Below are 67,468 nucleotides of genomic sequence, written 5' to 3' on the forward strand. Positions count from 1 at the left end.
CTGGCAAGAGAAGGGTCACCACGTCCTTCATTCCAGGACGCCAGTGGCAACCAGGCTCCGGGTAGAGACACCTGCCACCAGCTTCCCTGACTCAGAAAACCCGTCTCCCTCCTGCTGCCCCCGGGTCCCACTTGCTTCCAGGGGTCTTGCCCCTTATAAAGTTAAAAACCGGATCTTCCTCAAGCTGTTGGTAACACAGAAACCACACTATTCTTTTCCTTCTTTTAAAATTGCAACCATCCTTTTTTAAAGGAGGAAGAGTCATTAAATTCATTTCAACATTTTAGACATTTATAAGGAACTGAATTTTATTTCCTTTTTAAGTTCTTCCACTCTCTGATGAAACAAACCTCCCGAGTACTTGTTAAACTCTCACAATTCTAATGAATTAAACTGACGAATACAGAAAAATCTTGAAATTATCTTCAAATTCCAGGGCTGCTCACACACTCAGGAAAGTCCACTCAACTCAAAGCTCCAACTCTGGGTCATCCGTTAACATGTTCACGCGAGAGGCCTGAGGCCGGTCTGTTGGATCCCGTAATGTGCCAAACTCTCTTAAATTTGCAAGTACTTAAAATACCAAACACAGAACGCCGATTTCTAAATTCAGCAACATGACGCGCACAGGACAGCCTTGTTTCCGGTGTCATCTCTTTGCTTGATACCCATTCTCAAGGGGACAGAGATGGTCACTCCGCAGGGAATGACGACTGGTGGGACCCCTCCTCCCTGCCAGTGACCTTTCTCATGACCCACACAACCGAGCTTTTTATAACCGCCACGCAATGGACGTCAGACCTAAAAAGGGCTGCTCTCACAGTCGGAGCCCATGGGTTTAAATCGGTCAGCACTGAGTGCCCCTCGGAAAGCCGGCCACCCTCATTCAGGCACAAGCCGCAGAGCCCAGCAGAGCTGCTGTCACGCTCTGGACCTCATGCACGTTGGCCAAGAGATGAGTGGTGGTCGTAAGCCCCCGAGATTCTGGGTTTGGTTGTTCCAGCCCCGAATGCTTACTAGCACGCTTCTCTTTGCTGGAAACGTCCTCCCAGCTGGCGCCACGGATGCTTAATGCCGTCCGTGCTGTGTGTCAGCCCCGTGCGACTCTCAGACGTGGGTCCTTCCCGTCTTCCCTCTGTGGGATAGGACCGTGGCCCCTACGGGTAGCAGGACAGCTTCGAATCCTGCCTCTGCCCTCGGCTTAGAGTCCTGCTAACCGTGGCCGGGCAAACTCCCAGCGACAGGCAGTCGTTTCAACAACCGCACACTGTACGTGACAGCAGGGTCTCCCACACGGGATCCAGAGCACGGAGATCTAGAAGTCGGGGACGGGAGGTGTCTGGGACGGGCTGGGCTCAGGAATCCCAGCACCCCCACTTTGTCAAATGACGAGCACGGGACGGGGTATTTGACCCTGCGTGCCTCCCGAACTGGTCACACTGTTTCCGTGCAGCCGTTGCTGAGGACCCTAGCATCTCACCACAACCCTCCCCAAGCCCCGCAGCAGGCAGAGCTTCTCCATCCTCCCGACGTTGGTTCAGCCGGTGGAACGGTGGGCCGTGCTCGGGCGAGGGAGGCCTCTGCCCGCCAGCTCCAGCAGAGCCTGCCAGCTGAGACCACAAGTGACCAGCTGCTGCGACACAGAGATGCTGGGCTCGTTGGCTCCTGCAGCAAAAGCTGTCCGACACGGACAGGTCCCGCTCCAGCCAGGACGGCCTTGGGACATTGGCTTTGGGGGAGAGAAAGTCCCAGGAGGCTAGAAGCGTGGGACCCATGTCGCAACACAGCACAGTATTTCCTAAAACGATGGCTGAGACGACTGGGAAGGCAGATTTGCTTCGAAGGAACATGCGTCTCTGCGGGAGGAGGGTCCTTGGTGGCCCCGGCTGGCTACGTGTGCCCCGAGAACCCGTGGTCTGTTCACGAGTGGGCAGGGTGGGGACAGGGCATCCAGAGATCCTCGGACGGCAGGGTCAAAAGATGCAGCCCTTCCTCAGGGGTAGAAGTAGGAGACTTCAGATGGAGACCCAGCTGGGGACACAGACCAAGTCGGGGAAGGGGCTTCGCGCCTTTGGTGAGGCCCGCTGGCGGGTGCAGGCGGCCGCGGCTAGCTCTACGGAGGGAACGCATCAGGAAGGGAATGTGGGTGAGGCTTCCGGAACGGGGAGCTACCTCAACTCGGAACACATTCCTCTTAAAGACTTAAGACAGAAGGATTGGCCAGAAGGCCACTAGCCTGGGCTGACTGTTAAGGATAAAATATAACCACAGGCTTATATTATATATACCAGGCAAGCAAGTCTCCGTGGCCGCCAAAGAGGTGATCCTCTCAGGTTCCCTCGGACGTGGGCCCGGGCGCCCGGCTGGCTCAGCCCTTAGCCTCCGACTTTGGCGCAGGGCCCTGGCGTCCAGTGCCTCACTCGCTGGGAGGCTGCTTCTCCCTCTCCCTCTGCCCTCCACCCCACTCGTGCTCGCGAGCTCACTCGCAAGTAAATAAAACCTTTTTAACAATGAATACAAAATTTAAAAATTATTTTAAAAACAGGGCCCTGCCCCGGGGAGGGAACAAGAGCCCGGCACATACCAGGCCCGTCTCGGTCGGGAGCCACAGCCAGACACAAGGCTCATCCTGAGATCTTGCTTGACGGCTTTCAGGTGTTGGAGAGAGAAGCAAACATTTCTGACCAAACATGACCAAACACCATGGCTGGCTCCCTCCTACGCACACCCCACGCCCATGGGAGAGTCTCCCGGCCCAGACCGCAGGTGCAGCCACGTGACCTGGGGGGGGGGGCCACCCTGCCCCCCAGCCCCAGTGGCTGCCCTCTGGTTCCCCCCCACCCCACCCCCTTTATCAGTCTCCTGAAGCTGCCGCAAAAAATGGTCACAAACATAATGGCTTAAAACAATCAAAATTCATTCTTATACTCTTGCGGAGGTCCGAAGTCCAAAACGGGTCTCACTGGGCTAAAATCAAGATACCGTCGGGGCCGGCTCCTTCCTGAGGCTCCAGGGCGAGTCTGGGCCTTGCCTCCCCCGCATCCAGAAGGGTCTGCGTCCCTTGGCTTGTGGGCCCGCCTCCATCACCACGGGTGGCCACATCTCTCTTCTCAGACTCTGACCCTGCTGCCCCCTGAAGACCTTGTCATGACCTTGGCCCACTTGTAACCAGGATGTCCCTCCTCTCGAGGTCCTTTGCCCGATGCCAAATGCCAAGTCCCCTTTGCCATGGAAGGGCACACACTCACCGGTTCTGGGGAGCGGCCTGCGGACATGTTTGGGGCTCCCCACTCTGCCCGCTGCACCTCACGGGAAAGCATCATGGCCCGGGAGGAGGCCGCACCTTCTGCCTGGGGTCTGGGGTGAGAAGGCCGGGAGCTGCCCCTGGCTGAGCTGAGCTGACCCCAGAAGAGCGCAGAAGAGCCATAGGCACGGGGCAGCCATCCGTCTACGGCGTCTGTTCCCGCAGGGGAAGCTGGCTGGTACGTCACGGCCACACGGTGAGCTGAAGAAATGCTACTATTTTAAAATATTGTTAAATGTTGAAGTTCTTTGAGCAGAAATCCCACATCATAGAACATTACACCCCACAGTCCCCTCCTGACATCCAGGAAAGGGGCTTAAGAAGAACCCCAAGGCCTCTCCCCACCTCCCCAGAGGCCCGTGGTGATGACAGTCACAAAGATGACTCTGTCATTAATGGGGGGGGCCCCTCACATGAGTCACACCAGAAGGCTAGGGTCCCCGTGTCCTGGGGGGAGGGCAAGAGCGTCTGCACGCCACCCACCAGTGACTGCAGCCCCCAGATCGCCACCTGTCCAGCTCTCTGGAGGGAACCTCTTCTGTCCTCCCCAGTTCTGGAGAGCTTAGAGCTGGAGCCGGGCCCTGGGCTGGGAGGCTGGGTCTGGCCTAGAGACTTCCGGCAGGGGCCTTGGATCCCCTGCGGGGTCTGAGGCTCTGAGCCACACTTGTCCCATGGCTGTACCCTCCCTGGCCTGCGAGGACTGGGAGCCCGCACCCACCCACCCTGCTCGAAACCAGGTGCTTCTCCTCAGTCCTGATGAGCCCACCCCTCTGGGCTGGAGAAGTGGGCACAGAACTTGTCTCCAGGGCCCGTGGGGACCCACAGTGGCCCTTACAGGAGGAGGGTGATCTGCCCGGCAGAGCAGAGGACGGGAAGGCTATGCAGAGGTGGGGCCTGGGACCCATCTGGGCCTCCAAGGGTTTCAGGTAGGAGGACAGGGACAGCTCAGGGTTTGGTGAGAAGCAAAGGGAGGGGTCTCCAGGTGGGCCCCATGTCTTACAGGACCCCTGACTGGCATGCCCGTGTGGTGTCCTCCCCAGTGGGAGCCAGAAGTGTGCAAGATCTAGCTGGAAATGGTGAGCCTCCCTAAATTCATCAAAAAGCCCCCTCAAATATATTGTGTAGCTTTTTATTGGAAACCATCAGATTCTAAAATTCATATGGAAAAGAAAACCTGAAAGACAGGCCAACTCTGGTCCAGCAGGTCATGCGACCCTGAGCTAACAACGGTTTCTTCAGATCGTAATGGTTGGAAACTATCAAAAGACTAGAATTTTGTGACACGTGGAAATGATGAGATATAACTGTCAGTGGCCATAAATAAAGCTTTACCGGTACACGGCCACGCCCACTGATTCCCTCCCGTTGGTCTTGAGCCCGTGGGACAGAGCCAGGCTGGCCGGCAATGTGAGCTCTTACTCTTGGGGTTCCCCCTTGCTTTGGACCAGCACACGACCAGACTTCGCCCGCTCCCCGGGGCTTGCTGGGTCCTGCTGTGCGCTGGGCTTCTCCCGGCACCGGGAAGACAGTGGTCAAGGGGATGTATCCCTTCCCTGGTGAGCTGACAATCCAGAAGGGGGTCAGACAGGAAAGTGCATGACCGGGTGGGCTTGGGATGGGTGGCCAGAGAGCCCCTCTGAAGGGCAGACTCCAGACACAGAGCTGAGTTCACTTGCCAGGCACGCCAGTCCTGGAGGGAAGGCACTTCGGGAGGTGGGAGGGGCAGATGCCAAGCCCCCCGGGACAGAAAACCCCTGGAGTCCAGTGCAGTCTAGAGGGGACCCAGGGCTCAGCAGACAGCATGTTGCCGCCTCCCAGGGCCATTCTGCAGGAGTGGGGAGGGGTAAGGTGGGAGAAGCTAGCACCGGGCATGGCACAAGACAGGCGACAGGCGCTGGATGAATGTCCCTTCTTGTGAGCAGCGAGGCGGTCCGGGGGTGGGGCAGGTGCAGGCCCAGAGGGTCCAGGGCAGGGCAGGTGCTGGCACCAGTGCTCTGCGTGGCGGTGACAGGCTCCTTGACCCACCATCAGTCAGGCTCCCGTGGCCTTCCTCTGCACTGGCCTCGTCCCTGGAGCCTGCCCTCAGCCTGCACAGTGCCGGGGCCCGAGCAAGACCTCCTGCCCCTGCTGTCTCCTCTCACTCATCGTCTGCCCCATGAGCGCCCCAGCCCTGTCCCTTGCTATCCGCCAGCCTCGTCCGGGCTGTGCACACACCTGCTGGGATCTCTCTCCCCCGCCACAGGAGTCCGGAATAAAGGCTTCCTCGCCGTGTTAACAGTGCAGAATGATTTTGCTCTAACAGTGACCCGGGTCTCGCCCAGCCAGGCCAGACTCGCTCCTCCCGTCCATCCCGAGACCACTGTCCGAGCGGGAGGGGGAGGCTCTCTCCCCAGACGGCACTGAGCGGCCTGAGTCTTCAGCCTCACGGGGGAATGGTTCTCTGGGCACGCCGCCCATCTGCCACACGGCATGAAGGCACGCAGCGACCCCTACTAGCGCCCTGCTGGCCGACGTCACCCAGGCCACGGAGGCCGCTGCGTGGCGGGCACCCCTGCCCCAGGAGGGGCAGCTCCGCCTGACTCATTAATCTGACACTGGCTCACGTGTCAAAGAGCATGCGATTTCTTGTAAAAATGATCTGGCTGCTAATTAGGCTGTTTATAACTTGTTCCCTGGTCACTAATGATAATTAACATGCAAATTAGCTTGGGGAGGGGAGGCTCTCGGGCCCCAGTTCATTACCCCGTTAATTACTGTTTGCATACTTAAACATCACAGATATAAATGGCAGCATTTAGTGTAATGGGCAGGATGATAATTATACCAACGACATTTCGAAAAGTCATTTCACTGTGTTATTTTTCTGTGTGATTAATGATTCTGTGCCTGGTTGATAAACTTCGTTTGTTCAAACCAATACAGGCTCTGTACACAAACCAGCCGGCCGGCTCGGCCCATTCATCTCCGCGCTCCTCCCTGTTGGCTCCAAAGTTTCAGAGGAAGGGAGAGGCAAAGGAGAAAGTTGGGCTGCTTTGGGGAAAGAAACTTTCCAAACTTCTCCTTCCCTCCCTCTACCTCCCTCCCCTCCTTCCTTCCTTCCCTCTCTGTCAGGTTCCCTCTGGACAACGGCAACCCAGCCCAACCGTGCTCTCCTGGAGCCAACATCCCAAAGAAAAAAGCCAACAATAGACAGGTGCGTGACACCGGGTAGGGAAGCAGGTGAAGAGGCAGAGAAAACCGGGGAGCCGTTTTCGATGAGGGGGTCAGTGAAGGTCTCTCTAAGGAGGGACCAGTGAGCTCAAACCTGAAGGAAGTGAGGGAGGAAGGGTAGGGGAAGAGGGGCCGGCTGTGTAAAGGCCCTGGGGCAGGAACAGGCTTGTGGAGGAACGGGTGGGGTTGGGTACAGCAAGGGGGCCAGGATGGCTGGGCTGAGGGATGGAGCAGAAGCTGTTCATTTATAGACACCCCAGCAGTGTTCGTGAGAACATCTGAGGAAGAACCATTTCCATTGGCATATCTCAAATGTGCTCCTCCCTAAACCAAAGCTTCCCGCACAATAGCACCCCCAATGCAGGGGTGGCCCTGGGCAAGCCACCACGTCTGCACCTGAGATTAAAGCAATCTAGGGCGACAGGTGGGCAGATGGGTGACAGGAATGGCAGGGGCGCTCCTCCCCTCCCCCGCCCCGTTGCATTATTGATCAGGAGATCCAATAGGAGGAGCCACCCCGGTGACAGGTGTGGCGCCTGCCTGCCAGGCTGAGGGAGGGGTCCAGGCCTGTGGGTGGTCCGCAGCGAGGAGGAAGGGCCCTGAGAGGAGGGGGCCTCCCCACACAGCCTCCAGGCTCCAGAGGACGGCGCGACTCCATCAAGTCCTGCCTGTCTGGCCACAGGGACAAGAGGCTGATATTTCACCTGGTGACAACCAGGTCCCCAGCCACCGCCGTCCCGGATCCCTGCCACTGTCTGGCTCCTGCTGCCACAGGTGAGCCTCTTGGAGTGAGGGAGGGGATCCTCAGAGTCCCGAGGGTGTCCCAGGCCCGGCAGCCGGGGGACTCTGGGTGGGCTCCCACACCCTGGGGGTGACAGGATGGTGGGTGGATGCTGATCCCGGAGAAGTGACCAGAGCCTTGAATGGCTGTCCGGCCAGGAGGCACCGTGGACAGAGCCCACAATCACCTTTTGGGGGCATTAGGTATCGTCACAGGCTGTTGCTAAGGGATTTCCCTCTCTAATTGGGGTTGGCTGAGACAGAATGTGTCTGCCTTCCAGCTGGGCCCCTGGGGGAGGGGTAAGGGTCAGGCGGCCCCAGGGAACCCCAGGGAGACAGTGCCATCACTGAGTGGATGCTTGGGCCTGGCCGTGTTGGCCTCCCCACCCTCATGAGCCAGGAGAGCAAGGCCTAGCCAGCTTGCCTCCAGGGTCATGCCAAGGGTCATGCCAAGGGTCCCCACCTGGGACCCCTGTGCTGGGCTCTGGCTGTGGTGGCAGCTCCTGGGCACCTGGGAAGCCCAGACTTCTCTCCTCACTGGGAGGGAGCAGCCTTCCAAGGCCACAGCGAGGTCTGCAGCCAGGGCCGCAGCGGTGGGGCAGCAGGACAGGGCATGGTCCCCACTTTCTGCACTGGGACCTCCCCTGCGGGAGCACTTGGGTCTCTGGAGGGCAGGGGATGGGCAAGCGTGAGTAAAGCACACCTTTTACGAAGAGGACTCCGAGCCTCGGGGCCTTTGTGGCCTAGAAAACATCCTGGGCAAAAGGTTTGCGAAGTTTCCTAATGATTTCGCCGCCTGCCGGAGCTGGGAGAACAGACAGTGGGGGCCGAATGGGAGACCTCGCAGCCACGCCGCCCACAGACAGGGCGCAGGGATGCCCCGCCAACCCCGCCTCCCACAAGGCGAAGGTCACAACACTGTAGGGTCAATGCCAAGGCTGAAGCCGACAGTCCACATCCCTAAACTCCTTCTGTTTCCAACTTCCCTGTTGTCCTTTGGCTCAAACCCAAGAAAATTCTGGTAAGGCCTCAGAGCTTCCTTTCCAGCTGGTGGGGCTTCAGCCCAGAGTTGGGAATGACTGGAATGACATCTAGAGCAGGACCCTGTGCTCCTGCTGGGGCCACGACACAGGTGCTCAGGTCCCTTAGAGCTCCCACTCCATGGCTGTATCGGGCTGCACAAGGAGTCCCGCAGGGGCACGCCTCTCCCTCCCTGAACCCAGCCAGGTCTGACAGCATAAACCAGAGCCACCTCTGGGGCGGGAGGACCAGCCCCCGGGGGCCCGGGCTTCACATGCAGTGGTTGTGGGTTATACCACAGGGAGACCCTATTTCCCCTAAAGCTGTGGATGAGACATGGACTCCCCCGCCAAAGACCACCTGTGCTGTCCCGTCAAGGTCTGCTGGGCACAGCAGCGCCACCTGATACGGCTCAAAACCGGCAAGAAACCCTTTGTATAGGAAGTCTGCTTCCTTTTGAATTGGGATCACACCAAGGCCTCAGCAACACACGTCTGTGTACATGAGACCTACTCGTGGTCCTGCATCCTGAAACGTCCACCCTGTGGCAGGAAGCAGGCACCCTGGGGTTACCTGCGTCTGCCTGTGCTGTGCTCAGGTGGGGCCCGGGATCACAGGTGGTGACCCACTGAGAGCACCAGCCCATCTGGCCTGCGCTGCAGGTCTGTGGGCACCGTGTGCAGGGCACAGAGGCAGGGGGGCCCATCAGGCCTAATGGGATGCGAATGTCAGGCAGCCCTCCCTCCTACATGCCCTGGGCCTCCCTACAGCCCCGTGGGGCAGCCCTGCTCCATTATGGCTTTTGCCTAATTAGGGTTTTTAAGTGAAAGTAATCAGTGAAAGTAATCAGAACCATGGGGGAGCTCTTAATAAACTGTCACCACCACGTTCACCGCTCGGGTGTTGTGCCCTTGTGAAAGTCAGGGAGCACGGGCCTGCCCCCTGCACACCTGGATCCCAGACTCTGCCTCTGTGCCTGGTGCCCCCCAATGGGCCAACTGGCCACAGTCCGCGTCCCAGGAGACCTGGACCCTGGGAAGGACATTGGAGATGCAGCGGCCCTTACTGCTGGAGCCCCCCCACCCTGTCTCACGGCACCCGTGTTGCCCCCACTCTGCCACCAGCCACTCCCCCCATTTCCCTGAGCCCTGCGGAGGGATGAGGGCTTACTGGGCATCTGGGCGCCTTGGCAGCTTGAACTAGGGCACTCCGCCAAGGCAAGACCATCTCTCCAGGGACATGCGTCGACCTTGCCCAGCGTCCCCCACTCCCACTCGCTGCGCATGCGAGGCTCAGCATCTCAGCCCTAAGGGCAAAGCCCCTGCCCGCTGAGGCCTCCGGCCGCCTTTGCTTCTCACTGCTGCTGCTTTGGTGGGGGTGGCAGGAGATGGGGGGGTTCCCAAAACAGTCACCAGACGCTGCACCCTTCCTTGGCTACAGTGAGGGTGACCCCCGGCCTGCAGTCTCAAGTCACAGCCCCTCAGAGCCACCTTCTGGGCCGTGTCCCGAGGAGGGCCGGCCTCTGCTCCACACAGGTGGCCTGGGCCGGAGTGAGCAAGTCAGCAGGAAGAAGCTTGATGTGTGGAAACGTCCCCCTGCCGGGGTGTGGGCAGGAGCCCGTGTGGGGAGGAGACCCACGGCGGGGGGAGGGGTCGGAGAGACCCACAGGAGCCCGGGCGGAGGGGTGGCCCGCGGCGGCCAGTTTCCCCGAAAGCAACCGACAAGTTGCACAGGAAGAGGGCTGGCGAGGAAGGGCCCCGAGAAGGCAGAGCTCAGGAAGGGCCGGGCCCAGGGGCTTCTCCCCCGCGGAGCTCCCTCCTCATCTGTGCGGGTGCGGAGAGGATGCGGTGAGGGCTGGCCTCGGCAGGGAGCGGCCCCGAGACCCCCACAAACCCGGGGTCTCTCTCCCTTGCAGCTCCGCCTTCTTCCTCCCCGACCCTTCCCCAGCGAGGGCCTGCGGGAGGTAGGGCGGGGTCTGGACGGGGCTGGGGCGGGGTCCGGGGCGGGGTCCGGGGCGGGGAGGGGCGGGGTCCGGAGCAGGGCTGGGGCGGAGTCCGGTCGGGGCGGGGTCCGGGGAGGGGGCGGGATCCGGGACGGGACGGGGCGGGGACGGGGCAGGGCGGGGGCGGAGCCCGGCGGGGTGTTGACGCTCTCCCGGGAAACCGACCCCGGGGCGGAGCCGCACCCACCGCCGCTCCCCACCGCCCGCCGCGCGCACCCCGCACGGCCTCGGAGCACAGGCGAGTGCGCGTGTCTGAGTGCACAGACGTGAGTGTGTGTGGGCGTGTGTGCCTGCGTGCGTGTGCAGGCGTGGGCCGTCTCGGGGCGCTGGTGCGGGCGTCTGTCTCACGGGGCGTGCACTGGGCGGGGCTTGGGTGCCGGCACTTCAGGACCCTACAGAGACGGTCCCCGAGCGGGGCAGTTCATACTTCAGATCCGGTTTGGGGAAGTGGGAGGGGAGTGACAGGGGCTGGTCCCCAGAACCAATCTCAGCGATCCCCTGGCCTGGGCCTACGAGGCTCCCCACCCCCGGCCAAGAGCCAGGCAAGGGCGCCGACGTCGCCGCAGCCCCGCGCTTCCCCCGGAACGGCGGGCGGTGGGAGGTGGGCAGAGGCCGGGCCCTGACTTTGCGCGGGTCTCTAGAGCCTCGGAGCTCGGAGAAGGCGGCCTGTGTTACTTGGACGGGGGGGGGGGGGGGGGGGGCGTCCCACGTTCCCGCGGAGTCCTCTGCTGGCTGTGGTGTGGGGAGCAAGGGCCTGGACCCCCTGACCCCGCAGGCCACCCGGCTCCTCGCGTGGGCCGCCCAGCAGGGTAAGGGTCGCGTTCTGCAGAGGGCCCTGGCCTGGCGGACCCTGGCAGATGTGCCAGCCCCACCCGGCTCTTCCCTCCAAGGCGCTCTGCGCTGGTCTGGGGTCTCCGTGGGGAGAGGTGGGGACTAACCACGCCTCCCCCCCGCCCCAGGTGCCCGCGAGGACGAGACCTGGGCCGGTCAGGGGCGCAGCCGTAATGTCGGCGCGGGAGCTTGTGGCCTGCCTCTGCCGGGAAGGAGACCAGCGCCTGGCCCTGGGAGAGCTCCCCTCGGCCACCGCCTTCTACCTGGCGGCCTTCAGCTGCCACGCCCCCTCGGCCGTGCAGAGCGTCAGAACCGCCCTGGCTGAGGCCCGAGGCGCACCGGTGCTGGCCACCCTGGAGGCCTGGTGCCGCGGTGACAGCCAGATCCCCGCCATCCACTGGGACGGCATGGCGGTTGTCTCCCTGACCCGGACCCTGGCCTCCGCGTTCCTGGCCACCCTCTGCCCGGACCACCCCGCCGCGGTCCTGCACTCCCTGGCCAGTCTGCTGGCTCAGGGGCGCCACCAGGAGGTGGCTCAGCGCTGCAGCACCTTGCTGGATGCACGCTCCCAGCGAGCCCTGGAGCTCCAGCTGACACGCGCCCTGGCCCGCGTGCTGTCCGGGGTGCAGGTGGACGCTGGCGTGGCAGACTATGTGCAGGCCTTTGCCTCCAGTGCAGACCGGACCGTGGCCTTCGTTCGCACCCACCAGCAGCCCCATCTCCCCATGCTGATAAGCACCCTGCAGGACCATATCTCAGGGCGCCGGGAGGCTGAGGACAGCATCCGCCAGCAGGAAGCTGGCTGCCAGGGACTCTTGGCAGCCCTGGACCCCGAAGGCACCTGGAGCGATGCCCTGTCACCAGAAGCCCTGCTCCGCAGTGGCCGGTATGAGGACTGCCGGGTGGTGTGCAGCCGGGCCCTTGAGTCTGACCTGACAGGCAGCAGACTCCCAGGTAAGAGTGAGGCCAGGTTGAACGTCGCTCCCGTCGTGCCTTCACAGCATGCTTAAGTCCTGGTTATGGTAGGGTGGGAGGTTGTTCCTGGGCTGGGGACACCACAGTGACAAGATGGACAAGCCCTGTCCTTACAGAGCACCCAAGAAAAGGAACAAACAAAATATGTGCTTTGAAAAATGGACCCTGCCAGGTGCTGCTCTAGCTGGGTGGTCAGGGAAGACTTCTTGGAGGAGGTGTCACTTGAGTTAAGGCTAAATGATTCCCAGCAGCAGAAACAGAACACAGGGTGCTGACGAGAGCCAGAAGATGCAGGTGCTTGCAAGAGGCTGAGGCACGCGATGCCACGTGCATGACGAGAGGACAGACGGTGTCTGTTTTCTGTGCACATGGGGTTTGCTGGTGACCCCAATGTTTGTGTGTTGGGGAGGCAGGGATCAGACAGAGAGAACTGACAAGTGAGTGGGCAAATTTGTTTCTGGAAATAAGCTAGATCAGAAGGCCGAAGTCCTCCTACTATAAAAGGTAGAAACAGGCTCAGCAGAGTCACCAAGAATCCTGAGCTCATGAGAAAGTAGGGTACCCTCTATGCCCAAAGCATAAACGTGCAGTGTCCTGTGAGCGGGGATACTGAGGCTAGGGCATCAGCAACGCCCAGCGGGGAGGGGCCTTCCACCAGAACGACCAACGGCAGAGACCCCCATGGAGACCGGAACTCCCAAGGCTACAACCTCAGGGAGCCAGTGTGCTGGGTAAGCCCTGCCCGCCCCGCCCCCCGACTCCAGGAAGCTTGTCTGGGCTGCCTTGGCTCCGCAGCGGACAGGCCCACCCTCCCTAAGAGTCGCTGCATTAATTAGACCTAAGTCACTTATGTCACAGGGAGTCACCTTATCGCCACCATTAGCACAAACGTGGCTCACAACATGAATAAGTAAAGGCCTCTAACCGACTTTTTACAAACACAATTTCCTGTAGCAAGTGTGTTCTAATCCCAAGGTTACTTATAAGGGTCCTTGAAAACACGGAAGAAACACCGTGTATTTGAGAAAGTGCTCTGCCCTTCTCCGCAAGCAGACATTCAGGGACACTCTGTATGAAGACAAGAATAAGTACAATTTTAACTCGCATCTCCCATGGGTAAGCGTCCAGGCACCACGGCTCTCTCGGCACCCGGGACAGCCATATCTCCTTCATTCAAGGTGCTTCATTAAGAGCTACTGCCGTAGGTGGAAATCATGGCCCTGGTCGTTTTAGGATCCTTCCAGCAAGGGGGCAAATTGGCTTGGCCTCCAGACATGCTGGGATCAATGAAATAGTGGCGTAGGCGTGATGCCGTGTGATCCTGAATTAAAAATTGTGACAGATATGGGAGGACACAAAATGTTATCCCATTGTTCCACTGTTGTTTTAATTTTAATTTTCCTGATTACTAGTGAGGCCAAGTTATTAAATTAAATTAATTTAATTTTAAAAATTTTTCCAATCTGGTGGGTGGAAAGTGGTATCTCATTGTTTTAATTTGCATTTGCATCATTACTACGATGCTGAACATTTGTCACGTTTCTTTGCCGTCTGTGTTTTCTCTTATGGGAAATGCTTTTGCCAATTCTCCTATTGGATTTTTTTTTATTGATATGTAGGAATTCTTCAAATGCTCTGGGTATTAATCTTTTGCCCATTGTATATTTTGCATATATTTTCTACGTATTTGCTCTACCAGTTGTTACAAAGCTATACTACCCAATGCAGAAGGCTGCTGACTTAAGGGATTGATAGGAAGACCAATAAAACAAATTAGAAAGGCCGGAAACAGATCCATAGGCATCCAGAACTTAATATGTGAGAGAGAGCATCACAGATCTGTAGCGAAAGAAAAGGACCATTATTCAGTGGATGGTGCTGATTCTGGGAGAAAAAAAATTAATTCCAAGTGGATTGTATGATAGTTAAGTTTTATAGTTTCTAAAGAAAATATGAGAGAATCTCACTGAGATTTCTACGGACAGCTGGACTTCTTAAGATACAAAAAGTGGAAAGAGTAAAGGGAAATTTGGAGTATTTGATGAAATTAAAATTTTTAGACTTCCATTTCACCCATATCCAGAGAAAGCCCCCATCTTCACAAGCACACTCAGACATTAAATAGGAGGAGGTGGGGTGGCGCTGTTGCTGATGGGAACCTCCCTGAGTAAAAACCCCCGGGCCCTGTTCCAAGCACTAGATGAGCATTAATCCATTTCATCCTCATGGCCATGTGAGTGCAGACCATTTTAAACCGCATTATAAAACAGAAAAGGAAACTGAGGCACAGTGAGATCCGGTAACCGGCCCAAGCCCCCGTCGTGTAAGCAGCAGTGGGTGTGCCTTTCCGGCTTTCCTGTACCTGAGGGCATTCCCTGTTTCAGAGGGTAGCGCTGGGCCCCAACTTTGCCCCAAGAAGGCCAGAAGCAAAGATGCAGGAGTAGCAACCAGCCCCTCCCAAGGTCACAGGGTCAGAACCTCTGCACTGACCTGGGGGCACTGATCCCAGAAGAGGAAACTCACTCCGCAAATCCATCATTAAAGAGTAAGGAGGTTTCGTAACTAAATTTCCTTGTTGGCCAATCGGTGAGGTTGACTTTAAACCCATGGGCCATAACACTGTTGGGTAGGTATGTGTACCACACCCACCCAGCTGTCCCTCCTGATTCTGCTCTGTCGCTGAAGGTCTAGCATCATGATACAATGTCCTGGGCTACTGGGACACTCTAGGAAGATGCCCTGAGATGCTTCAGAGGGTCCAAAGCGCTGGACCGTCAGCAGCTGCCGGTGGCACCAGGGAGGACGTGGGCCTAGAGGCAGGACCGGAGCCTCTGTTTCTCTCCCCAGGTGAGCGTCGGGCTGCTCTGCTGGTCACCCGCGCAGCTGCCGCCTTATTTCTGGACAGTGGGGCCCGGAACCTGCTTCGGGACCTGCACGAGGCCTTCCACCAGAGCCCGTCAGAGGCGCGGAAGCAGTTTGAGGCAGTGTTCTCGGCAGGGGACCGGGAGCGCGTGCGGGCCCAGGCACAGGAAGCAGCGGACATGGGCTTCGCCCACTTCCAGGAGGCCGTGAGGAGCCGCGCTGAGCTCCGCGAAAACTCGGGCCGCGAGCTGCTGGCCCCAGTGACCCGCGCACTCCGTGTCCTGCTGCGCGCTGCACCGCCCGGGGTGCGCCCGGCACTGGGCACTCGCTTGGCCGAGTGCCTGCTGCTGGCTGGGGACGTAGCGGGCGCCCGGGCGCTGTGCGAGCGCTTGCTGCGGCCTGCGCGTCCTGGGCACCGCGTGGACTACCGCGTCGGGGCCCACACCAGCGACCGCGCGCCCATTTTGGTGCTGCGCGGCTTTTGCGCGCTGCACGCCAGCGACGCAGGGCGCGCCCGGGAGGACTTCCAGGAGGTGGTGGAGCACGGGCCGCCTCACCTGGGCAGCTGCGTGCGCGCTCTGTGTGGCCGGGGGCTGCTGAGGGTGCTGGAGGGTAGCGCATTCCTGGGAGCGCTGGACTATGTCACCGCTTGCCGGCTGCAGCCCGAGGAGGCACTGCTCATCGCCAAGGCCTACGTCCCCTGGAACCAGAGGGGCCTCCTGCTGACCGTGCTGCGAGAAGAGGGCCGCAGGATGCTGCAGCGGAGGCCGGACCTGGGACTCACGGGCGCACCCGGCCGCCGGAGTAAGGCCGTGGAGATGGACAGCCCCGAGGCGCAGGAAGGGTAAAAACTAGCCCCATGCACCCCTGGGGCCACTGTTTCATTCTGGTCTCCCGTGAGGTAGTTAGGGGTGAGTGTCTTCCTTTTTTACAGATAAGTAAACTGAGGCAGGAAACAGCTGGGATATTTCCCTGAATCATGGACAGCAGGTTTAGCACTGGAGCCTGCTTCTTAGGACTCTCAGTCACAAACAATGTGATGCTTTGTGGGCCTAATTATCATAGAAAATTAAGAACTTAAAAAGGAATGAAAAAATACAACCTTCCCATCGCCCCATAGGTAACATTCCCTTCTGGTTGTTTCTCTCTGCACATGGGAGCTAAAATGAGTGTGAGCGCTATGGGCAATGTATGGCCCACTCTTTTCACTCAGTAGATCACAAACATTTCCTTTGCCTCTGGATTCCTCCTCGGGCAGCACAAGCTATAGCCTGCCTAGCGAACCTGCCATCATTCCTTGTCCATTCCGAGAGCCTTGCCCTCTGTTAGAGCAGGAACGCCTCCACGATGTTCTGTCCTGAGTGTGGACACAGAGGTGGGGTTTCCGGGACATGGAGCACAGGCCTCTGTTAGGTCCTTGACTTCCTGACATGTCCGTATGCCTGTCTAGCCACACGCCCAACCCTGATGTTCACTGGAATTTCTCTCGCAGCCTGATGGGTGCCCCTGTTTGGATTTGCATTTCTCTGGCTGCCAAGAGGTGACAGGAAGGTGTTTTAGCAAAGTTCAAAGCACTGAACGGGGCGGGGGGGCGGGGGCGTGTTTGACGTCAGCTCCCCACCCTGCGTGCTCGCTCTCTCTCTCTCTCTCTCTCTCTCTCTCGCGATGTGCTGGTGAGGAGGATTTCGTGTGCGAGATGGGTTCCTTTCTACTTTTGCCTCCGGGAATTGTCATTCCTGGAGGCTCCAGTCCCTCTCCCAGTGGGAGCTCATTCGCACTCCCAGCGCACCGGGAGCATCCAAGTGAGGCCAGTGTGTTCTCTAACTCTGCCTACAACACACCCCTGAACCCTGCAAGGCCAACACTCTTGTCCCATTTCTACAGAAAGGGAAACTGAGGCAGGGTTGGCCTGTGGCCAGCTCACAGCTTCCACCTCCAACTGCAAAATGGTTGCCACACGGGGTGGTGGGAGGATGCGGTGGGGAGCGAGGGCCAAGGGATCAATGTCAGAGAAGGCAGCTGTGGCTTCTGGAGACAGCATGTGCGAGGGTCCTTCCAGCAGACCCCAGGGCTCTGTGGCTGGATGGGAAGGAGCTGCCCGGACCAGGTCCCCGGGGATAGAACCTTCCTGGGCAGCTGAAAGGGGTGCAGACAGGGGCCAGGCTGGTTATCCCCCAGCTACTCTCTCCACAGGGATGCCCACGGTGTGTACCAGCTGGCCATGCTTCTGATGGAACTGGACCGGGAAGATGAGGCTTCAGGCCTCCTGGCAGCTGATGCCCTGTACCGCCTAGGCCGTCTGGAGGACACCCACAAGGCCCTGCTGCTGGCCCTCTCCCGGAGGCCCCAGGCAGCCCCTGTGCTCGTGCGACTGGCCCTGCTGCAGCTGCGGAGGGGCTTCCTCTATGACGCAAACCAGGTGAGGAGACCAGGGGTGGGGGGGGGGGGCGGTGCAGCATGGCAGGTGATGGGCCACAGCCCTGTGGAGGGCACAGGCCTCTGGGCCCCTCACTCTGCACCCCACAGTCTGGACTTTGGAGCAGGTCAATCATGTCCCAGCCCCAGGCTCTGCCACCTCCAGCAAGGCCCCCCTCACTTCCCTGACCCTCAGTCTCTTCGTCTGTGCCCTGCCCTTGTGGGCTGTCCTGAACTAGCTGGAGCAGGTACCCCAGGACCCAGCAGGTCTCCAGCACGCAGTAATTCCTTCATATTTGCTTTCAATATGTTATGAAGGAAAAGGGCCAAAAGTCAGGTGAGGACTGAGCTCCGTCCCAAATCTCTCAGTAAACTAGGCTTGGAGGGGACCCTGCCCAGGGAGGGTGGATGACAGAGGGGTCCCCTGGTCCTCAAGTCCTGCTCGCCTCACCTCTCTCCAAGACCACTCTGCTCCCAGGAAAAGCAGAACTTCAACCGGATGTTAGGAGACCATCCGGTTGGAACCCGGGTCAGAAGGTTATGTTCCAGGGGAAGATGTCGGGCTTTGGGGCCTGTCAGCTTCTTCTGCTGTGCTCGGATTTGGGTTCCCGGTCTCCCTGCGCAAGGCCGCGCAGGTGGGAGAGGGGAGGATGCCCGGAACCGGCCGGTCCTTCTGCTCTGGGACCCGTGTCTTCAACGAGGGGCCAGCAGGGGCAGCATCGGGTCCCTGTGGGACCGAGCCGCTCGGAGAGCCGAGGGTGTGTCCCCCCCGAGTCTCGCTCCACCCAGACCAGCCACTGGTCCCAGCGCATTTGCTCCTCGCGCGGTGCCCTCGATCTCCCTATAATTTGAAAGCCCTCTTTCCCCGCGCTTCTCGTTGGATCTGCAGTGTGCAGGCCGGCGAAGCGAGATCTCCACCTCCATGCCACGGAGGAGGTCCTCCGGCTCGGGGACACCGGGATCCCCCACCCCAGGCCACCCCCAGCCCAGACGAGCTGCCCAGCTGCCCGACGCAAGCTCATACCTCCCGCCCTCTGCCTTCCCGGGGCTCAGCACCCGAGACGCGCAGTCCCTGTCTCAGAGCACGCCGCCCCGAGCACCGCCCCCGAGCACCGCCCCTGAGCCCCGCCCATGAGCCCCACCCTGAGCACCGCCCCCGAGCGCCGCCCCTGAGCCCCGCCCCCCGACGCCCAGCTCGTGGGCCACGCCCCGTGAGCTAAGCTCCCTCAAGGGGGAATGAGGTGGGATGGTCTGGGGGTCCTGCACAGGGAGGAACCGGGTGACTGCCCCGCCCCTTGCAGCTGGTGAAGAAGGTGGTCCAGTCCGGGGACACGGCGTGCCTCCAGCCCACCTTGGACGTGTTCCGCCACGAGGACCGGCAGCTGCTGCGGGGCCACTGCCACGCTCGGGCCCTGGCCATCCTGAGGGCGAGGCCCAGTGGGGCCGAGGGCACAGCCCACACCAGGGAGGCCATCGCTTACCTCTCTCTGGCCATCTTCGCTGCAGGTAGGAGCTGCCCGCCCGCCTCCGGGGTTCCCACCCTGTGCCAGGTACCTAGGGGCAAGAGAAGCCATGCGGGGCTCAAGCCCACTCTCGGTTCACGGGAGTGTGCGTGCTCTGGGGCCCCTCGGGGAGTACGCCTTGCCCCGAGCGAGGCCCTCGCTGTCCAGGTGAGCATGCTAAAGCGTGGGAGAGGGGTCAGACCAGCTGGGACCTGAACTGGGATCCTCCTGGCACCCTGGCCTGCCATCCCACAGCCCCTGGGCCCTGTGGGTAGGAGGGCCACACTTGACTGTGGCCTCTCCTAGCTTGGCCCCCTCCACCCAGGAGAGGCCGTGGTTCCCCTAAACCCTTTATGGAAATAGTGGGGTGTCTCTGCATGGTGTCCCCATGTGCCCAGCAGACTCCCCCAGCACCATCCTGGGTGACAGAGCCTCTTGGAGTTGGGCCTTCTTAGCATGGGGTCATAGGGCACCCAGCTGGAGGGAAGGGACTTTCCCAAGGATGCACCCCGATTTCCTGGGGTGCGTGGAGATTCAGAGTGCGGGCTTCAGATGGAGACACGAGGCGGACTCCTGGCTCTCCACTTACTGAGCAGCTCCTCGTTCACCTTTCTCAAAGCGGGTGACAGAGACACCGGCGAGGGGTGGGAGTGAGGATCCCGTGAGCTAGTTCACGGACAACGCAGGGCTCGTGCCTGGGGCAGAGCTCATGCCTCCACACATTAGTGGGGAGGCGGGCACGACCCAGAGTGCGCGCTGTCCTGTCCGTCACCAGACAGACACCGGAGGGAGCGGGGTGGCGCTGTCCTTGGGGAGGGGCCTCTGTGCCCAGCATTCAGAGGGCTCCTCCCGGCCCACCTGGAAACTTCCCACCTTCAGCTGTTCCCTGTCCAGCCCCAAGGAACCGGCCCCCTCCCGGCCCCTCCTCCGGCCTCACCTCAGATGTCGCTGCAGCGGCCCCTCCTCTTGGGACCCCTCTCTGACTGCCCACCAGCCTAGATGCCACCCTCACGGTTGGACTCCCTGTTTCCCATGGCCAGTGCACCCAGGCAAACCCCAGCTGCCCCTCAAGGCTGTGTCTTGGCTTGTCTGTGAGCTCCCTGAGGGGGCCTCGAATGCTGAATGAGGGCAGATGCACCGCACCCACCGAGGCCCAGCAGCGGTCACGTCCCAATGCCACACCCTCTTCCTCCAGGGAGTCAGGCAGTTGAGTCCCTGCTCACCCGTGCCCGCTGTTACGCGCTCCTGGGCCAGAAGAAGACGGCCATGTTCGACTTCAACTCCGTGCTGCGGGCTGAGCCCAAGAACGCACAGGCGCTGTGTGGTCGGGCGCTTCTGCACCTGGCCCTGGGCCAGCAGAAGGTACCGGGGCCGCCCGCCCACCTGGGATGGGCAAGGGGGTTAGGGGAGGAACGAGCACGGCCTCCTTCCTTCTCAGCCAAAGCACAGAGAGAGCCGGGCCGGGCCGTCCTGAGTGCGGGACCCATTAAAACCCTTTCTGCTCAGACCTTTCATGGAAGAGGCCCGCTGCTTCCCGGACTCGGCACGGACTGTGCAAACCCTGGGGGCTACTAGACGCCCCCCTCCCCCCACTTAAAATAAGAAGACCTCGGCTGCCTTTTGGGTGCGACACCCAGAGCTCTCTGCACGGAGCCGGTGGACTCACGCGGTCGGCTTGCAGGGACAGGGGTGGGAGGGGACCCGCGCTGTCCGGCCCCAGGCAGGTGCTTTTCACAGAGCAGGCGACCACAGCTGCACAGCTGCACAGGGGCCTTTCTCAGCCAAGAGCAAGGTCACAGGCGAGTGGCTGAAGCTGAGTGTCTGCCCTGAGGCCCTGCGCACAGAGGTGACCTGCCTGCCCGGTTTCTTAATGACGTAAGGGCCGGAGTGCGAGGGAGTGAGGACAAGCGGTCGCGGGAGCTGCTGAGGCGGGCGGCGGCTGCGGACGCCAGCGGCCTCATTTGTCCCGGCCCGTCGTGGGCTCTTTCTCAGCGAGAGCCCTTGGGTGCGGCCAGCGCTCCCTCCCCACAGCTCCAGCACCCTGGCCGCACACAGCTCACCAGGCTGTGCCTCCTGTCGTGGAGGACAAGAACTGGGCCATCTGCCTCTTCTGGTGTCCCCAGCACCCGGGCAGATGCCCAGCGGGGACGATTCTGCCGCCCACCCTGCCCTCCTCCCCCCGCAGGAGGCTGTGGACGACATCCTCTCAGCTCTGAAGCTCGACCCTGGGACGGTGGTCCCTGAGGTTCGCTCTCTGAAGCCAGAGGCCCAGGCCCTCATCACCCAGGGCCTCTGGTCCCGCTGCCGGGCCCTGCTGAGCCAACCGCTGGACACCGGGGCCACCCTCAGCGACGAGGACGCCCAGGGCCTCCTAGCTGTGGGGGAAGCGCTGATCAAAATCGAAGGTGGACGGCTGAGCGGACACCTCCTGCAGGCAGACGTGCTCACTGCCATGGGTATGCCCGGCCCGGGTGTGGGGAATGTGGGTGTCTGCCCCAGCCCATCTGACCCTTGATTCTGTCCTGTAAAATGGAAGAGAGACACCCTAGATTCAGTGCCCCCTGGTGTCCTTTCCATCCCAAGTGCTGGTCCCTGTGACCTGGTCCCGGTGTGGGGCCGGGGGTGCCAGTGTTTTGAGCTTTCGTCCACCTGTGTACTTTTGCTTGCAGGGAAGACAGATAAAGGAGCAACTTGGGGGTTCATAAAAGGACCCAGACGCTTGGGGCTTCTCATAAACTCATGCATTTACTCAACAGCCATTTACAGAAGGCCTGTGGACACTAGGCCAGGTTGTAGGTGGGCTTGTGTCAAGCCCCCATGTGCCAAAACCCTGAGAAAATCCCAGTACTAATGTGAAAGGGGAGGGCTCTGGGCAGCCTGCAGTTCCCTGACCTGTCCCCGTCGCCTCCAAGCCTGCGGAGCGCCCCTGGCAAGGCCTACAACTGCCCAGCGGCCGAGTACATGTTCACGCAGGTGCTCAGGGCAGCCCCTCGTGGTGACCACAGTGAGTGTGCTCAGAGTCGTGCTGCTCAACCTGGGGTCATGCAGCTTAGGGACCCCCCCATGACGGGGTCAGCAGGCAAGCTGGGACTGGCGTGGTGCCACCATGTCCATCTCCCTGAGCCAACACCGAGCAATAGCGGCTCTGGCCGGCTTCCCAGCGCGGTGGCCAGTGTCCCACCTCTCCTGCTGCCTGCCCCAGCAGCCCCCTGACTGTCCTTCCCGGATCATGGACAGGCAGCTACGAGGAAGCTGGAGACTGCCTGCAGAACGCCCCACAGCCCACCCCGGGGTCGGAGGCGGCCTGCGCCCGGCGAGGCCTGCTCTGGCTCAAGAAGGGAGACGCGGCCGCCGCCGCGCGGGACCTGCAGCGCCTGGCCGAGACGGACGCGCAGGACCTCTGCTTCCTGCTGCCGCGCCTGGAGGCCTCGGAGCGGCAGCGCCTCAGCCAGGTGTGCTCCCCGGGCCCCGCTGCGCTCAGGGCTGCTCCGCCCTCCCGGATGCCCTGGTTTCAGTTGCGCGTCAGGGGGGACAAGCCAGTCTGGCCATCCTAAACCCCAGCAACCTCTTGGCTTCTTTGCGGGAGGCATCCCACAGGTGACAGGGCCTGGGAGACAGGGCGGACCCCTCCTCAGACCTGGCTGAGCCAGCTGGGGGCACCTGCCCTTGCAGGAAGCCCACACCCACCCCCAGGTCGGGCAGAGAGAGCACCCACCGCCCCCCAGCGAGAGCACGGCAGGAAGGCAGTGGGCTGAGGGAGGCATCAGGCCGGGGCCGCTGCATCTGGCTGGCTGACTTGTCGTTCCGCTGTCCATTCAACAAGAACATACTGGCCGCCTTCCACCACCCACCGGGGAGCTGCTGCCCCAGCCTGTGGGCCTCGTCTCAGGGCAGACAGGGTGAGGGTGCCCTTCTGAGTGTCCTGGTGTCGAGAAGACCCTAAATCAGGGCAGTAAGGAAACGAGGTGGCACTCGAGGCGAAACCATGAGGGACAGACAGGCCAAGGTGAAGGCCTGAGGGAGGAAGAGAGTTCAGAAAGTTCAAGAAACAGGCAGAACGTCGGTGCGGCTGGTGTGGATGGAGGAGGGGGTGGGACGGGTGACAGAGGCCTCTGGGCCCCATATGACAGACCAGGAGGAGGAGGGGAGGAGGACAGAGGGCAGGAGCTCCAGCAGGTGGGGAGGAGAGGAGATTCCCCTGAAGTGGCTGCATTTCACCTGTGTGGAGGGCGGGAGAGGACCAGCAGGAAGAGGCGGCCACCAGCACAAACCCACCTCGGAGTGGGGGCGGCTCAGAATCAAACCCCCTGTGGTGTCGGGCAGGCCCCCTACCTCCTCCCGCTAGCATGTGCCCAGGACTCTAGGGGGTTCTCTGGGGACCCCCCGCAGAACAGAAACCACACTGGTGTTCCAGCCACGGAGCTTAATAGAGCAGGTGGCTGCGCAGGCCTTGGCGACAGAAAGCCAAGACAGCCCTCGGTGATGCAGGGGGGCGGCTGCCACCGGGGGATGAATGGGTCATCAGGACCTGGTGCTCAGAGGAGCAGAGCCTTGGGGAGGGGACTGGCTGGGGTCTCAGCACCCAGGACCACTTCGGTAGAGTCTCTGAGCCCTTATGAGGGGGCGGGGCGGGGTCCGAGACCGGAGGGGGGGGGGGGGGGCGGGGGTCCGAGACAGGAGGAGGGGTGCGGGGCGGCGGACGGAGACAGGAGGAGGGGTGCGGGGCGGCGGACCGAGACAGGAGGAGGGGTGCGGGGCGGGGGTCCGAGACAGGAGGGGTGCGGGGCGGCGGACCGAGACAGGAGGAGGAAGCGGACGGGGTTCTCCGAGCGGAGAGGAAGGACCCGCGGGAACGCGGGCTTAGCTGGGGCGGCGCGCAGGGTGGTTTCCGCGGCGGTAGAGACCCGCTGGGCCGTTGCCGGGCGACGCGGGCCGACCCGGAAGTCAACCGGAGAGGTCACGCCCCGCTTCCGGCGCGCGCCCCGCCCCTCCGGCTTCACTGCGCTTGCTCCGCGGCGGTCCTTCCGAGATCCGGGCGGCGCTCGGAGGTCCGAGGGGCGTGGGGCTCCGCTCGCTGCCGGCGCCCGAGGCTCGGCCCTCCTGCCGGCGACCGCGAGTGTGACCCGCCGCAGGGCGGAGGGACAGGGACAGCGGGGAAGGCCGGCCCCGGGACCCTCGTCCGGCAGCGGGGAGCCAGTGCGGGCTCTGGAGGAGAGCAGGCGCCGGAGACCCGAGGGGACGGCCTGTGGGTGGACTGGGGGAGGGGACGTCCACCATCCCCGGGAGAGGAAGTGAGCCTGGGGCAGAGGAGGCCTGTTGGCTGGGCCGCGCCGACGGGGGTCCGGCAGCCCCCAGGGAGGGAAGGGCGAGGTCGGACGGTGCCCGCTGACCTCAGACTCCGCCCTGCGGCATCCTCGGAGGTCGGGACTGGGTGGCGCCCCCCACAGCCCTCGGCACCACGCTCCAGTCCGGGGCGCGAGCACAGCGAACCCCAAGCCCTGGAGGTCGTGCCGGCAGATGCTAGGGCGGGTGGCCCGTCGGCGGCGCAGCCTCTCCGCGCCGACTCGGTTCTGCAGGGTCTTCCGCTCCCTGCACTGAGAAACCCAGCCATGCTCCGCGGACCCTGCCCTCCGGACCTCGGGCAGAGGAGAAGGTCCAGGGACCGAGCTGGGCAGAGGCGGTGCGGGCTCCTGCCCTCAGGGCCAGGGCAGCCTTGGCAGCTGCCCATCCTTGGGCCTCTGGGGAAGGCACCGCAGAGAAGGGCTGAGACAGGGAGGAAGGAGGGAGCAGGTCACCGGATAACAAGCAGTAGGGGCTGGGGGTGGGGGGACAGTGAGGAGGAGAGGGGAGTCCAGAGGGACCCCATCAGAGCTGGGCTTCCAGGGTGGTGGGGTTGCAGGGCGTGCCCTCTACCCTGTACTTCCACTCCCTTGGAGGAAGTGGGCAGCGCTCTGCACAGGTCAGGAACAGAGGCCAGCTGGGCAGGGGAGGGGCCTGTCTCTCTCTGGGCTGTCCCACACTGCCTCCCTCTGTCCCCTCTGTGCAGGCTGCAGCCCAGGAAGCCAACACCCTCCTGAAATCGGGGCAGCCAGAGCAAGCACTGGGCTACTGCTCACTGGCAGTCCTCGCCGGGAGCAGCAGTGCCCATCACCTGCGCCTGAGGGCCACTTGTCTGGCTGAGCTGCAGGAGTTTGACCGGGCACTGGAGGACCTGAACCATGTCCTCCAGGGGGACGTGCGGGACCGCGACCTCCCGACGCAGGTGGAGGACCTGTGCTCCCAGGGCCGCCTGCTGCTGAGCCTGGGGGATGGGGCCAGGGCCGCTGGGGCCTTTGCCCAGGCTCTCAAGCTGGCACCCACCCTAGCCCAGAGCAGCCTGTGGGAGCGGCCAGGTCGGGGCCCCACTGCCAAGGCATTTCTGTGCCATGGCCAGAACTGCCTGGAGGAGCAGCGCTATGCAGAGGCCTGGATGGCAGTGGAGAGTGGCCTGCTGGCAGACCCCGAGCACAGTGGCCTGAGGAGGCTGAAGGTCAGACTCCGGAGGGAGGCATCCTTGGGCTGCCGGCTCCACTGACCCCGTGCTCTCGAGGCCCGGATGTGGGCCCCCCCCCCCCCGGCCATTCCACCCTGGATGGGCTCCTGAGCCGCGGGGTACAGTGGGCCTAACTGATGTAGCTCAGACTCCGTGGAGGAGAGAGACACCAAGAAACGCTGATGATAGTGTATAGATGGTGTTACCTCATCTCATGGCAACAAAGCTATAAATCAACCTTTCAGAGTTCCCTGCGTGTGAAACGGCTCTGGGGTCCAAGAGGAGATCACAGCTGAAGTCAAAGAAAGTTGAAGAACTAGTCATAACAAAACCCGTGCAGAGGAGCACTTGTGGGATGCTGCCCCGGCACGCCGGGGGAAGTCCGGCCCCCAGCAGATTACCAAGCGATGGAAAGAAAGCGAAGTACATGTTCAGTTCAAGAAGTTGGAGAAAGACAATAAAACTAAAGAAATCAGGAGATAGGAATTAAGGATAAAAGCAGAAATTAATAAATTAGGAACAAAAGAAGAATAAATACAAACTCTTGTTCTTCAGAAATAAAGTAGATGAACCAACAGCAGCTCTATTGAGAAAGACGGAGGAAGCACGGGGGCCGTCGAGTTCACTGCAGTGAGCCCCGTGCACCTCCCGACAGGCAGATGGCGCGGCTGTGCCGGCTCTCAGGGCAGCCGGTGCCCTTGGGAAAAAGGTCTACACTCCCACGGCTGGAGGTCCCCAGCGGGCTCGGGGCCGCATAGCCCCGTGGCAGGACAGACCGTGAACCTGGCGTTCAGCCTTTAGTAGGGTCTCAGGGTGGGATCTCTGGGGTTTCGTGGGTCACTCATTATTGGCTAGTTTGAAGCAGAAGAGTGGGAATGGGGTCTCGGGAGACTAGAGGCAGGGTCATACAAGCAGTCAGTTACCGAGATAGCCAAGGGCTTCCTGAGGGGGCACCTCACGGGTGTGGGCAGCCCACTTCCTGCTCTGGTCGTTTTGCTAACAGCAGTGTCCTACAGCTGGCAACACACGTTTTCCAGATGGGATGTTGTTTGAAACGGACACCCTGGCAATTAAAAGCTTGATGTCAGGCACAGCAGAGACACACAATTTTAAAGTGACAAGGACAAAGTAACAAACAGGAAATTAAAAACATCATAAGAAATTATGTTTCTCAGAGCAAATAAATTTTGAGGCCTGGATGAAATGAATTGGCTCCTAGACAAATATTTAACTAAACTCATCAAAATAGGCCTAGGGCTTCTGCAGGACAGTTGCCAAGGAGGAAAAGAGAAGGTTGTCCAGGAGCTTCCCCTAAAGCAGGCTCAGTTCCAGATGGAAAAACCTGTCAACCTTTAAGGAACAGTCAATTCCAAATGTCTCTAAACCCCTCCAGGCCAAGGAAAAGAAGCTTCTAAGTTCTTTGTGGAAGAAAGCATAATCCCAACCAAAAGGAAGCTACAAACCAGTCTACCCGGGTCAGGCAGCATGTTAGTAACACACCCAGAGCAGCACGCACGGGAATGCAGGGATGGCTCAGGAGCAGGACGCACAGCCCTACAGCTCATCGCAACCAGAGCCTGGAGAAGAGAAGTCCCGTGATCCCTCTTGGGGGCTGCGGGGGAGGGGGGCGGTGCACGATCACATGCGAGAAGTCCTCCCTGCACCTTTGGGTGCCTGCTTGGTTCTGCTAGGGAGGTTCTGGCATCTCAAGTTCGTTAACGGTAGACCCCGGTGCAGAGGGCACACAGCCACGTGGCCTGGTGGCATCACTGCCGGCCGCTGGTGTACGCCCACTCGTTAGCTCCGGCATCTGTGGTGGGCATACCCCCAGCAGTAGGGCCAGCCCAGCCCAGAGCTGTACCCCCTCCACCGTGGCCCGACCCCCTGACTGCATTCCCACACACAATTCGCAGGTCCCAGTGCAGATTAGCGGAATCCTGCAGTTATGGGGGTGTATGTGCCAGATCCTGCAGGACCAGCTTCGCACCTGAGCCCCACACCCCGAAGATGCTGAGATGAGATCCCTTCTGTGGGTCTAGAGTCAATGGGTGAAGGAGGGGGTAGTGGAGGTTGAACAGAGCCAGCGTCCTCCTTCCTAAGCCCATGAGGCTCTCAGGATTTATAAAGAAAGAAAAGGCAAGTCACCCACTGGGGAGCCCAGCTGCATCCACTGCAAAGGGGCTTGGAGGACTTGGCGGTTCCAGGTTCTCTGCTTCCTCTGAGCCCCTCCAAGGTCCAGGGTCCCATCTCAGTGCCCCAGTTTTTCATTAGAAAGTTGGTGAGGCTCTAAGTGCAGCCGACATCGTCACTGCACAGCTCATAGTTAAATGCCGTGTTTGAGCCCGCACTACAGCCCTGTGCCTGTCGCAGGGGCTTCTCGGGGGCCACGGAGCCCTCCGACTCCCGGGCCATGACCCGAGCTCGTTGTTCTCTTCCTGTGTGTGCTCCAGGAGAGGCTGCCCCATGCCACGGCCCCTGTGGCCACTGCCACTGCCTGAACAGCCATGTGCGGTGGCACCTGAGCTCCCACAGCCCCTGATTCGGTGGGCACAACACAGCCCCTGTGGGGAGATCACCCCACACCATGACTCTCCCTTCCCAACGAACACAGCCCTGCAGTCAGACCCCAGATCCATCTTTGAGCGTGTGGTGATGGGGACCGCTCTTGGTACCAACATATGCATCAGTCAGGGGCGCTTTGGAGACAGACCACACCAGTGACTGACATAGCGAGGGTTTAATAGACTCACTCGTTAGCCATGAAGGTGTCAGTTAGGTACCTGGTAGAAGGAACTCCAGGGACCATGGAAGTAGCAACTACAGAGTTGGAAGTCGGATGACCCAGCCTCTCCAGACACTATCGCCGACGGCCCTCAGCTTGGTGACCGTTGCCCCACGTCGTACTTCCTGGCCACATCTTTGTGCCTGGCATTGTGCCTCCCTCCTCTCATCTGACTGGGGTTGGCTTGGGGGCTCAGGGACAGTCAGACAACCCCAGCCCCTTCCCTCCTGGCCAGGATACCCAAGGCCCAACATCAGGAAGCAGGTGTTGGGAAGGTGTGTAGAAGGGAGACTCCCCCGGGCCGGACTCTCACCCCAGCTCTCTGAGTGCTCCAGAAATGCCCAACTTCCTCCAGCCTTTCCCTTCTCTGAGCCGGGCCCCCCATGCCTGCCTGCCACACAGATGGGCAGACCCAAGGAGAGATCTGAATCCTGCCCTATAGAGGCCCAGAGACACCTGCCAGATGGGGCTGGCCTCCATGCAGAGGACAGCAGATGGCCCACAACTGTCCTGCCTGGCGGTGGGGGGGGGCGGCGTAGCAGGAGAGGGCTGGGCCCAGCAGTCAAGAGCAGGTGTCTGCTGGGCCTGAGAAGAGCTCCCTGCCCATAGCAGCAGTGACCGGGGCTAACTCCTGGACCTGCCCTGGTCCCAAGGTTGTTAAGGGAGGTGGTACCCCCCTCCCCCCAACCGTGGTGGACTGGGCCTCCAACTTCACATCTCACATCTTTTGTCCAAGCGACAGGGAGGGGTGAGCAGGGAGCATCCACCAGCCCTGAGCTCACCCAGGAGGAAAGATTAAAATCCACCCTCCAGAGTGTCCCAGCCAGCAGTGGGACTGGGACTCACTGCATCCAGGGACCTGGCTGGGCTGGAGGTCTGGAGCTCCTTTGCTGGTTTCTCTTGCTGCCAGGTCCCTGAGCACTGTCTTGCCCCCCCCCCCCAACAGAATGGACAAGCTCAGCACCTCGGCTCGCCGGACCCTCGCTTGCTCACAGCGTGCCTTTCGCTGACAGAGCTGCAGATGGAACTCCCGAGCAGGGCTGGGGTGGGAGAAGCGGGCTGAGCTCCAGCCCTCCGCCAGCATCTGCATCTGGGCAGGCTTGTGGCGGCATAAGGAGAGGCGCTCTGGCTGGGCTGAGCTGCCTGCGGAGTCGAGGGCCACCACGCCCCATGAAGCAGTTTCTGGCTGGCCAGGCCGGTCCCTGGCCTGCCCAAAGCGCCCCAGGAAGAGCCGTCCTGACCTCTTACTCCCCCAACCTCAACTTCCTCCCGTTTCAGGACAGCAGCCCAGGCAGCCTCCAGGCCAGGCTACCAGCTCCTCGCTCTGGGTGGGGTTCCCAACCTTCGGATGGGGTGGGTGCCGGGAGGCAGACAGTGGGCTGAGTAGAGCCTTGCCTGGGCTCTGGGGGTCCTGTCTGGTAACCGCCCCCGCAGAGCTGTCTTCCTCCCAGGGTGGGGCCAAAAGGAGAGGCTGCCTGAGCAGGGTCTGGGCACCGACGACCCTACCCTGTCACCCTTCCAGAGCCCCAGGGGCCTGGGGGGACCACTTGTTCCATGGGATTCTGAAACAGAAGCAGAACTGTGCTGATACTCAAGCCGGGCCTGAAGAACGGAAACCTGGCTTCTGGTGGGACCTGCTCTGCCCAGAGTCCCCAGCCCCCATCAGCAGGGCACCTGATTCACTCCCAGAAGCACTGGGATGCTTCCGTGTCCAGAAGGGTCTCTCCCGACCCTCACCTCTTCCAAAACTTCCACCAGTCATGGCCCCTGGAGTCCACCAGTCTCACTAGAGAGAGAAGTGATGAGATCCCCTAGCAGGGGCTTTGCAACCCCTGTGGCCAGTGTAGCTCTCTGGTCCCTGGGTCTCGGGCAGGGTGGGGAGAAGGGTCTGGCCTTCCTTCCCAGCGCCCCTGTGGCCCCTTTGGACTGTGGAATCGAGGAGGGAGGAGGGGTCAGGACCGCAGGGAGCCCTGTGCTCCCTGAGTGGCCCTCTGCCCCTCCCCCGACACCAAACCCAGATGGAACTCCCCACCGGTGCTTGGAGATGTTCCCCGCCTCCAGGGAACCCACGTCTGCATCACAAAGGAGGCCAGAAGCCTCAGTAGGGCCCCACCTGAAGCCACTGCTCTGCGGCCCCTGGGAGCCCTCCCACCTGGCCCCTGCTCACCGAAGCACTAGGCCATCCCGACCCAGCCTTCTGAGACCTGCCCGTGGGAGGGCGGCCGTTCCTGAGTGACCTGGAGGTGAGCCAAGTGTGGGTCCAGCCCACAGGCCAGCTTCCCTAGGCAGCACCGGGGTGCTCCCGACAAGCACCCAGCCTGTCCCCCGGGGGCCGGGCAGAGTGTTTTCCGCGCAGCCCGGACCCTGGGGCAGGCATCCCCCCACACACGGCGTTCTCCTCCCCGAAGGAACCCCCTTTCCCTGGCCGGCCACCACAGACCCCTTTCCTGATTCTCTAGCGCTGGGCTGGGCGCTCAGCCCTTGGGAGGAGACTTAGTGCGTGCACCTCTCGGCCTTAGCGGGTCCCTGGAAGCCCACAGGACAGGAGTGAGGGAGTTCACTAGTTCTGATGGGAGAAAGACCACACTGGTAGACCGGGCCGCGGATGGCCGGGCCAAGGCTCAGACCCGTCCAGCTGAATTGATTCAGCCAGCAGATGGTGGTGGACGGCTCGCGGGCACCACTCTGGGTGCTGGGGGCCCAGGAAGGCCGAGCCCCCCGCCCCCATGGCCCAGACATTCCCCTCGGGGAGGGGGACAACGGGGACAGAATAGGCACAGAGGCTGAATCGCCCATCCAGTGGCAAAACCGCCATCAGGCCTGGGGTCAGCCTGGCTCCAGTGAATACGGACCCAGGGAAGGCTTCACTGGGAAGGTGACCTTGAGCAAGGACTTTTGGAGAGTGAGGGGAGAGCAGACAGGAATCTGGGGGAAGGACAAAACCCCCGAGGCGGGGTCTGTCTGGGGGTGCGGTGGGGAGGACCAGAGTGGGTGCAGAGAGAGGTGACTAGGTCCCCGGGGGATCCTGAGATCAGAGCCGGCCCAGCTTCTCTGCTCAGTCAGGTCATGGGCCTGGTGACCCCTGGTGTTGGCAGGGAGGAACCTCTCCCCCTCCCCCTCCCAGGCAGGACTAGGGTTGCCTTCCTCAGGCTTCTCCCCAACTCCCCACCCAGCCTGGTGCAGGGTAGGCGCTGGGACTCCATAGCAGAGGTGTGGTGGGCGTCGAGGACCCGGAGTCTGCCTTGGGGAGGGGCAGCCCTCTGTTCTCCGCCCCAGACGCAGCTGTCCGGGGCGGGGCTCTGCACACGCACACACGTGTGTGCGTCCTCACACATGCACACACAGAAGGCCCATGCATGCACACACTTACGTAAGGGAGAACACCCAGACCCCAGAGCCTGTGCCACAAGCAGCATGCCCCCTCTGTACACCGTGGCAGCCCCGAGTGTCCACCACCAACACCCACCTCCTGGCGTGGTCCCTCAAAGAACCGGCAGGGTCCTTTGAGGAAGGGAGGCACGGGAGCGGCACACCCCCCAGGTGACCGCTAGAGCTGGTCTGCCTGTTCCTGCCTGGCCTTCTGGTCACTGCCTGCTTGGGCGCAGGTCCTTCTGGTCTCCCCCACCCCCCATTCCTGGGCTCTAGGCAGGAAAGGTGGGCAGGGGGCCCAGAGGCTCTCACCACCTCCCAGAGGGTTCTCCTGACCCAGTGCCCAGGCCCGTTGATCCAGGACTCCCTCTCCCAGCCCCCGGCAGGCTCCACAGCAGTAGCCATGGGAGCTGGGCTGGCTGGGTCCCTAGGGCCCCCCTCTAGCTGTGAGCAGAGGGTTCCCTGGGCCTCCCCTCCAGAGAGCGGGCTTGGAGAAACTGACCTTGGCAAGAGCTGCCCCCATGGCTGGCACGCTGGGCACCTGCCCCCCCCCACTGTTGCCTCGGGCACTCAAAGGCTCTGGTCCAGGGTGGGTGCCGCAAGCCAGAGACACGGGCTGCGCCCGAATGTCCTCGGGTGTGGACTTGGCAACGGGAAAGCCAACGTCCTCCAAGGACCAGCACCTGCTCCCAGCTAGGATCAGGCCTCCCAGCCTCGGGCAGGGCCTCAGGGGCTCCTCACACATCTCCCCTGCCCTGGTGTCCCCACCCTGGCCAGACACAGCCCCTGCCCTTGGCCTTGGGGTTTCTCAGCTGTGCACTTTCCCCTGGCTAGAGACTTGGTGATGGGGAAGCCTGAGAGCCCAGTAGGGGTGGTGGAGATTGCCGGCTGTTCGGGACAGAAGCACCGAGGCTTCCTGGAGGGGGGGCTGCTGCTGCTGCTGGGGCTGGTGACAGGCGCCCTGGTGGCCCTGGGCCTCCTCTACGCCGCCAACAGCAGAGGTAAGTGAAGGCGCCCCCCCCGCTGCCTCCCCCAACCCTGATGAACCAGTCTTGTCAAACTGGGCGGGGGGCTCTGCCCTGGGCGCTGACAGGCAGGGGGCGGGGGGCTCTGCCCTGGGCGCTGACAGGCAGGGGGCGGGGGGCTCTGCCCTGGGCGCTGACAGGCAGGGGGCGGGCAGCCCCTACCAGAAGGCCCTGTCCAGGGCGGGCCGGCGCTGGTGAGCTCTGCAGGCTCTGCGCTGCGGCCGCTGCGGGACTCCTGAGATGCACAGACCAGGTCTCCCGCACCGTCCGCGCAGCCCCCTCCCCTCCCGCAGGCAGCGACCGCGCCCCACAGGTCACAGCCCGCCCAGCCCAGCGCAGGACTCTGTGGACACCCCACCCCCGGCCCATCCCCTCGGCTCACCTGTGTCTCCGCCGCTGGTCGGGAAAGACCTGCTGGGATTCCAACCCCCACCCCCACCCCCATGCCCACTGGCTGAGGGTTGCGGCCTCCCAGACCGGCTCTGCTTACTGTGAGATGGTGGGACGGGTCAGCCTGGGGTCCCAGAACGACGGGGCGTGGCCAACACTGCCTCTTCTGCTCCCCTCCCCCGCCCAGCCCCCCCCCCCCCCCCCCCCCCCCCCCCCCCGTCCCCTCCCCGAGTGGTGGCCGTGGAGGGGCTGTCCCTGGCTTGGGTTGGGGGAGGGGCGTGCAAGCCACGCCCCCTGCTGCCTTCGGGCACCACCTCAGGTGTGCACTCCGGGGTTCACGGGACTCAGGAGAGGTGCTCCCCTGGCACTCTCAACAGTTGGGTGTCACAGCCTCTGTCCCTAGTATGTTCCCCCACCGGCTGGGCCAGGGCTGTCTGCTCTGCGGTGGACCATGCATCCATTGCTAGTCTGTGGGTGTGACCGACGACGTCCCTGCCAGGGCCACTCCCAGCCTGTGCACTTGCCTGCGGGCCCCTGCCAGCTGCTCTGGTCTCTGGCCCGTCAGGGTCTCCTGCAGGGTAGATGGGCTCTGCTGCATGGGCAGGGGACAGGGAAAGGTCCGCTGGCTGCACGGAGCCTCGGGGAGCCCAGACCTCCAGGAGCCTTTGTTCAGGACTCACTGGGCTGGAAACACCTTGGTTGGAGGCTTCCAGAGGACGGCCCTCGACCCCTACCCAGTCTGCCTTCTTCTCCTTGTGGTCTCCTAAGTACAAATGGGGACTCGGCCGGGGCTCCTCCCTCCGAACCCCGTGCCCCCACCCGCAGACGTGACCTGCCAGCTCATCTCGCCCCGGCTCTGGTGTCCACGGGGGGTTTACACGCAGCATTGCTGTTTATGTTCAAGCGCTTTCTCACTCCCATGAGGACCTTTTCCACTGACTCATGAGTTATTTCAAAATATTTTTTTTTAATCAAGATGCATGGAGATCTTCCTAGTTACCCTTTTTTTATTGGTTTCTGCGTTAACTGCGCTGTTGTCGGAAACCGTGGTTTATGGGGCACTGACTCCTCGGTATTTGCTGAGTCGCTGCAGGACTAACCCATGGTCCCCGCTGCCAGCATCCGCACGAGTGGGGGAGGATGCCTGACCGTGACCGTTAGATGAAGCCGGAGATGCAGGTCCCTCCGTGACACCAGTCAGGTCTTCTCCCTGTTTGGGGTTTTTGTGTGTTAAGTCTTGTGCTGGAGAACCGTGCTGGGTCGCCATTTGCCCACGTTGAGGCTACGCTGTTGTGAGTACAAATCTAGAATTCACGTATCTTCCAAGACCCCGCATGGCATAATGACCCTTTCTACCTTGATGCCGTTTGCCTCGAATTCTGTTTCATCTGGTACAAGCCTGACTGCCTGGGCCCACTCGCTTGGCCGGTTTTCTTCCATTTTTCTTTCAAACGTTGTGTGTCTCCTGCTTTTGCTGTGTCTCTTGCAACAGTGCATAGCTGGACTGGGGTCCTTGTCTCTTCCCTGAAGCAGAGTCTCTCTGCGTTCACCATGATTACTGCAGAGTCTGGTTTTTCTGTTATGTTCTTTCGTGCTTCTCACACCACTATTAGTTTGTTCTCTGCTCTCCCAGCGCCAGCTCACAGGTTTTCGATCCTTGTCCTTTAAGGGGTTATCTTAGATTTTTCTGTTGTTGTTTAAATAGTTGTTATTTTAAAAGTCAGAGATGAAGCCTTTTCAGAACATCAAACGTTTTTATAGAAATTACAGTGGGCGATAGAGCCCCTCCTGGAATCCTGCTCCCACAGGCAGCGACAATCACTGTCCAGCACAGAGGCCAGCAAACCACGGCCCATTTGGCAAATAAAGTTTTATTAGAACACAGCTGTGACCATTTATTCATGTACTGTCTTTGGGTATTTTCTTGCTATAATTAAGTTACATAGGCGAGACAGGGTCTTTATGTGGCTCACAAAGCCTAAAATATTGATTACTTGGCCCTTCACAGAAAAAATACTGCCCACTCCTGGACTCGTGTGTCTTCCCGTCCAAGCCTTGACTATGAAACTTTTACTGTCGCCGCGGGATGGCGAGGAGGCATTATAAGGTTGTGAACACCCAGGCATGCCGGCTGCCCCAAATCTCCCTGTGTGACCTTGGCAGGTTTCCTTCATGCCTCTGTGCCTCAGTTTCCCTACCTGTAAAATGGAACATAGCATAGTACATATGTTAGAGGCTTACTTGAGGGCCCCGGATTTAATACATCAACAACACTTAGAAAAATGTCTGTGTCTGTCATGCTGTTCGCGATCAGATGTCATAGCAAAATGGTGCATTTGGTCATTTCCCAGGGTGGTGGTTGACATGCTGAAGGGAAGGCAGATTGAGCTCCCTACACCAGCGAGGTCCTGCCTGCCCAACAGCGGTGCATCTGTGCTTTGGGGTAAAGCCACCGGCACCGTTTATGGTTTTCTCCTGAATATTATTCACAGCTAAGCTCTCTGCCAGGGTCCAGTTTCCTCGGCATGAGTAGCTGCCTTGTTCAAGAGGTTTCCTCTTTTACTGTCAAATTATCTTATTACGAGCCTGTCTTTACCCGTCTCCAGTATCAACCTCTTGCTCGTAAGATAGATTTTTAGTTCGTTGTGGGACGCGGCTTGAGGGCAAAGTAGTAATAGCTCAGCAACAGCGCTCACTGCTGACTCCCGTCCGCGCGAGACTGTTCCAAATGACATTTCTCAATCTTGGAGTTCTTTTCCGAACCTCTCTGGTCTTTTCTCCAAATAATTCCTGAGAAGTGAGCAGCTTCTACTGTAGCACAAGTAGTGACACTCGCTGTCTCTGTCCGGAAATCTTCATCAGGTGAACTTTCCGTCCCTCTGAGCTCTGTTTTCTCTGTCTTTGGTATTATTCACTCTGACCGTTGAGGCATCGGGCTGTGAAAATTCGTGGTGTTCATTCGGCTCTGGAGAGGCTGCGATCCCTGAATCTCAGCCGTGATGCCCCGTGTTTACCGTGGGAAGTGGCGCACGATCTTTCTGAATGTTACGTCTCTCCCTCTCTTCTCCCATTGTCAAATTCTGATTCTGTGCGTCCTCGATCCCCTGCCCCATCCCCTGTGTCTCTGGAGAGTTTCCATCTCTGACTTTATCCTTCTGAGTCAGTCACTCCGAAGCACATTCCATCTCCCTAAACCTCTCTTCCCCCATATTCTATCTGCAGAAAATTTCCCCAAAACCCTGCGATAACTTGGAACCCATACACTTTAGGACACTGCCTTTTCTCACACATATGAATTAAAATGTTGATTGTGTTTTTGCAAAATGTCAATTCTTCAAAAATACATCTGAATATTTCTGTACCGCAGTGCAGGCAAGGTTTAGACAAAACGCCGTAATCAGAGGGGTAAGCTGTCACTCCGGTTTCAACCAGCAAAGGAAACTGCAGCTCAGGGGAAAAATCCATTTTGGATTTTTTTTTTTTAATTTAATCTCAGTGGGGGCACTGGGTGGCTCGGTGGGTTGAGCCTCCAACTACTGGTTTCAGCTCAGGTCATGATCTCAGGGTTGTGGGATGGAGACCTGCCATGGGCTCCCTGCTGAGCGCAGAGTCTAAGAGTCTTCCTGTCTCCCTCTCCCTCCTCTTCTGCTCCGCCCCCCACTCATGGGCACTCCGTGTGTGTGTGTGTGTGTGTGTGTGTGTGTGTGTGTGTGTGTATCTCCCTAAAAAAAACAAATAAATGGGGGCTCCTGGGTGGCTCAGTGGGTTAAAGCCTCTGCCTTCAGCTCAGGTCATGATCCCAGAGTCCTGGGATCGAGCCCCACATCGGGCTCTCTGCTCTGCGGGGAGCCTGCTTCCCCTCTCTCTCTCTGCCTGCCTCTCTGCCTACTTGTGATCTCTGTCTGTCAAATAAATAAATAAAGGCTTAAAATAAATAAATAAATAAATAAAACGTATTTAAAATGAGTTAATATCAAAAGTAAGCTGGTGCAAAATTAAAATTTGAAAAATAAATAAATAAATAAATAAATGGAATCCTTAAAAAATTTAACCTCAGCTACTACATTCTTCTGTGTTTCTAGAATTTATAATTTATTCTTTCACAAACTTATTCTTTTTAATGTCTCACGACCTTGTTTTCAATGTTTTCTTTTACTTCTTCAATATACTTGGAATATTTTCTGCGTCAGGGAGGTATTGCTGCCGCACAAGCACCCAGTACCCAGGGATGAGAACAGCCCTCGTCTGTGGGGACGGCCCTGCACACCCGGGGGCGGGGGCGGTCAGCTGTGCCGGGTCGGGCGACTCTGTTCCACATGAACTGACACCCACCCCACCCCCCTGCCCCAAGCACCAGCAAGCAGGCCTGGGCAGGTGCCTCTGCTGGCAGAAGTCTGAGAGGACAGCGGGAAGCACGCAGGCCTCCTGGGGTCTAGACCCAGAACTGGAATAGTGTCCAGGAGCACCACTGCCACCTCATTCTGTGGCCAAAGCAAGCCGTGTGGCCAACCCACGGGCAAGAGAGGGAGAAGATGTCCTCTGGCAAAGGCATGGGGCAGAGCGGGGTCTGGATTTGGGGCCATCATGCCCCATACCTTCGGATCAGAGAGTCCCCAAATATAAAATCCTTGGGGATCACGGTTCCATGTCTGTTTTGCTCTCGTGGGAGCCTGTCGTGGCGTCAGTGTGAATCCATGCTCGCCCTGGCTGCCTCTGTGGGGACCCTGTCTCTCGGGCCGGCAAACTTCCCTCGAGAGAACTTGTGTGTTTGTTTCCATCGAGCACCTGGGGAGGCCCCCAGCCTGCGCCTGCTGGAGCTAAGTGTCTCACCCTGAGGTTTCCTTGGCCACACAGTGCCGTGCTCTCGCACCCACAGCCACATGACAACCAGCCCGCCTTCCCCAGGGAGGAGGCTCTTTTCCACCTGTCGGAGATTTCTGCCGCCTTCTTTTTTGAGAGAGAGACATGAAGAAGAGACAGAGGGAACATAAATTATTCAAATCAAGGCCAGAAGAGCAAAACTTGCAGAAAAAATGTCAAAAAATTTTTTTTCAAAAGATTTTTTTTAACATAGAGAGTCTATGTGAAAATAATTCACGTATTACAGAAGTTATGGGAACAGAGAGAACGAAGAGTGGATTCTGTGTCAGTGGGCATTAGGGACAGCTGCTCCCATCTGGACTTACAAAGGAGGAGGACATCCTTCTTGGGGCTTCCTCTGCCATCTTTCCCACTGATCCCATGTTAGCACCATAGGAAGCTTCATTTCTATTCAGCCTTTGTGTCAGAAGGGCCTTGCTATTTTGCATCCCAGTTAATAATTGGGGTGTCTGGGTGGCTCAGTCAGTTAGGCATCCGACCGTTGATCTCAGCTCAGGTCACGATCTCGGGATCGTGAGAGGGAGCCCCGTGTCAGGCTGTATCTGTACTGGGCATAGATCCTGCTTAACGTTCTCTCTCCCTCTCGCTCTGCCCCTCCCTCCCTAATAATAATAATAATAATGTCCCACAGGTCCTAGATTCTGTGTTCCAGTGGTTTTAAAAGTAATTTAAAAGTTTCTTAGAATAGCTCCAGGCTCAGGCAATATTACAAAGATGGCACAGTGCGGTATGACCACTCCAGCATCCCCTGTTAACATGTGCTCTGCTCACTGAGATACATTGTTGCAAGTAATGACCTACCATCGCTATCTGACAATTAATTAAGGCTACACTTTGTTCTGATTTCCTCTGTTCATCCCTCACACCATCGTGTCCCAGGATCCTGCGGGACGGCACATGACATCATTCGTTAAGTCACCTTAGGCTACTCTTGGCCGTGATGGTTTCTCAGACTTCCCTTGTTCATGATCTTGACAGTTTTGAGGGGTCCTGGCCTTGTATTTTGTGGAATGTCCCTCGGGAATTGCCTGATGGTTTTCTCCATGATTAGACTGGGGTGATGTGTTTTGGGGAGGAAGCCCGGAAGTCAGGCGTTTTCGGGAGGAAGCCAGGAAGTCAGGCGGCCACACTTCCGGTGACTGATCACTGTTGCTGACCACAAAGCCTTCATTCGGTTTCTCCACTTCCCCCCTTTCCATTCTATCTCCTCGGAAAGGAAGCCAGCGGGGGCAGCCGGCTCCCAAGGGGTGGGGAGTTAGAACCACGCCCCTAGATGCAGGGCACCTATGGACACTCTTTGGAATTCTTCTGTATGGGGAAATCTATCAATTTCCCCCCACTTCTTTATTTATTCAATGATTTATTTGTGTCGGCATGGACTCACGGACGTGTATTTTATGCTGTGGATTATAATCCAATACTAGTGTATTTTGTCGTGCAGATGGTTGCAGCTTTGGCCACTGGGGGCTCTGACCCACCCCCATCACAGTGGCTTGGGGATTTCGGAGGGGAGGGGAGCACTTCCTTGGTTTCTAGCCATTGAGATGTTCCAGGCTCGTCTTGTATGCTTTCTGCCCACCGTTTCTCCAAGGATCCCTGGTTCCTTTTACGGGGTAACAGTGTTAGAAGCCACACTCGGGTTACTAGGTGTGATCATCACTACCGGGTCACTGCGGGCAGCCACTCTCAGCTGACAGTGGGAGGACGTGTGTGTGTGCACGCGCACGCTAACCCACGTGTACACGCATCATCTGTAGCGCTTCTCTGTGCAACCCTCTGTGTCTCCATCAGTCTACACAGGGGCTTCTAACCCATTGTCATGGGCATCATCCCAGCCTCCCGCCCTGACTGGTCCAACCTCCCGCTGCAGTGGTGAGGAGTCTGGCCATCTGCCTGCCACTTCACACTCCCTCAATCCTAGTGCTCATGCCTGGCATTCCCAAGGGACCAAGTCCACCAACGACCGTACAGCGTGGCTGGACAGCTCCCCTGCCTTGGGTCTTATGTGCCATTCAGGACCAAGGTGACTTGGGTCCGTACCCTATCTTCACCCCTTTCTGCCGAGTTGCTGCATACATGTGGGATGCACTTTGGTTCTTGTGTTCCGTTCCGTCCTGGGACCCGAGACCTCCTCAGTGATTTTCACACTTGCGTACATGAAGCTTCTCTCTCTGCGCTGCAGTTGTGCGGGCTTTTGCAGAAACTCCAGACACCTTATCCCACTCCCTGCGGCCCCACAAAACAGCGCACTGCCCGGGAATACCCTTCATGCTCCCCGTTCTCTGTCCACCACCCCTACCCCCACCCCTGCCAAATGCCTGGCGATCATTGTCTATCGCCTCCGTAATTTTGCTCTTTCAGAATGTCGTCTATTTGGAATCACACTATGCAGCATTTTGGGGTGGCCTCTGCACTCAATAGTACACACGTAGGATCTATCCGTTCATCGTTTTGTGGCTTGATGGTTTCTCTCTTGTGATTGCTCAATGACAATGCCATCGTGCGGATGTAATGCAGTTTACTCATTCACTCCTCCATTGAAGGACATCATGGTGTCTTCTCGTTTTTTGGGATTGCAAACAAAAATTCTATAAAATTCACATTCAGGTTTCCGTATGGACGTAAGTTTTTGAACCAGTTGGGGAAACACTTAGGAGCGGAATTGCAGGACCGTTTGGTTCTGTAAGAAGCTTCCACACTGACTTTTGGCGGGGGAGGGCTGCATTGTTTGGGGGTTTGGGGATGTTTTCCTCCGTCTGTTTTGTCTTTTTCCTTTGTGCCGTGGTCTGGATCACCCACGGTGACACGGATTCTTTCTTGTTCGGTGTGTTGTGAAGCCTATAAAACTAATTCTTCATTTCAGTTCTTTTATCACTTCCATTTATCTGGGCAGATCCGCTTCCCGTCTTCTGTACCAGACCCTTTACTGAACTGTCATAAGCACTGAACGTTTTGTCTGCTATCTGACATCTGGTCACCGGAGTCCACGTCTTCAGACTATCTAGGGCTTTTCTGACGATGGGTCACATTTGCTTGCTTCCTCTTGTGGGGAGATATCTCTCGGCTTTCCTGCCCCACCTGTGCCCTCAGGGAAGGTCCTGTGAGAAGGACCTGGCAGGTGGGGATGCCGTGTGGAGCCAGCTGGTGCCAGCTCACAGCCTCTGCCCTCACAGGCTCCTTGCCCAGGGGAAGGCTGCCACAGGCCACTGTCCCTGGGGAGTGCACCTCCCTGTCCGGAATTTGGCTGTGTGGGTTTCCTGCGCACCTCGCTCCGGCAGGTCGGCAAACCTCCCTGTTTTTGCATCCGCAGCTTGTTCCCCTCCCTGAGGAGGGAGCCACAGTCTCCTCCAACTGTCCTCATCCTGATCAGAAGCAAAAATCCCTTCTCCTCCTCATCACGTCTGTGGCCAGAGCTCAGACGTCCTGTCCTTCCTGTTCACTGTCCTTCCTGTCCACTGTCCCTGAGGGGGTGGCCCTTTGGGGTCCAAGGTCTAGTTCTTATCCCAGGGCTCTGGGTTAACGAGCCTGACAAACACCTGTGGGACAGCCATGCCTTGGCACCGACTGACCACTTCATTTCCGGTTGCAATCAGCACTGTTCTCCTGTGTCCGCGGGGCTGGGCTCCCTGAGGCGGGACCCGGGTCGGACTCTGTATCTTCAGTGCCTGGCACTAGGGTTGGTAATCGACAAATGTGGGACTGACAGATGAACGATGGTGCGTGGAAAGAGCAGTAACAACGGGCAGGGGAGAAATGCCCACCCCGCTCAGACCCCATGTTTCATAAGCATTCCTTCCGAAGGCCAGGACCCCGGCGAGTGTCCCCAACATTTGGGCAGCTCCCTGCACCCTCTGCAGTCTCTGACCTGCGTGAGGCCCTGTTCCTTCCTTCCCACCAGGTCTCCGTGTGCCTCCCTAGTGGAGGAAATCATCCACAAGCCAGGTCTGTAGGTGGCTAGGCCAGGCATGCCCTCTCCCCAGACCTGCTTCTCCCCTGTCCCTCCCCCTCACCCCTTCCCACCCCCACTCCGGGTAGAATTGACAGCCACTCAGAAGATCCTGATGCTGACCAGGCGATGCCCCGATCCTGTGCAGGGGAGGGATGGAGGGAGGTGGCCAATGGGTCAGAAAGTGAAAGTGACCTCCGTTCCCCGGAAATGAGCCTGTTGTTCCTGCCTCGATAGGACTCCAAGACTGTCCACCTTGCACGGTGTGGCCCGTGGCCCTGAGGTAGAAGAGGAAGTCAGAGGGGAAGGAGGTCCTGCCTCAGGAACCCTCTGGCCCCCAGCAGATAAGGGTGGGGCCGGCTGGGTGGGTTGGCTCTGGAGAGCAATGGGGTGGGCAAGCCAGCAGGGCCCCCTCCCCCACATATGTTCTGCTGGGTGACTCTGGTGACCAGGCCAGGCTACAAGGAGGCAGGCAGCAATCAGAGCACCTGGACCCCAGCCCCGCAGCAAGATGCCAGGCCCGCCCCCAGCAAGCCCCAAGGTACCCCATGGTGGGGCTGGAGGCCAGAGCTGAGTGCTGTGTTTTTCCCTAGGGAAGCAGCTGACACTCTTTCCTAGCCGGCTTTGCTTCTCAAAGGAAGAGAAGACCATTGTAAAACGAAAACCCCGAGGTAGCTTTGCCTTCCCTATCAAAACACGGCCCCAGCAGGTGGGCTGGAAACTGGGCCTCCTGTGGGCTGGGCCGCTCCGCAGTCCAAGGTGTGCAGCTGGGGAGTTAGAGTCCCAGGGCCCCCAGAGCCCCATAGAAAGATGGGACAAGACAGGGGCACAGCCATGAGCTGGACGCAAGGCGTTCCCTGGGCTCCAGGAAACCAGCATGAGTTACCCCCAGGCTTGGGGTGTCATCCCTGAGACTGCACAGGTGCCCCTTTATACAACCAGCTAGCCCCACATAGGGGGTGTCAGGGGGCCACAATGTGCAGAGACGAGCTGCACGGGCAGGCTGCCTGGAGGAGGCGACGGGGCGAGAGATGGCCGGAGAGAGACAGGAGGGCAGAAGGGCCAGCTGCAGTCCTGGGGATCAGAGAAGCTTTGGGGTCAGTGGAGGCAGAAGGTGTCAAGAGGCTCCCGGTTCCCAGCAGACTGACCCCGCCTCACCCCGTCCTGCTCTGCCTCCCCTCTTGCTCACGACGCGTCCTGCCCACAGCCATCCAGCGGCCCAAGGAGATGAGCGAAATCTGCACCAGCCCCGGTTGTGTGACAGCGGGTGAGCCCCCTTCCTCCCACCTTCCACAGCCTTGCCCGGGGTCGGGGGCTTCCCATGATGCTGGCACAGGCCCCCCAAAAGCCCAGCGGAGCCACCTCCAGATGTGGCACAGGGGCTGGCAGGCGGACCCTGGTCCTGCTTGCCGGAGGGGCCCCTGCAGTGGGCTAGGAAAAGAGGGGTACTCCCACTTCCCATCCCCGCACCCCCCAGAAGCCGCCTGCCCCCTCCGAGGCCCCCGTGATGGGGTGGGAGGTCGTGCTGGGCTGGGTCTTCTTGTGGTTACAGAAAGAAAGGTCACATGAACATACGAGTTTCCTCCCACAAATTTGTTGTCAAATTGGAGTCCATACACTGCTATTTGCAGACTGAAAAGAGTGAAAATGGCCAGAAGAAACAGCAATGAAAACTCAGAAATGAGATTTTTCTGACCACGTTGTGGGCGTGGACAGGCACTCAAGCTGGTGCTTCCTGCCAGGCTCCAGAAGGGACAGAAGGCGAGGGAGGGTCCCAGGGGAGCCGTAGGGGGAATCCAGCCTGGCCGCCTCCGCTGAGAGCCTGCCACCGGGAGCCCCAGACCCCACCTACCCCGCACACTCGGGCTGCTAGAGGCCAAGCCGTCTCCCCTAACCGCAGACAACCCCGAGTGGTGGGTAAGAGCCCCCTCCCCCACAGACACACCGGTGAGTGAGGGGCTCCAGGACCAGGGCCCCCAGCAGAGCACCTCCTGGGTGCCCAGACTGTGGGTGTCCCAGGTTTGCAAATGTGGACATGAGGAGCAGAAAAGTCCCAGGGTCCCAAGTCATGTGATTAATAAGTCGTCGCCTAGAACTTGAATTCCTGCTTCCGAACTCACGGAGGCTCAGAGAGTGCAACGGACACTCCCGGGGGCACACAGCCAGGATCAATTACCCAACAGTCCACCAGCCACCCGTAACCAGGTGCCCCCTCCCTCCCCACCGTCTCCACGAGTAGCTGCCAGGATCCTCCAGAACATGGACCCGTCCAGGGAGCCCTGTGACGACTTCTACCAGTACGCGTGCGGAGGCTGGCTGCGGCGCCACGTGATCCCCGAGACCAACTCCCGATACAGCGTCTTTGACATCCTTCGAGACGAGCTGGAGGTCATCCTCAAAGGTGAGAGCAGCTGCGACCTTGGGCGTGGAGCTGGGGTGAGGCTGGGCATCTGCCCCACTCTAGGGTGGCCATGGGGCCAGTGGGACCAGCTGCTGGGCCTGCCTTGGTCCTGCGGGCACAGGGAGAAGAAATCCCCCTGGATAAAGGCCTGCAGGGACAGAGGGACCACCTGTCACTGAATGGGGGGAGGGGGCACTGCGACCTTTGACCTGGCTCTCCCTGCAGCCGCCTCAGGCCTCCACCATCTTCCTCCTCTGCCCACAGGAGTGCTGGAGAATTCCACCACCAAGGACAGGCCAGCTGTGCAGAAGGCCAAGATGCTGTACCGCTCCTGCATGAACGAGGGTGAGTGGGGGACGGAGGGGTTGCAGGGTAGGGGAGGTGCTCCGGGACCCACAACCCCTGTAGCACAGCATGGAGGGGGGCACGCCACTCAGGAGTCATGCCAGAGGGGCTGTGCCCCCCATCGACCACTGGGTCCAAGCTCCCCTGAGGACACGGCCTTGCTACCAACTGCCTGTGACCCTGTCTACACCCCGACCCCAGCCTGGGGCCACACCACCCAGGCAGGGGGAAAACAGTGAGGGGCCCACCTAGAAGCCCCGGGGAAGGTGCACATGCGTGCACACGGATGTGTGTGTGCACGCACGGGGGTGCATGCGCATGGATGTGTCTGCATGTGTGTGTGCTTGTGAACATGAGTGTGAGTGCGTGTGTGTGCACGTGTGTGCGTGTGCATTCATTCACGTGGGTGCGTGTGCGTGTGGGGGTGTGCACGTGTGCATTCATTCACATGGTTGCGTGCGTGCACACGCTCACTGGTAAAGAATTAGCACGATACTTGTGAAGGATGGTGAGGCGGACTTTATTTGGGGCCGTCCAGATGGGCGCAGGGCCCACCACGGTGGGATTTTCCCTGGGGAAACAGTGTGGGGATTTCTAGCCCAGGGGCAGGGAGGGGTCTGTGGACAGAAAATTACTAGAATGGGAAGTTGGGGTGGGGGCCTCTGGCTAAGCTGGCCCACAGGACTGCTGCCGAAGGCGGGTCAGGGAGAGGAGACATCACCTGACCCGCCCCGAGGCCCCTGCGAGCGTCCCCACCTCCATCTCCTGTGTGATGGAAGTTCCCAAGCTCCCAGCCAAACCCTCGCTGCCCCGGAGAACTTGTTCACAGCCTGTGTTCCATGGGCCGCGCTGCTGGGACTCCCCAGGGGCCTCCACCCAGGCCAAGTGCCCAGGACTGCCCACGGGGCACCTCTCGGAGCACTCCCAGGCCACAGGGCCTCCCCCAGGCTGGCTCGTCCACCCACGACTCTCATCCTGCCTGCCCGCCTGCTCTCACCAAGCCCCGGGCACCAGTCGCAGCTGTGTCCATCAGGCCCCTCTGTGTCCGACGCTGCACCGTCTGACGGGGACCGGGCGCAGTGCCAGGCAGGCGGTGTCCCCGCGGGCCCATGAGAAGGCGCACCCCCGCTGCGCGTTTGGGTGAGTGACCCCTCCTCGCCTCTCAGGCATCATAGAGAAACGAGACTCACAGCCCCTGCTGAACATCCTGGACCTGATGGGCGGCTGGCCGGTGACCATGGAGAGGTGGAACGAGAGCATAGGTAAGGCCAGGGCCGGGCGACTCCGCCCGGGGCTGCTCATAGCTGAGCCCCTCCAGGCTCCTGCGGGCCAGTGTGCCCCGGGCCAGTCGTGCCCCCCTGCCCAACCCCTCAGGAGCCCTCCCCTCCCTGCACAGGGGCCCAGCTATTCTCTGGGCCCCGTAGAGGGAAGCAGGTCCCTTGAGTTCCTCCGCCCCCCGGTGCCACAGCGTACTTGCCGCCACAAGCCAGGCAGGAGCTTAGGAGGCTGGTCCCGACGGGATCCAGGACCTGGAGTCCAACAAGGGCCTGGCTGGGACCCCAGGAGCCCAGCCAGGATCCAGCCTGAGGTGCTGACCCCCCAGGCCCCAGGTGGGAGCTGGAGCAGCAGCTGGCGCTGATGAACGCGCAATTCAACAGACGCGTCCTCATCGACCTCTTCATCTGGAACGACGACCAGAACTCCAGCCGGCACATCATCTACGTACGAGCCGCGCGGGGGGCCAGGGAAGGCCGGGGCCCTCGTGCCTGGCTGGGGCATGCTCAGGGCCGTGGGGAGCCTGCCGGGGCTGGCTCTGGGGAGCGGGTGAGCTCCAGGGGTACTCCCGAGCCCTGCTCCTGTCCGTGTCCTGCTCGGGCCCTGGTCAGGGAAGCTGGCCTGTGTGCCAAGCCATTTCTTGGGGCCATCTGTCTGGGGCTCTGGCACCAGGGCTGGAAGGCTGAACTCAGAAAGCCCCCATGGGCCACAGCTGGGCCACAGTGCTCCAGGAGGGGAAGGGTGTCATGGGGCCACCTCTGGGCCCACCTTGCCGTCCAGCCCCCGCCGCCCTCCACCCATCCCCCGAAGTGCAGGGCTGGGACCTCAGGGCCCACACACACGCCAGCATGACCCCGTCCTAGAGGACCCCGTGTTTCCACCGGGCCCAGTTCACGGGGAGCGGAGGGAGCTGCTGTCCTCCTCAGCCAGGCTGTGGAGGGACCCCAGCCCCTCGCCCAGCTTCACCCCCTCTGTGCCTCCAGATAGACCAGCCCACCTTGGGCATGCCGTCCCGAGAGTACTATTTCAACGAGGGCAGCAACCGGAAGGTGAGTCAGGCTGACTCCCGGCTCCCCCGGCTCTTTCCTGCAGGCCCCCTGCCCTCCCACCCATCACTTCAGGGCCCACCGTGGTCAGGCTTCCCCTCGTGACCCCTTGACCCTCGCCACCCACAGCCCCTGTGAGCGCCTGCAGGGGGCTCTGAGGCCTGTGCACAAGCTAAGCGCGACCTATGGCGTCATCAAAGGGACAATCCCCAGGCATGCCCTGCCATATGTGGGGACAAGCTCAGCTTGGCCCATAACCCCGCGGGTCACACCCCGCGTGCCTGTCGCACAGTGCAGGGCTGCGGCCGCACTGCGGATCTGCTGCGAGAGCCCACTGAGATCTGAACACCAGCTACCCCAGCCCAGGCCTGCCCCTTAGGCGCTCAGCTCCTGCATCAGGGGAGGAGGGAGACGAAGAGCCAAAGAGGGTAGAAGGAAGAGCCAGGCAGCAGCCTGTGACAGGCAGAAGTTGCAAAATGACCCACGGTGGGGAAGCAGTACGGTGGGCTTCCTGGTGGAGGGGGCCTATGAGCTAGGCTGGGAAGGATGGGCCCAGCCAGGAGAAAGGCTGAGCGTGGCTGAGAGAAGAGCCCTGGGGTGGGGCAGTGGAGCTGAGAGAACCAGACCAGGCGGCTGGAGCAGGGGCAGGGCATCCAGACGGCCTCGTGCCGGGCAGCATGGACTGGACAAGGCAGCTACACTGGCCTTCTGCCAGAGGACATGCCCTGTGGCTCCTCTGTGGGATCAGGGAAGCCCCTCCCAGGATGGGGTCCCGAGAAAGCAGGTCCAGGAGGGGCGTCCATCCTCAGTACCCACTTTGTGACCCTAAGGCTGAGCCTAGAGAGGGAAGCCCAGCCAACAGCCCTGGGCCAGCCCCAGACCTTCATTAAGCACCCATTGTGTGCCCAGCACTTTACACACAGCCACGAAGCCAGACAGAATAGGTCTCTGGTCCTGCAGGAGCCCAGGGGCCCGAGGTCGTCGGGCTGGCAGGGGTGGACAGGGGTGGAGCCGGAGGGCGCTCCGAGCAGGCAGGGCGTGGGCTCCGTGTGCAGGCGACCGTGCAGGTGCAGGGAGAAGGTCCGCTCCCATGGGCCTCCAGCTCCCATTCAGCCAATTCTGGGAGCGTGAGCAGCAGCGGAGGCCCGGCCTGGGGGACGGGGCAGGGGCTGGGGCTTGCGGGGGGCAGACAGTCCGGAGACCCCCATCCCGGGGCTCACGGGCCTTGCCGTCACTGCCAGTTGAGCTTGGCCCCTCGAGCCTCCCGGGGGCCTGCTTCCTGTCATACGCCCACCCCCACCCCACAGAGAGCCCCTCGGGGGCCAAGGCGGCGAGGCCGCCGGGCTCCGTTCCGGTCCTTTGGCGCAGGTGCGGGAGGCCTACCTGCAGTTCATGGTGTCGGTGGCCTCGATGCTGCGGGCGGACATGAACCTCCCGGAGAACAGCTACCTGGTGCGCGAGGACATGGCGCAGGTGCTGGAGCTGGAGACGCAGCTGGCGAACGTGAGGCCGCGGCCCGGCGTGGGGCTGGGGGGTGGATGGGCCCAGCTGCCCCGCCCCAGCGTGACCGCCTGCCCCCCCCCACCGTGCAGGCCACAGCCCCCCAGGAGGAGAGGCATGACGTCACCACCCTGTATCACCGGATGAGCCTGGAGGATCTCCAGAACAAGTTTGGCCTGAAGGTGCGTTCACGCCCCCCCACGCCCCCCCATCCGCTAAGCCTCAGAAGGATCCCGCGGGCACACACGCCAGGGGCGTGCTCACACTGGGACAGCAGGTGGCAGCTGGGCTGTCCAGGGCCACAGGGCCCCCATCTATGAGACGACTGCAGCAATGACCCCACTTTTCTGAGCAGGAAACGAGCCTGGGAGCGTTGCTGATTAACCCGAGCCAGGGAGACAACCACCCAGAGGTCTCGGTGCCCCACCGACCCGCCCACCCCAGACTGAAGGCTGCCCCACGCCACCACACCCTCAAGCCCTCCCTCCCTGCTGGCCAGGCTTACGTGCGGGGGCCGGGGGCTGGGAAGAGCCAGAGAGAGGGGAACACCCCACCCAACCCCAGACTCTGCTGGCTGGCCACCCTGAGCCCCCAGCTTGTCCAGCAGCCCCCCTCAGGAGGGGCAGAAGTGCGATGCTAGCCATCGCCGACCTTGCGGTGGAGGCCAAGTCAAAGGGTGGAGAGGGTGGGCGAGGACAGAGCTGAAGTCAGAGGGCAGAGGGCCTGAGCAGGGATGGAGCCAAAGTCAGAGGGAAGAGATGACAGGGGGTGGGGGCAGGGATAGAAACCAAAGCGCCTAACTCCTGATCAGAAAATGCCATGTTTAGAGCCACAGAACAGAACAGGAAAACTCAGGGGACTCCTGCCCGGGGCTCATGGCACTTGGTGTTCCGGAAGGCTCCATGGTCCCCGGATCCTGCCCTCTTCCTTGGCACGGGCTCCCAGTGAGGACCTGCTGTGGCCACCCCCTCAAGACAGCCCAATAACTGGCCCACCCCCCAGCGGGCACTTTGGGGGGCCAGGCCCTGCCCTGGCACCGGCCACATCCAGGAACCGTGCGGGCCGGGAGCGAGAAAGAGCAGGACCGGCAGGTCTCAGAAAGCAGGGGGAGGGTGGGACGACGGCAGCCGGGAGGGGCCACAACAGGCGGCTGGGCAGTCTCGGGGAGGGACCATCTGGGACATGCAGCCCAGACAAGGGGCAGCAAAGACCAAGGTCCTGAGGCGGGAGCCACAAGGCCACTGGAGGCAGATGAGGCCCAGGAGGTGACAGGGTGCACCGGGCCAGACTTCCAGGGCCCTGGCCTTGCTGCTGCGAGAGAGGGGTCTGGGGCATCAACTTGACTGACACTGAGGAGCAGCCTGCGGCATGGCCCGGGCAGGAATGGGGGCTGCTGGGCCAACTGTTCGCAGACACGGCGAGAGGGGGGCTGCTGGAGCCATATCAAAGGTGGACCCCGCAGGGTTTGCAACTGTGCTAAATGTGGGGAGTGAAGAAAGAGAACTCTAATGGCCCGCAGGTGCCACGGCATGGAGATGGCACGGGAGCAGCCCCAGGGATGTTCTGGGAGCCAGGCCTTGGGGCGTCTGGTGCACGATGCACTTTTAATGCTTAGACTTGCCTCCCGTGAGCATGTGCACACAGGCCTTACTCAGATCAGAACCACCACAGACACCCCTCCTCTTGGCCCTGCCCCTGCCCTTCCCCGAAGCAGCCACCATCAAAACTTCTCCCACCACAAGAAGCAACATCAGAACCAGGCAAGTTGGCTCATTTGCACAGGGCCTCTCTCGCCCTGCGTTTTATAGGTGAGCCTCGCCGTCCTTATACCCCATGTCACTGGGCATCAGGCAAGTTTCCCTCATCCTGGCTGCTGTGTGATCCATTCTGGGAAGGCGCAATTACGCCCCTGCTGTACTCTTTTTAGACCTCTGGGTCAGATCCCATTCCGCCCTCTTCTGAGTAGAGTGGCCATGCTCATTCTAGTGCATGTCTTTTGGGGTGCACATGCGCGCCCTGCTGTCAGGCGTCCACCTAGGAATGAGATGGCCAGGTCGCAGAACACACGTACATCCATCTTCAGCAGACAGCGCCGAACTTTCCCCTGCGTGCAGAGCTGCTGTCCCCAACAGCAGTGTATGGAATGTCCTCGCAAGATGCCTTACACATCTCTCGTCAGATTTACTCTTAGCCGTTTGGTTTTTTTATGCTGTAATGAAGGGCCTCATTTTGTAACATATCTTCGTATTTTTTGTCGTTGGCATACAGAGATTCTGACCGTACACACGGTGGTTTCACTCAGTGCACTCACGAGTCCCGACAGCGATAGTGGTGGTGCGCATCTTGTTTCCTTCCTAAGAGAAGAACCTGCCCCGGTCCGCCGTCTTCCTGTTGGCCGCGGACACGTTTGTTTCTGTGTCGCAGCTGTCGCACGCAGATCCCCTTCATCAGATTAGTGAACTTTCCTTCTGCTTCTAGTCCACTAAGAGTTTCTATCCTGAACTGATGTGACATTTAACAAATATCTTCCTTTCTGCATCCATCAAAATTAGGGTGGGATTTTCCTGCTTTATGTCATCATCAGAGTGAGTTACAGGATTCCATTTCAAATTTGGCACCAAACTCGAAGTGCTCGATTCAATGGAATTTGACTGTGATGTATTCTCCACTTCATCTAGGTACAGATAAGTCCTAATTCCTAAGATTTTCCTTAAGGCTTTTGTATCTATGATCAAAAGTGAGACAGCCTGTTACCTTCTTTTTGTGATATCCTTATTCTAGTATTAAGTTACTCTTGGCTTCATCATTCCAACAGAGAAGAGTTTTCTCTTCCCCTCTCTCTTCTGGGAAGTTCCGGGAGGATTGGCAGTGTGTCTCCTTTAAATGTCAGAGAGCATCCACTGGAAGAGCCGGATGAGTATGGAAATGTCTACATGGGAGTATTTCAAATTAAAGATCCATTTATTACATATAAGACTGTATCGGCTACTCTGTGGTCATTTTGCTAAGTTGTGGGCTTTTTTCAGGAATTTTCCCACCACACTGAAGTTGTTAAATACATCGGCATAATCTCTTGTCACAGTCTGTAGGCGCTGTGCTAATGTCACCCACCCTTCCCCTGATTCTGATCATCTGTGCCTTCTCTCTTGTTCTCTGAATATTCTTTGGTGGGAGCTGGATTTTCTGGATGCCCAGGAGCTATGTCTACCTCTCTGTCTCTCCCTCTTCTCTGCCCGCCTTCCGCAGGGGTTTAACTGGACGCTCTTCATTCAATCTGTGCTGTCCTCTGTCAAAATCAAGCTGCTACCAGATGAAGAAGTGGTGGTCTACGGCATCCCCTACCTCCAGAACCTTGAAGACATCATCGACGTCTACTCAGCCAGGTGAGGACCCAGGGAAGGGCCCAGAGGCTTCAGCATCCCCGCCCCTGCCCCCCCCCGCCCCGCCCCTGCAGCTTCTCCTGACAGGAGAGGACTCCCGGGGGCATTTACTCAGGGAGTGAGGGCCAGGAGAGGGTCAATGTTAGCGGCTGACAGAGCCTTAGAGAGAGATGTGAACCCTCCTCGAGGTGTCTCCAGCGCCCGGGAGCAGATAGGCTGGATCTGGGGCTTGTCCGCGAGGCTGTCCCCACCACCCTGCTTGGCGCAGAACCTGTCGACCAAGAGCCCATAAGACCAGTAATCTCTCTGGGCACAGAGCACGCCCCTGTTCCATACCCACGCTCTGCCCCCCGCCCTCAGGACGGTGCAGAACTACCTGGTCTGGCGTCTGGTGCTGGACCGCATCAGCAGCCTGAGCCAGCGCTTCAAGGAGGCACGGGCCAACTACCGCAAGGTGAGACCCCGCAGAGGCAGCTCCTGCCCTGTCCTGCCACTGGCTCGCTTGGTTTACGGTACGGAGCGCCCGCTGTGGGCCAAACACCAACGTCCCCCTGGGGTCAGAGCCATGAAAGAGCCTAACGAGGTACCTGCCCTCTGGGGGCCGTCGACAAACTAGAAGTCCGCTCCTTCAAAAGCAAAAGTAGAACAGCAGGAGAAGGGACAGGACAGGGAGAGCCTCTCTGTGAAGGTGACGCTGGAGACCTTGAGAAAAGAGTGACGGGGACAGATCCCCAAGGCAGGGAACACCGCGGGGCCACGTGAGGGAAAGGACGATGAGGTCAGGGAGAGAGATGGGGCCAGCAATCACGGGACCGATGCAGGGGTTCCCCACGCCCTGAAAGTTGCCGAGGAGGTAAGAGTGGCACCCACAAGCTGGTGTCCTGCTGGCACGGTCATTCCGGCTGCTCTGGAGGTGGAGTAGGGTACAGTCAGGGCAGAGCAGGGGACCCACTGGGAAGCCCTGTGGTCTCGGTGGCTCTTCTGGGACAATGATCCGAGGGGGCATGGAATCAGAGTGGAGACAGGTGCCATCATCCAGGTGGGGTGACAGGTTGGACCAGGACATCAGCAGCAGACAGAGGGGCCTATGGCAGACAGTTGAGGTACAAATGGGGGAGGGGGCAAGGGAGTCAGGGGGACTCTGGTTCTTTGCTAGAGAATGGGATGGGCAGAAGTCCTCCAGCGCATCAGGAAAACACGGCAGAGCAGTTGGGGACAAGTCTGGACCCCTGCTTGTCATGCTGGGTTGGAGACATGACTAACCAAGCATCTCCTCTCTGGTGATGGGAAAACTGGGGGCCGCAGAGCTGGGGGGCTTGCAGCTGAGCTGGATCGGGCCCCCAGGGCCTCCAGCGTCAACACGAGCCTGTGCTTTCGGGTGGGGCTGGAGTCCTTGTGGTCAGAATCTGGCCAGACACCCAAGCCAGGGTGGCAAGAACAGGGGGCGAGGAGGCACTGGGGGCTGAGTTGGGCCCTACCACTGCCCCAGGGTAAAGGCACAACCCAGAGCCTGGGTCGGGAGCCTCCCCCGAAAACTGCGCGCTCGGTCCTGCCCACACCTGTGGCTAGCCCTCAGAGGGGGCTCTGAGTTCCTCCGTGCCCCCCACTGGCTCCTGGGCTCCCCGAGGCTGAGGACAGGGAAGCAGGTGCTGGTAAAGGCGGCAGTGAGTGAGCGTGACCGTGACCGACCGCCACAGGCGCTGTACGGCACGACGGTGGAGGAGGTACGCTGGCGGGAGTGTGTCAGCTACGTCAACAGCAACATGGAGAGCGCCGTGGGCTCCCTCTATGTCAGGGAGGCCTTCCCCGGAGACAGCAAGGACGCGGTGGGTGCTCCGTCCCTGTCCATGGTCCATGGCCCGGGTCCAGGTGCTTCTCCCCGCAGGGACGCTGACCCACTGTGGCGGGGGGGGGGTCCCAGCCCCACGTGGTGACTCCTGGCTCCCAGGGTAGGCAGCCCAAGGGCCCCCCAGATGCCCGTGTGTGCTCAGGGATCTTAGGAGCTCACATGTGCCCGGCGCCCCTCCCATGGGGAGGCCAGAGGCCCTACCCCCAACCTTATAGGCCTGTCGGGGAAAAGGAAGGGATCCTACAGGCTCGGAGTCCAGGGGTGGGCAGGTCCCAGGCCCACCCAGGTGAAATACCGACAGCCATGACCCCTGCCCCATGAGGATCATCCCTCATCCCCACCCCAACGCCACAGCAAGGACGGGGCTCTGGACCCGACTCCTGCAGAGACCCCAAAGCTGGTTGTGCAGGACAAGGGCCATGCACTCCCCCCAGGTCAGAGAGCTCATCAACAAGGTGCGGGCGGTGTTTGTGGAGACCCTGGACGAGCTGGGCTGGATGGACCAGGCATCCAAGAAGAAGGCCCAGGAGAAGGTGGGCGGGTGGCTGGAGCCCCGAGGACTTCCCGCCAGGAGAGGGCAGCCCCAGCGTGGGCTCCCAGGGTGACCATCATCACACCCGCTTCACAGATGAAGACACCGAGGCTAGGTGTGGCTTGCCCAGAAAGAGGCTGTGGGCAGAGGCGGGACCCGAAGCCAACTGTGGGAGACCCCCCGCAGCACCCCGGGAACAGGGGTGGGTGGCCATGGCCTCGGAGCAGAAGCCTCTCTGGGCCAGTGTGACAAAGGGAAGCTGAGCCCCTCTGCCCAGCCCTCACCCCGTCACACCCTGGCTGGCTGTCAGGCAGACCTTCTGCCTGGCGCTGAGTTGGTCCACATCTGTCCCCATTAAGCCTCCCCACAGCTGGCATGGGGGCCACATCCCTGAGCCCCTTGCCCACAGAGCAGTGCAGCGAGGGGCAGAGCCAGGGTCCCTGTGGTGGGGCGGGCACAGACTGGCCCGATGTCCTCCCTAGGCCATGCACATCCGGGAGCAGATCGGGTACCCAGACTACATCCTGGAGGAGGGGAACAAGCATCTCGACGACGAGTACTCCAATGTGCGCCCCGCCTGTGGGCCCAGGGGCCTCCAGAGCCTCCCTGTCCCGTCACCCCACCCTGATGGGCCCCCGACCCAGTCCTGCGAACCAGGAGCCTCCAGGGCCCCCGCAGGCGGTGCCGGCACTAACCCGGCCCCTCCCTGGGTGGGCCCCTCCGGAGTCAGACGGGGAGACCTAAGCCACCAAAGGCCCCCTCCCCCACCCGCACCCAGAGCCCGCTGGCCTCGCAGGGGACTACCGGGCCAGCCCCACCGCCTGTCCCCAGCCGCTCTTGGCCCCTCCCTCACCCCCAGCCGTGACCGCCCCTCTCCCATAGCTGAACTTCTCTGAGGACCAGTACTTTGAAAATGGTCTTCAGAACCTCAAGGCTGGAGCCCAGCGGAGCCTCAAGAAGCTGCGGGAGAAAGTGGACCAGAACCTGTGAGTGGGGACGGCACGCAGGAGCCGGTGGGCTGAGGACGGGGCCAGCTCGGGGCGGGGCGGTGCTGGGTCCGACGCAGAGCCCACTGTGCCTTTGCTTTGGGGCTCGGGGAGGATTCGGATCTGTGGACCGCCCAGACCCCACCCTGGCTGTGGGCGACGCTGGTCTCATGGCACAGCCACTGTGACACGGGCCCAAAGTGAGGCTGAAGCCAGCAGGGGGGCTGGAGGGAGGGCTCGGAGACACGGGCTCCAGGAGACCACCTGTTCATCACAGCTGGATCATCGGGGCGGCCGTGGTTAACGCGTTCTACTCCCCAAACCGAAACCAGATAGGTACGTTCATGCCCTCTGACCGACTCAGCCCCTCCTTCTGGGGGGAACCTCCCGCCCGTGCCCGGAAGGAGAGAACCTCTCCCCACCGTAGGAACTTCACCCATCACCCCAGCTGTGGGGACGTTCCTCTCCTTTGTCTGTGAGCGGTGGGGGGTTCTGAGAGGGGGCTGCGCACCCCGCCCCAAAGGCAGCCGAGAACCATGGGAAGAGTCTGGATCTGCTGCGCACTGGCCCTGGCCCCTCGGCTCCAGGCCCTGACTTTCTTGTCTGGAACGTGGGCCTGTTTGGAGCCCCGCCTCCTGGGCCATGGGGTCCCAAGGCAGGAACCCCAGGGGGGCCGCCCCAAGCTGGCCCATGGGGGTGCGCGCGCTCAAGGCTACCCCCCCTGTCCCCGAGCAGTGTTCCCCGCTGGGATTCTGCAGCCCCCTTTCTTCAGCAAGGAGCAGCCCCAGGCCCTGAACTTCGGGGGCATTGGGATGGTGATTGGGCACGAGATCACTCACGGCTTTGACGACAATGGTAGGCAAGCTGCGTGGGGTGCTCAGAGCGACGCGCCAAGTCACACACCCACGCACTCCTCCCCTCTGCATCGAGCCGCAGTCCCGGGAGGGGACTGAGGGACAGGGCCCTTGGGCCATCCAATCAAGCCCTTTAGGATTCAGACGGGGACACTGAAGCCCAGGGCATGGGAAGGACTCGCCAGGTCCCCAGGGGAGCTGTGCTGGCAGGACAGGTCTTGAAGGGCAGGTCCCAGTTGGGCCTCTTGCTCTAGGCAGAGCCATGGAGGAGGGCACAAGGGCCTGACCCTGCACCCACCTCACTCACTGGCCCTCCCTGCGCCTGTGACATGGAGACAGGGACACCATCGCCCAGGTAGCTCGAAGCCGCAGGTCCTGCCCTGGAGCCTGACCGGTGTCGTTCCTGGACAGCCAGCATCCCCCAGCCTAGAGATGTACTGACCCGATGTTCCTGCCCTGCACCACGGGCTGGGGACACCTGTCTGGATCTAGTGGCCTGTGACTGTGCACACAGGCTCCCGCTGCAGCCCAACAAGGCTTTCCCACCGGACTTGACCACTTGACCTTCTGAGGGCAGCCTCTTGTCCCCCGCAGGACCACATGCTCCCCTTACCTGGGGTCCAGACAGTTTGGACACCCCAGCAAGGATCTTAAACCCTGAGACCAGACAGCCCAGGCCCTGACCTCGGGGGTGGCACGGGAGACTCCCAAAGCCCCCCTCCCAGGCCCATGCAGCCCGGTGACATTGAGCTGACCTTTCAAGCAGGCCAGTGTCCTTCCGGGGCCCGCTCCCTGCTCACACGCGCGCTCTAGCTACCGGGGCTCCCCGGAGCACGTGTGGGGAGGCTGGCCCTGGGCAGGGACGGCCGTGTGGGCAGCCCACCTGTGCCCACCCAGGCCGGAACTTCGACAAGAATGGCAACATGCTGGACTGGTGGAGCAACTTCTCCGCCCAGCACTTCCGGAAGCAGTCGGAGTGCATGGTGCGCCAGTACGGGAACTACTCCTGGGATCTGGCGGACAACCAAAACGTGAGCGAGCCCCGGCCGCGCCGCCACCCCCGGAGGGCCCCCACCCCAGCCCTGGGCCCCGGGGGAGGCAAGGCGGCTCCAGCCACCACCCCCTCTGCCATCCCGGGTCCTGTGCACAGGTGAACGGCTTCAGCACGCTCGGGGAAAACATCGCCGACAACGGAGGGGTGCGGCAGGCATACAAGGTGGGTCCGAGCAGGGGCCCCTCAAGGACCGGTGCCTCGGTGAGGCAGAGACGGTGCCCTGCCCAAGCCATCGGTCCTGGGAGGCAGCGGGGCCCCGCGGGAGCCGGCCTGGCCGCACGCAGGCAGGCACCTGGCTGTTCTGCCCACTTTTCGCCCCGACCTTAGAGGAGCCTTTGACCTCTGGGGAAGCCGCTGTCCGTCTCCCTGTGAGACACTGACACTCCCCGCGCACCCACCGGCCGCGGCAGCACCCCTACCCCTGCAGCCCCAGGCCCTGGGCCTCGGGAGCTCATTCCGGGTGGGTCCTGCATGGTCGTCTGCCCGAGCCCAGCCAGCGGAGCCTGAGATGACCTCGAGGCCATTAAGGAAGGAGTGACCGTCCCTGGGGGTGCTCAAAGGGCCATAAGCGGCAGAAGCAGGACCTCCACCAGGAGTAGTAGGCCTTGGCGCTGGGACTCCAGAGTCCCTACGGGCCGGTGTGCCCCCGGGAGCGAGGGCAGGCCTGGGCCCAGCTCCTGTCTGGCACCTGCAGGCTTACCTAAAGTGGATGGCAGAAGGTGGCAAGGACCAGCAGCTGCCAGGACTGGAACTCAGCTACGCCCAGCTGTTCTTCATCAACTACGCGCAGGTAGCAGCAGCCCCAGTCCCCACCCGCCGGCCTCCGTGCCCCCCGGGAACCAGTCGGAGGGCCTCCACTATGGGATGCTTCCAGGGGTGTGGAGAGCGGGCAAGCCAGGCAGAACCAGAACTTACAAGCCTGGAAAGGTTCCTAGAGGAAAAGGATGGTGGGGATTGGAGCCTGGGGGTTCGGATGGAGCTGGGGCTCCCTTCCCCGCACCCGAGAAGGGGCAGCCTGGGACAGGCAGGACGCCCTCATGCCTAGAAAGAAATGAGACCACAGGCCCGGCCCTGCCACCCCAGGCCCGCCCCAACTGCTCCTGGATCCCCTCAGGGCCCCCTTATTCCTCCGTCCCATCTCCCCAGGCCTGCCTTTCCCCCAAGCCCGCAGCCACGCCCTTCCTGCGCCCACAGGTGTGGTGCGGGTCCTACCGGCCCGAGTTTGCCATACAGTCCATCAAGACCGACGTGCACAGCCCCCTGAAGTACAGGCAAGTAGCCCCCGCTACCCGCGGGCAGACCCCCACCCCCAGCCCGCGCACCCAGGGAGGCCGGCTCAGGCCCCCGGTCGCCCTCAGGGTGCTGGGCTCGCTGCAGAACCTGGCGGCCTTCGCAGAAGCCTTCCACTGCGCCCAGGGCACCCACATGCACCCGCAAGAGCGCTGCCGCGTCTGGTAGCCATGGGCGAGCCACACTGCGTGGCCCAAGCGCACCCGCCGCCCGAGGCCGGGCGTCCCTTCCGTGCGCCTCCGGAGCAGCGGGCGAGGCCAGCACGCATCCCGCCCCGCGCCCAGAGCGCAGCCGCGGCCCCCGGGAGAGCGGCGCCTCCGGGGCCCTCCGCGCTGGAGCCCAGGGCTGCTACGCCCGGCCCGTAGACCTGTTTAACCGTCCGCACCCGCTCTCCGAAGCGACCTTGTCAGCTGTCCGTGCGCTTCAGCCTTGAGCTAAGTAAACGCTTCAAAGAAGTCAGTGGCCTTGTCTGTTCAGGAGGGCCCTGGAGGCAGTCGGGGTGGCAGTCCCCCAGGCCAGAAGCACTGGCTGCTCGTGGCCTAAGTGGTAGCCTCGGGCAGAGCAGCAGCCAGGAGGGGAAACAGCAGGGTACCATGTGGACGGGGGACCACTCCTGCTGACCGTCCCCGGGGCCCCGGGCTGTGGGCACAGCAGTGACCAGGATATCTCCAAATACTGGCCCTCTGCAATCCCCCTTTCAGAGGGGAGGAAGGGCTGCTGAGGTTGGCAGGTGGGCCAAGGGGACTAGGGAGCCACAGCTCAGAACTGAGACCAGCTTTTATGTAACTAGAGGCCAGTGGAGGAGTTAAACCTCACAGGGACATTGTCACCTGCCCTGGGTGTTTAAATGACCCGCAAGAGAAGGACTGAATGGGCAGGGGGGATAAAGTGGGAGGAAGCTGGGAGGCCAGCTAGAAGGTCACTGTGGTCACCAAGGCCAGGCCAGGGGGGACGGGAGGTGCTGAGACGGTCATCTGAACCCACCAGACGGGAGAGCCCCTGACAAGGGCGGCGGGGGCAGGTTTCCACTCTGGACACGTTAGGCTCCAGTGCCTGTTGCACGTGCCAAGGAGTGGCACTGGGGGAGCCGGGTGAACCAGCTGGGCCAAGACTCCCCCCGGCCCGCCACCCCCAGCAGGGAGCAAATGACCCATGCCATCAGGGAAGGTCCTTCGTCTCCCTAAGTCCCACTGTCCACCACACCCCAGCAGCTGGACGAGACCACCTCCTCCCCGGAACCCAGCAGACATGAGCACTGAGCCTGACCCCTCCAGGCTGGGCTCTCTCCTGGGGAGTTCCCGATCCCACCCTTAGCTCCTGCACCCCGGGCCTGTCCTCAGACCCCTGACTCTCCTGTGCCACAGGCCTGACATCACCAGGGAGGCTGCAGGGGCATTTCCAGCACTCCCCACGCCCTCCCAGGGAAGCCTGCGGACCACTGACCGCCCTGCTGGCCGGGGGGGTGGCGGGAATCAACAGAGATAGAGGAGCCAAGGACTCGGGGCTCAGAGCCAACGAGGAAACCTGGTTTAATGCTCACGGCCACCCTGGGACCCAGCAGAGCTTAGTGCCCCAGTCCAGCCGTCCCGGGAAGACTCTTCACGTCCGCTCCCAGCATGCCCAAGCCAGCAGCCGCCTCGAGATCCCCAGAGGCCTCAGGGGTTCACCCTGTGCACACTTCTTCGTCACACTGTGGAGCAGCAGAGGCCCCGTCAGGCTGGCCAGCCGTCCCGGAGTCAAGGGTAGCTGCTCCCACCCACCAGCTGTCTGGGGCCCAAGTGCTGGACACTTCCCTCATTCGGACACAGGAGGCCAGCCCCCAGGACCTCACTGATGCTGGCTACGGTCACCTGGGATGAGCCCTGCACCCCTGCCCCCCCCCCCCGCCACTGAGGCTTAGAGGACAGGCGGCTTGTCTGTCCCGCACCCCTGGGTAGACGACTGTCGTCTGGGGAGGACCCTGCTGTGCCCACGGGTCCAGCCAGCCTGCCCCCGGCTCCCCACTGCTCTTAGCCTATTACCCCTCTGCTGACTGGGTGACAGTGACATCCTGGGCTGCCACGAGCACAAAATGACCTGAAGCCTGCAAGGTCCAGCCTAACACCTGGCCACACCCAGCGCTCAACCCAGGGAAGGTGGGTGTGCGTAACGGGCTGTTCTCAGCAGGCAGTGCCCCCCCCCAAGGCCCAAGCTCACCTGGGGCGACTCACTGGCATAGCCCTCCGCAGAGAGGCCCAGGGCCTGCAGGATGCGCTCCTGGGGAACATAGTCGCCTGGGGACTTCTGAACGAAGTGTAGCAACACTCTGTCACCACCTACAGCAGCGGGAAGCAGTCAGGGTACCCCTGCAGGCCAGGAGGACAGGGCAGCCCTCGTTGTCCGTGACCCCACCTGGCTGTCCTGACCAATGGGCCATTCTGACCACACCCCACCCAGCTAAGCCAAGAACCGCGTCACCCCACAGAGAAGACTGGACAAGAGAAACAAAGCCGAGGAAGGGAGGAGGAGGGTCAGGGCACACGGCCAACTTCAGCAAGGCCTTCCCACCCCGTGGGACCAGGCACTGGTCTCTGACGCCCCTTCCCCAGCCCACCTTTGGCAACTACCAACAGCCCTCCGCTCTGTAGCAGGTCCCCAGACAGGTTCCCCTGGATGCCGACAGCTTTGGCCTGGAGGGAGGGAAGCAGGTCCAGGTCAGCCCTAGAGGGAAGTCCCACCACCCCAAGTCCCACCCAGCCTTGGCGGGCACAAACCTTGAGGGCCACATCGCGCACGGGCTTCCCCAGGGCAGCCGGCACGATGCTCAAGCTGTTGTACCTGCGAAGGGACAGCTGGCTTGTCCAGGCTCTGGCTCCTCTCTGAAGCCCCAGCGCCTGTCCCCAGACTCTACACGGTGCACAGACCACTTCACGCAAGCGAGCTTCACCTCATCTCACCAGGGACTCGGGCCCTGGGGCGGCCAGGCCAGCAACCAGCCAGAGCTGGTGGGCACCCAGCCCGGGGTCAGCAGGTCTGGGGCCCCACAGAAGATCTGGGGAGGGTGGCCTGGCCCCCAGGCTGGGCGAGCGGGGAGGAGGTGGCTCAGCTTGTGCCACTAATCAGGCAGAGCGACAAGCATATAACCCGGCGCTGGAGGGGCTCTGATGGCTCCGGGCCCCCTCTGCAGCCTGCCCGGGCTTGATCTTGGGTGAGAAGCCGAACCCACAGTACTAATAGCCCCCAGGAGACAGCCCTGCAGGACCAGCCGAGCAGTGGATGCCACCAGAGCTGCATGCCCGGGAAGAGGCCAGCAGGGAGAGGGTGAGGAGGCAGTGTCCCCCACTCACCGCCTGAAGCCCAGCTCCTTGTAGAACTGCTTGCTCTCATCCAGGTAGAGCTCTGGAAAGCAAAGGCCCCAGGGGTGCTCTCAGGCCCAGCCACCACCTGGCCCACCCTCCTGCACCCAGCCCACGTCTGCCCTTCTTGCCCAGCCGGGACAGGGAAGAGGAGAGAGGAGCAGAGGGGAGCTGAGCGTCCCCAATGCTAGAGAAGGGATGGAGACCCAGAGGGGACAGAGAAAGGGAGGAGCGGGACTCATCTGGACCTTGCCCCTTGGCCCAGAGCTCTGGGAGGGCAAATCCTGAAAGCTAGGGTAAAGAGGCTAGCTGTGTGGGAATGTGGGGGCAAGCAGCAGCCTTGTCCCAGCTGCTGCTCAGGCTCCGGGGGAGGAGGTGAGTACCCGAGGCCAGCGTCAGCACCAGGCTGTGCCACTGTGCCCAGCGGAAGGGGCGTCATGGTTGGGGGAGCGGGTAAGGGCAGCAGGTGGAGAACCCAGGAAAGACGACTGGAGGTCCTGGAGCAAGAAGGGTCAGGGCTGGGCAAGGAGGGGATGACCAATGCCCTGAGCTTGAGGGGGCGTCTCAGGCAGCTGGCCGGCTCCGGCTGTGGGAGAGGAGAGCACAGGCACCTCCTGAGAAGTAGCCCCCGTCCAGGAACTCCTGCAGGCCCAGGGCCTCGGGCCCCACGCCCACCAGGCGCACGCCGTGCCGGTCCAGTAGCCCCCAGAGGCTGCTGAGGTCCCGGGCGATCCAGCGACACACGGAGCAGCCAAAGCGCCGCAGGCCGGCCACCACGCACGCCTGCTCGCGCCACAGACTCCGCAGCTCCACGGCCTGCGTCGGGTGGACAAGGGGTGCCGGTGGACCACTGCCCACGAGCATCCGCGCCCCCAGCCCCACCACGACCCTCCCGGGACCCCGACGCCGGTCCAGGATGCCGTTGCCAGGGCGCACGGGCAGGTGCCAGGTGCCCACCCGCCGTCCCGCTCTCGTCTGGCCTCACCTCCCCGGTCACCGCATGCTTCAGGACGCACGCGCCCACGCGGGCAAGGTCGACAGCGCTCATGTCTTCCTGCCACCCCGCTCCCCTGCGCCCCGCTCCGCCGCGGCCCCGCTACTGGCCGGCTTAGCCACACCCTCCCCGCAGGCCACGCCCCCAGCCCGCGACCCAGTCCCAGCAGATCTGCCGGCCCCGCCCCACCCCGCCAGGTGACGTGTTTTGCATATGCATAAGCCGGTCGGCCAATGGCGTCCCTGCGCTGGGGGAGCGGCGCGGACTGGCGCGGGCACGCGGTGCGCCTGCGCACAGAGCCGCGTCGCCAGGGCCCGGCCCCGCCCGGGGAACCCGTGCTGTGGGGGAGCGAGCGGGGTCAGGGGTCGGGGGTCCCGGGGCGAGCGGCTTGCCGGGCAGGGTCGAGGCGAGCGGAGTGAGCGCCCGTGTCGCGGCCCTTCGCGCCCGGCCGCGGTCCTGCGGGCCTCGCTCTTACTTCGACCTGAGACTCCCCGCGCACGCCCCGGTACCGCAGCGCCTGTGCGGGTGTCCCCCCCCGGCTTAGCTCCGGGACATGGCCTCCGGGCGGCGCGGGCCCGGGATCGAACGACGCTGTGCTGCGGCCGCGCGGCTGAGAGCCCGGTCACCCCCGATCACCCGGTTTACCGATGGCAGACGGTGACACCGGGGACTTCGCCCCGAAAACGGTCCCCCGGACGGACGTCCGCCCTGACCCGGGGCTTCTGCGTTCGGCTCGCTCCCAGGTCCCAGGGAGCCTCCAGGGCCCGGACCAGGCTGCAGAGCCGAGAGGGCGGATGCCTCCACTGCGGCGGGGAGAGGGAGCCCCCGCCCTCCATATCCGGGCCCAGGACAGGGGCTGCTGCCCTCCTTGCAGGTCTGCGGATGGAAGGTGCCGGCCGGCTGGAGCGGCGGAGGGCAGGCGTCCAGCCCCCGTCTCCCACGGACAGCGTTCGTGTCCGGTACTAAGGCAGGAGGAGCAGAGAGACGAAGGAGACCACCGGGGAAGGAAGAATCCGGGGCGGCCCACGGCTCCAGAGCCGGGGAGTGCGGCCCCCAGAGGCCAGGGATGGTGCTGTGAGGAGGGGGCTGCCAGCCCTGGGGAGCGGGAACCCCACAACGGAGGCAGCCAGTTTCAGGGACAGCCCTTGAAGGAGGAGCGTGAGGTCAGGGACTCCTGTCCGCGTCCCTTGCATCTCTCTCTAGGGCTGCTGGCGCTGGAGCTTCAAGGAGGCTGCAGGCAGGGGAGGAGGAGACGGGTTTGCCGCCCCAGGCCGGACCCGAGCAGGGGGCCCATGGGCGTCCTCGGAGACCGACTTTACCAAGGCGACTGGAGGCCTGGGAGTGGGCCTGGGGCTTTTACTGAGTGGTGAGCAGGAGAACGCAGCCCCTGCCCCTGGGGTCCCCGCAGCCACCCCCAGAGTCCCAGGCTCTCCGAGTGGGTGGGCCTCAGCACGCCCATTGCAGAGGTGGGGTCTCACCCACAGGCCGAGTCCCAGGTCAGAGTCCCACAGGAGCGCGTCGCCCCGCACGCCTCGCTCCGGGTCGCTGCTCATTGTTTCAGAAGGACCCGAGGTGCTCACGGGACTCCTCCCTCCCAGCGGGCATGGGGTCACCCTTGGCTTGCTGGGCGACAGCCCGCGCACCCCGAGAGCATGAGGCATGTCCCTGGCCTCTTGGAGCAAAGAGGGGCAGGTCCAGACCATCTCCAAGGTCGCCCTGCTCAACTAGTTCAAGCCAGTACCCCCAGAGCGGACGTCTTGACGGTCCTGCAGACCCCCTGCCCCCGGCCTCGCTGGTCCCCGGCCATCCGGCAGAGGGAGGGTCCCCACGAAGGGTCCCAGCAGGACCCGCAGGGGACGTTGGCCAGCGGGCCGCTCGCGGGACACGAAGCTGCCCCGTGAGTGCTGGTCGGCCGGATGGGCGAGCGAGGGGGGAGTCGGGCGCATCTCAGGCCGGGCAGCGTCCCCTGTAAAGTCAGACTCGGGAACGGGGCCGCACACCCCCCTTGGACGTGGTCTGTCCGGCGATCTGTCAAGTGACATCCAGTGACCGTGTGGAAATGAGAAGGCAGAGTGCGGCCGTCCTGTGTGTCCCTGGTGACAACAAGGGGTGACCGTCCAGGGTGGGGGCTCCCTCTGACAGGCCCTCGGGTGTCGGGGCATGGCCTGTGCTCGTGGGGTCTGGTGGGTCTCCCAAGGGCCTGGGTCCCGCCGGGCCCCCGCCCTGCCTCGGAGGCTGTGCTGGGTTGGTCCTGGGGACCGGTCAGCCCCCACCCCACCCCCCGTGACTTCACCCCTGCCTGCTTCCTTCCCTGGCACGAAGGCTGTCCTCCTCAGTGTCCCCAGGAACTGGGATTAGGTAGTGACCCCCGGGCCCGTGGTGCCAAGGTCAGGACAAGGAAGGGGCTCAAGGTCGGTCCGCGCTGGGCCACCAGCAGTCAGCTACTGAGGGGGTGGTTCCTGGTCCTGGCGAGGGCTCCACCTCAGGATCTGATGGGGACCTGCCCGGGGCCCGTGGAACTGGATACCCACAGCCGGGTCGGGATGGGTCTGCTGGGAGGGAAGCCGCCACAGGTCATGGATTTGCAGCCTCACGGATGAGGGAAGTCAGAGGGTTTCATGCCCATCGCATGAGCCCCAGCGCTGAGCGGGGACGTGGGAGCCGTGGGGCTCCAGGGGAGACCCCTCAGGACACGTCCCATCTGAGGCGTCAGCAGGGGTGCGCTGCCTCTCGCCAGCCCCCCCGCCTGCGTCTTGGGGCCCCAGGCACGTGGGGGTCCCCCACCCCTAAGCTGCCCACAAGGTCACCACCTCGGGGGGCCGCAGTGGTATGGGGAAGCCCAGGTGGGGAGAGCCCCTGCTGCATGGGGAGATTAGGGTTAGGGTCTGAGCACTGTCTGCACTCCAGAGACCCGGGGCCAGGCCCTGTTGCTTTTTTTTTTTTTTTTTTTAATTTAAGGTTTTATTTATTTATTTGACAGAAAGAGAGAGAGAGGTCACAAGCAGGCAGAGAGGCAGGCAGAGAGAGAGGAGGAAGCAGGCTCCCCGCTGAGCAGAGAGCCCGATGTGGGGCTCGATCCCACGACTCTGAGATCATGACCCGAGCCGAAGGCAGAGGCTTCACCCACTGAGCCACCCAGGCACCCTGCCCTGTTGCTTTCTGAGCCCACTGACCCACCTGCCCATCTGTGAGATGGGAGCAGGAATGAACCAGCCCAGCCCCATCCTGGGGACAGGTGCGGTGTGGACAGTAGGTGCGGCTCAGGGAAAGCAAAATGTCACTCTCACCCTGGGTGGGAGCACTGAAGGTGCTCCCCCTCCCACGGGGAGGGACCCCTCGTGCTGAGCTCTGCTCAGGAATGTGTAGGTGGAAACCAGCCCCCCCATCCCTGACAGAGGGCACTGCGTGGGAGACGGGGTCCTTTGGGGGGCCGGTCACCCTGCTTCAGTAGACGCTGTGACAGGGGGCAGGAAAGCAGGAGGGCTCCTCTTGTGGCCTTGGTGCCGGTGCTGGAGGGGAGCAGCCGGGGGCTCCCCGGGTGTCCGGGTAGCCGAGGAGACGCAGACGCACAATTGGGGGGCCCCAGCTCTACAGCAAAGTCAGGGGGCCGCTAAGGGACAGGGAGGCCAGGAGAAACTCCTCAGCCAGAACGGAGTGGGGCTCACTGAGTGGGGCAGGAGGAACTGTGCCCACGGCTGTGCCTCTGTGGTCCCGCCTGGTGGCCTCGCCCTCCCTTTGCGAGCTCTTCTGCCTTGTGGTCACCTCTTGCCTCCTGCACAGCTGGCCCCGCGCCCCCTTTCTCCCATCCCTGTGGGCTCCTGTGGGGTGCTGGCCATAGGCAGCTTGACCCCGACAAAGCCCGGGAGGGACAGACTGAACCGACCACAGCAGCCGAGCCTCCCTCGTGGGGCCCCAGTTTCTCTTTCCCTTTCAATTTAGACGAGGCAGGTTCCGGGTTGAATGCGGGCTGGGCCTGCCGGCAGGGGTGCTGGGACAGCAGCCAGGGAATGAGGGGTCCTGAAGAGGGACATGGAGCCTCCTGGAGGCTGGGAGCCGCCCCCCCTGCAGCCGGGCACCGAAGCCTGATGCCCTGAGCCAGGTGAGTCCTGGAGCCTGTGTGTGTGTGTGTCCGCGTCCCAGCGCTTCCTGGTGTCCCTGTCCTGACTCCCGCGGTGCCCAGCTCTCTCCGCGGACCCTGCCCTGGGCCCCACCTGCTCCTGGTCCCACATGGGCTTTTGTCCCCCAGCATTGTCGCTCTGGGCTCACCCAGCCCCTGGCCCCCATGCCCGTGCCCTGATCCCACAGTTTGGGAGATCAGCTTGACATAGGCCACACCCACCAGCCCCTGATGTGCTCCTCTGGGGCCAGGAGCCACCTTTGTCTCCAAGCCCTGCTCACCCCCAGCCCTCTGAGCCTCTGCTTGCCCATCTGTAGGACAGGCTTGTGGGTACCTACCATGGGCTGGGTGACACTGGATGGACCACGAATGCAGCGTGATATCAATGACTGTCACACTGGGAAGTCATTTCTAAATTGGAGTTGTTTTGCTCAACAAATTAAAAATTAAATTTTTTTAATTTTTAAAATTAATTTTTATTTTTATTTTAATTTTTTTAATTTTTAAAAAAATTAAAAATTACGGGGCACCTGGGTGGCTCAGTGGGTTAAAGCCTCTGCCTTCAGCTCAGGTCATGATCCCAGGGTCCTGGGATCGAGGCCCACATCGGACTCTCTGCTCGGCGGGGAGCCTGCTTCCCCCTCTCTCTCTGCCTGCCTCTCTGCCTACTTGTGATCTCTGTCA

General features: G+C 61.4%; 4 protein-coding genes across 4 annotated transcripts; 3 read left to right on the top strand and 1 right to left on the bottom strand.

Annotated features, from left to right (window-relative positions):
- The first annotated feature begins 11,303 nt into the window (after positions 1–11,303).
- LOC111154702 (tetratricopeptide repeat domain 34) lies at positions 11,304–25,514 on the top strand. The gene is made up of 8 exons (XM_022514553.1): positions 11,304–12,101; positions 14,970–15,828; positions 17,178–17,403; positions 18,701–18,905; positions 20,097–20,263; positions 21,087–21,357; positions 22,139–22,353; positions 24,948–25,514. Exons 1-8 carry the CDS (start codon positions 11,321–11,323, stop codon positions 25,473–25,475), a joined length of 3,252 nt encoding a protein of 1,083 aa, XP_022370261.1. The 5' UTR covers positions 11,304–11,320; the 3' UTR covers positions 25,476–25,514.
- A 6,914-nt stretch (positions 25,515–32,428) lies between these two features.
- On the top strand, positions 32,429–58,787 carry LOC111154831 (membrane metalloendopeptidase like 1). Its single transcript, XM_022514759.1, has 23 exons — positions 32,429–32,585; positions 42,420–42,497; positions 43,034–43,093; positions 44,066–44,227; positions 44,492–44,572; positions 45,739–45,834; positions 46,176–46,294; positions 46,831–46,896; positions 48,262–48,396; positions 48,486–48,575; positions 51,640–51,776; positions 52,134–52,227; positions 53,471–53,599; positions 54,057–54,155; positions 54,637–54,720; positions 55,037–55,140; positions 55,418–55,476; positions 55,876–55,995; positions 56,892–57,025; positions 57,145–57,210; positions 57,743–57,838; positions 58,243–58,319; positions 58,407–58,787. Exons 1-23 carry the CDS (start codon positions 32,429–32,431, stop codon positions 58,504–58,506), a joined length of 2,343 nt encoding a protein of 780 aa, XP_022370467.1. The 3' UTR covers positions 58,507–58,787.
- A 1,063-nt stretch (positions 58,788–59,850) lies between these two features.
- Positions 59,851–62,755, bottom strand: LOC111154768 (family with sequence similarity 213 member B). The gene is made up of 7 exons (XM_022514666.1): positions 62,659–62,755; positions 62,285–62,489; positions 61,665–61,716; positions 61,092–61,155; positions 60,932–61,007; positions 60,535–60,653; positions 59,851–60,028 (listed from the first exon to the last, which is right to left on the bottom strand). The coding sequence occupies exons 1-7, from the start codon at positions 62,719–62,721 to the stop codon at positions 60,002–60,004; spliced, it is 606 nt and encodes a 201-aa protein (XP_022370374.1). The 5' UTR covers positions 62,722–62,755; the 3' UTR covers positions 59,851–60,001.
- A 421-nt stretch (positions 62,756–63,176) lies between these two features.
- LOC111154727 (translation initiation factor IF-2-like) lies at positions 63,177–66,723 on the top strand. Its single transcript, XM_022514598.1, has 2 exons — positions 63,177–64,033; positions 66,607–66,723. Coding segments are annotated over exons 1-2 (720 nt in total). The 5' UTR covers positions 63,177–63,314; the 3' UTR covers positions 66,608–66,723.
- The last annotated feature ends 745 nt before the right edge of the window (positions 66,724–67,468 follow it).

This window comes from Enhydra lutris, unplaced genomic scaffold (genome assembly GCF_002288905.1).
Source record: "Enhydra lutris kenyoni isolate GAN:26980312 unplaced genomic scaffold, ASM228890v2 scaffoldscaffold38, whole genome shotgun sequence".
In the NCBI taxonomy this organism is placed as follows: domain Eukaryota; kingdom Metazoa; phylum Chordata; class Mammalia; order Carnivora; family Mustelidae; genus Enhydra; species Enhydra lutris.

What these genes read in the sequence shown, in the direction of transcription:
- LOC111154702 (XM_022514553.1), top strand. Translation starts at nt 11,321, where the DNA reads ATGTCGGCGCGGGAGCTTGTGGCCTGCCTCTGCCGGGAAGGAGACCAG. An exon ending in TCCTCTATGACGCAAACCAG is followed by an intron (nt 17,404 to 18,700) that starts GTGAGGAGACCA and finishes CGCCCCTTGCAG; the next exon opens with CTGGTGAAGAAGGTGGTCCA. An exon ending in TCTGGCCATCTTCGCTGCAG is followed by an intron (nt 18,906 to 20,096) that starts GTAGGAGCTGCC and finishes CTCTTCCTCCAG; the next exon opens with GGAGTCAGGCAGTTGAGTCC.
- LOC111154768 (XM_022514666.1), bottom strand. Translation starts at nt 62,721, where the DNA reads ATGAGCGCTGTCGACCTTGCCCGCGTGGGCGCGTGCGTCCTGAAGCAT. An exon ending in AGCATGCGGTGACCGGGGAG is followed by an intron (nt 62,490 to 62,658) that starts GTGAGGCCAGAC and finishes CACCCGACGCAG; the next exon opens with GCCGTGGAGCTGCGGAGTCT. An exon ending in ATGCCAGTGAGTCGCCCCAG is followed by an intron (nt 60,029 to 60,534) that starts GTGAGCTTGGGC and finishes GCTGCTCCACAG; the next exon opens with TGTGACGAAGAAGTGTGCAC.
- LOC111154831 (XM_022514759.1), top strand. Translation starts at nt 32,429, where the DNA reads ATGGGGAAGCCTGAGAGCCCAGTAGGGGTGGTGGAGATTGCCGGCTGT. An exon ending in GCTGGAGGTCATCCTCAAAG is followed by an intron (nt 44,228 to 44,491) that starts GTGAGAGCAGCT and finishes CTCTGCCCACAG; the next exon opens with GAGTGCTGGAGAATTCCACC. An exon ending in TCGACGACGAGTACTCCAAT is followed by an intron (nt 54,721 to 55,036) that starts GTGCGCCCCGCC and finishes CCTCTCCCATAG; the next exon opens with CTGAACTTCTCTGAGGACCA.
- LOC111154727 (XM_022514598.1), top strand. Translation starts at nt 63,315, where the DNA reads ATGGCAGACGGTGACACCGGGGACTTCGCCCCGAAAACGGTCCCCCGG.